Below are 55,160 nucleotides of genomic sequence, written 5' to 3' on the forward strand. Positions count from 1 at the left end.
GTAACTAACCAGAAAAAATGATTTTACTTCAATTTTTAGAGGGAAAAATACAAAAAATGTTTTAACTGGTGCACACCAGATAGTAACCACAAAAATATGTTTTTGTTTTAAAAAAATGAAATAAAATGTTTTTTTTAACTTCCTTCTTTAGAAAAAAAAATCAGAGTAGTAACTGGTGCACACCAGTTAATAACTAAAACATTGTTTTCTTTTTTTCTAAAAATGTAAGTAAAAAATTTTTAAATTTACTATATGGTGTGCACGACTTACTTTGGAGTTTTTTGCACAGAGCCCCTAAAGGGACATAAGTGTAAAAAAAAAAAATAATAATAAAAATGTTTTTTTTTTCTAAATGTCAAAGTGCACACCAGTTATTATCTGGTGTGCACCAGTTACTATTTCATGCACACCAGATACTAACCAGAATTTGTTGTTTATTCAATTAAAAAAACAGATCTGGGTATTAACTGGCCTTTTGTCTCTTTAAACTTAAACTTTTAACTAAATAAAAATGCAAATGCATAAACTAGTACTATGTGTATGACTAAACATATCATGTGGGTGAGAGAAAAGTGTCTATTGTGCCATTTCTCTTTTATCGTTTCTATCGTTTTTATTTCTCAATTTTTACTGCTGAACTTTTGTGCAAAATGTGTTTTTCTACTATGAAATTTGAAACTTTTGTGCACCTTAAAAACGTTTCTCATTACTGACTATTTAGTTACATGTTACTTAAAAAATTAAAGTCAGAGAAAAGTAAACAATGACATTTTTCTCATTTTTTTCAGAGAATTAGCAAGAAATATACTTTATTCTATTATATTGTGATATAAATGGCTATTGTGTTATGAAATCATTCATATCATGATATAGAAATCCTGTTTGTTTTCATGACGCAGGGTTATTTCGGAGCCGTCGGAGCCCTGATGGAGCTGCTCAAGACGACAGACGACTCGTGAAAGAGAGCCGCTCTGGCGAAGACGCCGCCGGGACTTTCTCGACGCCACCAGCACTAAAAGCTGTGATGTCATCGACTTCTGACGCTGCTGAAAAGGTCCCACGCTAAGAGGCCACTAAATGAACATGAAACTGGAGACGCAGACACTGAGAAAAGCCATTTTAATAATTTAACTCTTGTAAATATGAATAGCCTGTAACCGTCTTCTTAATTTCCCAGAATCCCTCTGTCATGGAGGTCTTAAGTGTGTGATCCTTAATTTATGGCTACACGTTGATTCCTTTGATCGGTCCTGTCAGGAAGCACGTCAGATCTTCTTTTTTGGGGGGGGTTTAATGGAGAGTATGTGACTGTGTCGTAGCTGTCATACAGTTGTATTCGGGGCGGTAGAGCTCCAGGTGACCATGCAGCTGCACTTCTGGAGGAAACCAACTCGAACGGTTTGTTTTTCCCCACCAGCAGCTGAAAGACAGTTTGTGAACCTACAGGAAGACTGGCTCACATGTTTGAAGTCTAGATTCTAGGAAGTCCTGACGAAGTTCATCCTTCAGATTGAAAAAGAAAAACTGCTCATGGCCTTTGCTTTTTATCTGTTCCTGTCTGCCAAACTGTAGACAACACTGTTTTACTGCCACAACCTGCTGAGTTCAGGATGAGATGACGGGACCAACACTCTGTCTTCCAGCCCATCGGAGCTCATCGTTGAGTTTTCTTCTTCTGCCTCAGCAGCTTTGTGTGTGGAGTTCTTTCTGGCTTTTTTATTGCTCTTTTTTGTTTAAATTACGAAAGGCCAAAATAACGAGAAAAGTGTCATAAGAAAAGTCCAGCCCCTCCCTGTTAGCTTCACAAGATGAAAGAACTACAGGGACCATGATGCCTTTTGCCTCCCAACATCGCCCCTCCTGGATACACTCGTGCTCCTTCGCTAGTCGCAGAATCTGTTTAGCCTCTGTTTGTGCAGATGAAAGATGTTACTCGTTCTCTCAGAAATCAGTACTGTATACGCGGATATTCATATTTCTAGAGGTTAGTCAGAGTTGTGCAGCTTTAATGCATGTGCCACCAGGGGGCAGGATTTACAAATAACTGCAAAGAAAGAACCTCAGAGGATTATAAACCCACCATCATGAGTATCACAAGAATGGACCACAAGTGTATTTATTTTTGTATTGTTATCATGCTGTCCATCCTTTCCCTGGATATCCGCCGCCTTTCACGTCTTCATTCTATAAGCAGCTGGGCTGTGATGCTGGAGCGTGCAGTCTCTGCTGACATCATGCCTTAACGCTCCAGCGGGAAACTGTGCTCGCTCTCTTGCTCTCTCTCTCTGTCTCTCTCTCTCTGTCTCTCTCTCTCTCTCTCTGTCTCTCTCTCCCTCTCTCTCTCTGTCTCTCTCTCTCTGTCTCTGTCTCTGTCTCTCTCTCTCTCTCTTTCTCTCTCTCTCTCTCTCTCTCTCTCTCTCTCTCGCCGCCTTTTCTTTTCATCAGAACGCCCATATCAGTTGCCTTTTCACTCTTGTTCGGCCTGCACGTGTTTGTGCCCTTCAGCTTCTTCTTTTGGACTTACCTCATATTTCCACTCTCCTGCTTCCTGTCAGATCATAGTTTTAAAAAATTTAGGAGATTTCATGTTTTTTTTTTTTTTTTTTAAACGACTGCATTAATATTGTCAAAAAGTTGTAAGTGGTTCTTACATTTTTGCACATTTTTTTCTTTGTTTATACAGAGCCCCTAAAGGGACGTTGAAGTAAAAAAATAAAAAATAAAAAGAAAAAAGTTTTTTCTAAAAATTGAAATTTAAATAAAGAAAAATAATTTAGTTACTATCTGGTGCCCAGCAGTTACTAACCAGGAAAAACAATTCTTTTATTTTTGAAAAAAAAAATCTGGGTAGTACCTGGTGTGAAGTAGCTAGTAACTAAAAATGTTCTCTAAATTTTTTTTCTCTTTAGTAATTGATGTGCACCAGTTACTATCTGGTGAGCACCAGTTACTAACCAGAAAAAAATTACTTCAAATTTGAGATATTTTTAGTTACTATCTGGTGCACATCAGATAGTTACCAGATTTATTTTTTAACTTCAGTTTTGGGGAAATGTATATATGTTTTTACTTCAATGTCCCTTTAGGAGCTCCGTATATTTAAAACATTTTATGTTCACTTGTTTTTTTATAAATATTTGGGATGCATCTCCCATTACTGGACAACTGCTGTATTGATTCCATCCTGCTCAGTGAAAGAATTCCTTTTGTCTTTGAACAATTTATTACACTCTTTTTTTTTTTTTCCAAAATTGGAGGCCATATTATTCCTGTCGTCATTATTACACTCGGATTTTCTTTTTTTAATTAACTTTCACTGTAATTCAACTGAACCCAGAACAGTGTAGAACACACTGAACTTTACGTACTTGTGGTATTTTTCGGACCTATCTGTTGTTCTAACGTGATCTGAGCTTTCCTATTGTCAGCTTTAAAAAGTGATTGTAGTCGTGCCGTTCACAATGTCTTTCTGCGGAGTCTCATCAAAGCTACCCAACATGCATTGCAGCAGTTCATTCACCCAGCTGTCTCATCTCCAAACCCACCAGAGTTCATGTGACTTGATATGCAAATGTTTGAGTATTTCCCCACTGAGAAGTCCTGTTTAAAACTTGAGCCAGTTTTTTTTATTTCCTGCTGATTTTGTTAAACCTGCTTAAGGTGGATTTTTGTGTCGGAATGTTTGCGCTCTCAGATCGTTCTTTAATGGCTTGGTTCAAATGCAATAATCAAGTTTTCTCCACTAATGTATTAATGATTGCATCCTGATGATAATATCAATAATGTGTCGTTAGAAGCATAGATGATCATCATGCCTCATCTGAGATTGACTTTGTGTGTTTGTGCTGTTTTTTTTTTGTTTGTTTGGTTGTCTTGTACTCCTCCCCGTGTCTGTCTGAGCTCGTCCTGACCCTCAGAATGTGGTGGGACGTCCCGCTGCATGACCACATCCAGCATGTCTTCTGGAAAGTGTGGCTGGCAGCATAAATATGGTTCTCCCTTTGATTTTACAGAGATTTGTAAATAACAATAATATAATAATAATATTATATTTTCAACACCAGCAATTTGTCTGCTGTTTTAAACTGTTCGGTTACCCCGGTGACGAGCCAGCACTTCAGACGGTCCGGCTGCAGACGGACGACTCGGTGAGACCAACCACTTCATCAAATCAACCAGAACTTTTCAGGTCGTTGACCTGGGCTGTATATAAGATGATGGAGTTTACCTTAAATACTGTTTTATGGCCAGCAATCTTTAAAAAAAATATGTTATTATCATTTCTGGCCGGTTGACCTTATAAAATCCTACTTTCGAGCTTGTTTTAGGGCTGTGGTCCCTAAATTTGTCCACATTTAGGATGTTGTGGTGAAGTCGAGTCGCTAGTCCTTCTGTCTGCTGGACTTCCACGCTGGTGGTTCATCTCAGCTCCCATGTGGGCCGGGTGGTTTTGGGGAAGTGCTGGTTGTTAGCGTTGGTTTTTTGCTGCTGCTTTTAACTTTGGTTTGGGAAGAAAAATATCTGACTTTTTCTTTTTCTTTTTTTTAAGGATGGCAGTTTTTAAAAAAGGTTCCCTGCCTTGTGCAATGTGTATGTTCTGAAGTGAGATTTTTTTTCTAACAAAAAATAAACTAAAAATGGACAAGAAATGTGAGTTTTGATGGTTTTTTTTATTTAATCCACAGAAATGAAAGGACAGAATATAAAAATGTTAATCAAATTCATTAAAAGGGATTAATTATGATAGTTATTTTTACATTTCATAAACATTGCAAGGAAGTTTATTTATAAAGCACAATTCACACGCAACTCAATTCAAAGTGCTGTGAAATAATATATAAAATTCCATCCATCCATCTTCTTCCTCCGCTTCATCCGGGACCGGGTCGCGGGGGCAGTAGTCTTAGCAAAGGGGCCCAGACTTCCCTCTCCCCGGCCACTTCCTCCAGCTCCTCTGGGGGGGACCCCGAGGCGTTCCCAGGCCAGCTGAGAAACAGTCTCTCCAGCGTGTCCTGAGTCTTCCCCGGGGCCTCCGCCCAGTGGGACATGCCCAGAACACCTCACCAGGGAGGCGTCCAGGAGGCATCCGGACCAGATGCCCGAACCACCTCAACTGGCTTCTCTCGATGTGGAGGAGAAGCGGCTCTACTCCGAGCTCTCTCCGGGTGACTGAGCTCCTCACCCTATCTCTAAGGGAGCGCCCAGACACCCTCCGGAGGAAACTCATTTCAGCCGCTTGTAGTCGGGATCTCGATCTTTCGGTCACGACCCAGAGCTCATGACCATAGGTGAGTACTGGAACAAAGATCGACCGGTAAATTGAGAACTTTGCTTTCTGGCTCAGCTCTCTCTTCACCACAACGGACCGGTACAGCGACCGCAAAATGGCGGACGCCGCTCCAATCCGCCTGTCGATCTCACGCTCCGATCTTCCATCACTCTTGAACAAGACCCCAAGATATTTAAACCCCTCCACCTGAGGCAGAAGCTCTCCACTTAGAGGGCAAACCACCTTTCTCCGGTCGAGAACCATGGTCTCAGACTTGGCGGTGCTGACCCTCATCCCAGCCGCTTCACACTCGGCTGCAAACCGCTCCAATACATGCTGGAGGTCCTGGCTCAATGAAGCCAACAGACGCTGCTTTTTTAACATTTTAAAGACAACAAAAAGATAAACAAGCCCTCAGTAACAGCTTTAAGGTCAAAAAAGAAAGAAATTGAAAAAAAAAAACCAGATTCAAAACAGAGGTTTGTCTGTTTCATTTACATTCATTTGTATGGAGATTCAACCCCTTCCCCCATTTTCGGTAAAAAACTAATATTGTTTTTTATATTTTATATTTCTTTTCCTCTCTTTAAACCCTTACCAATGGAAATCTTTCAACCTTAAACACTGGAGATACCAATACAAAGACCTCAGAACTATGTGGAAGTTCATCTTTTGGGTTCCTGTTGATTCCATTTTTCAGTAATATAGAATATTTAAAAAGCAAAGATGTTGGATAGTTTTTTAAATTTAGAAATCACTGGTATTTCCAAGAGAAAACAGCAAAAAATGTTGAAATATTTGGCTTCTTCTCATCTCTTTTTCCAGCCGTTTGTCTTATTTTTTTACATCAAATGTTTTCCACAGGTAAAAAACCTAAATGGAAGATGGTTGAAATTGTGGCGTTAGGGTTGTATTATGGGATTCTGTCCTGCAGGAGGCTCCAACTGTAACAGATGCTGTCAGGAGGGAAGTATTAATTGTTCTAATGGTTCACTGGATCCAGGAAGCTGCCAAACTCGTGTGCTTCTGCATCCATTTACCCCCAAAAGTTCTGGATTCTGAACTTATCACTGATTTCAATAAGAACAGATCTCAGGAACACGAGTCATAATTTACTTGTGAGACACAAACAAACAAGTCCATAAATCTTTGGTGGTTAGGCTCTGGGCTGATGACGTCATGCGTGCTTGGGATAATCTCAGACCATAAATGAAAAAGAAAAACCTCAGAGCCTAGAAATTGTCGATGGTGGAGGAGGACCAGTGAAACCGTCTGAAATGCAGAAAAATACATTTAAAGGCGAGAATAAAAGGAGGACAATTTAGCTACTGGTTCAAAATACAGTAGATGAGTGGCATGTAGGACGTGTATCAAACACAAGGCCCACGGGCCGGATCCAGTAATTCTATCCGGCCCTCCAGTGCAACTCATTTTATTGTTATTAATGGCCCAATGTTATTTTGCGCTTTTTTTTACTTGTATAATTTTGACAAAATATATTTTTATGGAGAGTAAAATATTGAAAATTATTTAAGGTTTAAGTTGAATAATTATGATTATATTCATGTTAAAATGTTACAGTTTTAAAGTTTAAAAAATTTGCGTTCTGCTACCTTTTTGGAGTATTTTGGAATTTACTAAGATTTTTTAGGCTGTTTTAGAGTTTAGCTAATATTTCAGCTACATGCTAGCTGTTTTGGCTAATTTAGTTTTTCTTTTTCAGTTTTTTTTTTCTTGTTGTCCATTTTGGAGTTTTGCTAATATATCAGTTAGGTTCTAGCTCTAGCTGTTTTGGCTATTTTAGGCTTTTTTCCCGTTTTTTAGGATATTTTGGATTTTAGCTAATATTTCAGCGACATGTTAGCTGTTTGGTCTAATTTAGGCTTTGTTTTCCGTTTTTAAGATTTTTGAACTTTTAGCTATTTTTTCAGCTACATGCTAGCTGTTTTGACTAACCTAAGTTTTTTTTGCTGTTTTTAGGCTAATTTGCATTTAGCTAATATTTTAGCTGGCTATCAGCTTCACCGTTTTTGTCTATCAATTTCAGCATCTTCAGTTATCAGCACTAGCATCTTCAGCGGCCAAATTCAGCTTACAGCATTCACAATAGCATTATTGCAGGGAATGCTCTCTCTCTCTCTCTCTCTCTCTCTCTCTCTCTATATATATATATATAGGTCATAATTACGTTAAAAAGTTACGGTTTTAAAGTTATAAAAATTTAGTTTTAGAGTGTTCAATAAATGTTTATCCTGTTCAGCCCACGACCTAAGATGTGTTCTGGATTTTGGCCCCCTGTGCGATTGAGTTTGACATCCCTGATGTAGAGTGATGGAACAGCAGCCCAGAGTTCTTGGAGGTGAGACTGATTTCCCTATCCCTCCTCCTCAGATGTGCATTTGTGATTACACACAACTATTTCAAATTTGAACTTCTTCACAGGAGCCTTTCCTCTTCATTAAAAGCCTTGGATTTTTTTCCTTTAGCGACATTGATTTTTCCATTTTTTTCTGTATCATCTGATGAGAAGACAAACAAAAAGATGAGGAATTGTTCTCTAATGTTCATTAATGCAGATTGTTAGAAAAAATAGTTTGGCATGGCCTGTGCCTAAATTTAGAAATGCAGAGCAGATGACATTTCTCCATGCAGGCTCGCTCTGAGTGTGTGTGGGGGTGTGCGTAGCGGACTGACTGCGTGCTCTGCAACTGTTCTCGCCTCCTATGAAACTCCTGCATTTCCTTATGATTTAAACGTTTCACGAGTCAGTCCCTTCAGAATTTCGCAAATTCAAGCAAGGCTGAGATTTGTTGCTCAATCTGCAACTTTAAATTTTCATTGCAACTTTCATGCAACTTTGACCAATCTACCGGCTTGACCAAATGGTTACATCCATATCTACATCTGAAGAGAGTGTTTGTAATTGTTCAGCTTCTATGCTACATTTTTTCACATTTAAGTAGTACCCTTCACAATCCTCCCAAATTCATTTAATGACTCTTCTTCAAACTGAAACATTTTGAAAGAAACACTTTTATTCAGTGTCTAAGTTTAAAAGAAATGTAATTTTATTTTATTTTGGAAAGGCAGGTTTTTCTGTAGATAGAGCATAATTTAAAGTACTTTATAGAAAATAAACAAAAAGGAAATCACGTGTTCTGATAAAAACTTTGACAGAAATGAAAAACAGCAATATATTTTATCAATGTAAATTATTGTGTAAACCCTTCATTCCTTTTAACTAACAGGATCAAGTTCAATTGAAAAGCCTGGGATTTCTTAACTTTGCTTCAATGTAAATGATAGAAGGGGCAAACTTTTTTACATTGAGTGAATATAAAAGTATTAAGAGTGACAAATTGCTTCAATCTTTAAAGTTTCACTAAATCGTTTTTTTTTATTTTTTTAAAGTTAAGTCAGTATTCTCTTTTTTTAGCATAAAATATGGAAAAAGCAGCAAAGACACCGAAAGATAATAAAAAGTGGATTAATGCTGTAAGAAAGAGAAGAACAATGTTAGTGACAGCAGTACAAACATACTGTTAACATAAAAGATGATACTAATGTCACTTAAACATTTTAGATGCTTTATCTGAAAATGGAAACTCCAGTTTAACTTTAGATCAGATTTTGGCTGTTTATTTAAACAACACAAGCACCAATTTATTTAATCTTTAACTTCCTTTTTCCACATTGTAAGATAGTTTTGCATAAAGGTAATAAACTCATGTTAAGTCAAAAACAACAGGATTTTGTTGGAGTTTAAACTAAATTTTTTATTAAAATGTTTAAAAAAGAAGAGATTTTTGTCTTTTTTTAAAAATAAATATATGAAAACCAAAAACTTTTTATTAAAAGTAAACTGAAATCTAAAATGTTATCTTTCTGTCTCTAACTGTTAGAGTTCACACTCCTCCTTATCTGTCTGTCTGCATTAAACCGCTTTCAGAGGATTGTTATCACCGGTGAAAAACACCTATAAAAAAATAAAATCAAATAAAAAGGAACATTTCCGTCCCATCTGTGGACATTTTCGGGGACCCCTGCTCCTCCTCCTCCTCGCTTTGCTCCTCCTCCTGTTATATCTCCAGCTCGCCGTTCGGCTCATTTGTGTTGCAAAGCGCCGTGCAGACGGCTGCAGGAGAGGCTGCAGCTGCAGGAGAATTCAGATTGAGATCTGATGGCCATAAAGCTGGAAGGAACGAGCGAGGCTCATGTGAGTGTAACCCACTTTACTTCATTTGTTTTTTGTGTTGTTTGCTTCCTTGTAGATTCTAAGATTGTTATAAAATAACATTTTGAAAATGAGTTCCACTAAACTCAGTATTGTTTAGTGATTTATTCTTAATGAGAAACCTAAATATGTCCAGCAGCAAAAATTGACTTTTTTAAAATAAAACTTAAAGATTTTTCAACAGGAATTTATTTCTAGTACAGAAAAAATCACAAAAACTGAGTATTGAAAACTTTTCATTGAATAGCTTGATACTATATTTTTTTTCCCAAGAAAAAAAACATCAAGTCAAGTTTAAATTATAAAAAAAATATCACTCTGCTCCTGTCGTTCTCATTTTCAATCATGTTAACATTTGATTTTGAGTTTTATTTTATTTTTTTTAATGGGCATATGCTGTTCTTTTTTAATAAAATGTTTCTGCTGCTCATCAGATTGTAGTTGTTGTTTTCTGATTGTAATCTTCAAAAAGATGCTGCCTGAAGTTTATGCTAAAATATTAAAACTTCAAAGAAGAGCTTTTAGTGCTTTTGTTCCTATATATATATATATATATATATATATATATATATATATATACAGTATATATCCGATATTGAAGGAGCCTGACATTTTTTTTCAGCCTAATTTCTTTTTATCTAAGATGCAATTTCTAGCAATAAAATCAATGAATGTAGTAAATGTCCTGCTTTGAAAAACAACAGATTTCAGGGCTCAATGGAAAGACTTTTTCTGAAAGCTCGAAGTTCAAGTTTCTGCTCTTGGACTTTACACTGAGATTTATTCAGACTGAAAACTTTCACATAATTAGACATTTTAGATCAATCTTACACAAGCTGTTTTTGCAATAACAATAATAAAAAAGTTGCAAATAACTTTTATTTGAGTCAAATTGAATTTGTCAAATTATTTGCAAAACCATAAAATTGCTCTGATTCTGTGTCATTTTTTTTTCTCCAAACCATCCAAACCTTTATAATAAGGAATTGCTTTAAGGTTTAATCTGAGGTGAGAAATTACAGTTTGATATTTACTGCTGTTCTTCTGTTTTTTTGTTTCAAAGAGGCCAAATAAGCCTTAATGGAAGAGGAGTGGAAACGGCAAGACAATCTTTGGACCAAAAAATGAACATTTTGTTCATTTTTTATTTATCCATCTGTAAGTGAAGTTTTTACTTTTGACTAATTAATATTTAAAAAAAATGATGTTTACAAATCAACGCATTTCATTTTTTATAAAAGAAAAAAAAAGATGAGGATGTGAAGTGTAAATGAAAACAAATGAAATATTTGTATTTTGCATGAATTCACTGAGTTTTGTTTCCAAATGACGCAGAAGAATCTTGACTGCAAGAGGAGCATCAATGTCCTGGACTCAGTAAATGGAGTTAAAAAGAACAAATCCAGCTATAAAGAAGGTGCTGCACAGTAAAAGTCAGAAGGTGAAGAGTAACTCAAACCGAAACAGCTGGGAGAATGGTGGTTATCAAGGAGCAGAGGCCCAAGGGAGGCAGGAGGGCACCTGAAGACCCAAACGCACCTGAAGACCCCAACGCACCTGAAGACCCCAACGCACCTGAAGACCCAAACGCACCTGAAGGAGGGTGGGGCTGGATGGTTGTCGCAGGTTGTTTCCTTGCTACCATCTGCATCCGGGCAGTGACCAGGTCAAGTTTCTATATTGTATTATATTATATTATATTAAGGCTGGGAATCTATTATGAAATTCAACAAATTAATCGCGATTAATCGCAATAGATTTTTTTTTTTTTGGTGCAGTATTTATCAACCACTTATTATCTGTAAATAATCACAATATAAAAATCACACGCAAAACTGTATGTTTACAACGTATTTTTAAAATTAGCTGTCAATCGATTTAAAAAAAACTAGATTAATTAATCGTAAATGTGGGGGAAAAAAATATTGCAATTAATTGTGATTAATTTTCTTTTTTTACAATATTTGTTGACCACTTATAATCTATGAATACTCACAATATGAAATCACACACAAAACTATACATTTAGAACGTTTATTTTTAATTTGCACTGTCAAACGATTAAAAAAATTGAACTAATTTGGGAAATTTTAATTGCGAATAATCACGATTCATTTTTTTATTGCAGTTTTTCCTGACACTTATCTGTGAATAATCACAACATGAAATAACACACAGCTGTACATTTATAACGTTTTTTTTGGTTTAGTGCTGTCAATTGAGAAAAAATTAACAAATTAGTTGCAAACTGAAAAAAATGTAATTGCGATTAATCGTGATTATTCTCATTTTTTGTTACAGTATTTGCCGATCACTTATTATCCGCAAAAAATTAGAATATGAAATCACAGACACACATTTAAAATGTTTGTTTTTAATTGGAGCTGACAATAAATCAAAAACTTATAACTAATATATAAAATATATAAAAATCATTGCGATTAAACGCAATTTTTAAAAGGTACAATTTTCATGACAATATGTGGCTTTTGAACAAAAACAGGCCAAAGAGAAAATTTTTCCTTCATTTTTATTGTCCGAAGTGTTAACCCAGGAGTGTAAACCACCGAGGTCTAATTAATTTGAGTTAATAAATATTAATGTGTAAATTCTTTTTGATTTTCCGTGTGTGTTAATGCGTTCATGTTCACATCCCGAATTACCGCTCTACCTCTGTGGCCCTCCCATGTTTTATAAGAAATAATTAACTTGCACAATGTGGCTCCTATACAGCATCACCCGAATAGGAACGTTGAGGAAAAAGGTCAACATACAATAACTATAAAACATGTAAGCATCATAAAGACGTCCATCATAAGGAATCCTTACATAACTGTTGTCTTCAGCTGTGGGTTTATCTCCTGATAAGGAACGATAAGGTTTTGAATTAGCATCTACAGCTGATGCAACATATTTTTCACTTTTTTTTCTTTCTTTTTTCAAGTTTTTTTACAAGTTGAAGCCTCGTGACACAGTTTATAGAAGCAAAAAAGATTAGATGTTCCTTATAATGCAGCTGATAAATGCTCTGTGCTTCTGTGGGTTCTTGCTGGAGCTTCACTGACCATAAAATAAAGTCACTGAGTGCAAAGCCTTTCCAGTATTAGATTAAAGCCATAAACGTCTGGGAATATTTGTCATACTTAGTTTGCCAACTAAGAATCACATTATGATTATAGCATTAAAGGAAAGTTCAAACTCTAAAACAAAATTACAAAGAAATGACAATTTTACCATTTACTGTTGAACTTCCTTTTAGTACCAAACTGCAGACTCAATATTCTGTAATAGTTTTTATAGAAGTAAACGTGGAAGCAACACTACAGAAAGACATGTTTGCATATTGACTTTATTTTAACTGACAGTTTTCTTCTGTCCAGATGTGTGTCCATGTTCTTTGTGGAGTTCCAGACGCACTTTGAGAAGGATTATTCCACAACTGCTTGGATCCACAGTCTGATTGACTCCACCACGATGCTTTGTGGTGAGCATTTGTTTACTCTCGCAAGTATGCATTTTTATTAGGGCCGGGAATCGATTGAAAGAAAGTTAATAAATTAATGGCAAAATCGGTGAAATGTATTAATCTCATTTAATCCCGTTTAATCACGATTGATTGCAATTATTTGTGGTTTCAATTTATCAAGTGTTAACCCAGAAGTGTAAATTGTGAGCACAAAAAACATTAAAGAAGCAGAACTCTCAAGAATTTTATGTCTCCAGTATTATTCCAAGAAAATAAAGATGCTGATATACATACATATACGATATACATATTGTAATATATATCCCTTTCCTGTACCACTGCAGTCGAGGCCCAGCGACGCTTTACTGTGTTACAGTGACAACGCACCAGACCATGAATCAAATAGTCCACTTTTTGTAAAATTGTGACCAAAACAAAAAAAAATAGCAAGATTAAAGAACTAAAACTAATTGAAATTTTATTTATGTATTTTGTAAGGGACTATGGTATGAAAACAAAAAGATTAATTACATCTCCTATAAAAATTTTAATTGCAAGTAATCCATTCAAACTGTTGTTTCAGCTCCTCTTGGCAGTTTCCTTGGCAACCGCCTCTCCTGCAGAGCGACGGTGATGCTGGGAGGCCTGTTGTCTTCTGCTGGTCTGGTCCTCAGCTCGTTTGCCTCTAGTGTGGAGTTCCTCTACATTTCTCTGGGTGTCATCACAGGTACGAAATAATCTAAATATTCAGTTTAAATTACAGATAAATCAAATGTCAAGTCTGATGTATGAGCATAAAACAGGAGAAGACTGACAATCTGTCCTTCACAGGTCTTGGCTTTGCTCTTAGCTACACACCAGCCATAGCTATAGTTGGAAAATACTTTGTTGAGAGGAAAGCTTTGGCCTATGGCATCGCCCTGTCTGGTATTATCATGACTTATTTTGTTTTTCTTGTCATTCGTTTTCCCATCCCCTCATTTGTGTTTTGGTTATAACCCCTTTTGTACATGAATTCCCCCTTTTATGTCCTTATTTCTCCTAAATGTATCCCATGAAATCCATCTCCTCTTCAGGCAGTGGCATCGGGACCTTCCTCCTGGCTCCGGCCGTCCAGTTGCTTATCGAGCATTATTCATGGAGAGGAGCTCTGCTCATCCTCGGGGGATTTGTTTCCAACTTGTGCGTTTGTGGAGCTCTGATGAGACCCTTAAAAGACACAGAAGTTAAAAAGTTAGTGTTCAACCAGGAAGTAGTCGGCAATTTTTTTTATTAAAAATGCTCCAAATTTTAATTGTTTCTTATCCTCGTCTGTTATTTGGTTATATAGGAAGGACTTGACAAACCTGGAGAAGGCTTTTGATACTAAAGCCGGTGACCAAGTGAAACCAAACCAGCAGCACACACAGGGCTTCAAAGAGTCGCTTATTTTTACCACGGAAACATTTCAAAACGTTGAATTCAGCAAAGACAAACTTCTAGAAAACACAACTCTGTTAAAAGCAACCTTGCACGATCCAAGATTTATAGACTCCAAGCTAGCTGAATGCATTTTACTAAGAACAGTGCTAAGCGACACCAAAGAATCCATCAAGAGCAGTGAAAGCTTGAAACTGTTGGAGAGCTTGAACTCTAAAAACTGGAAGACTAAAGACTCCAGATGCAACAAATCCAGGTCGACAGAGAAAAACCTCCTCACAGAACCCTCAATAAACACAAAACTTTCATCCAGATGCCAGAATTTCTGTCTTAAAACCAGGGAGGACTTTGGCTTCATTTGGAAACCCAGTTTTCTCGTCCTCTCCGTGTCGTTTCTGTTTCTGGCGTACGGCTGCAGCTCCCCTGTAGTTTATTTGGTTCCTTATGCACTAAGTGTCGGCGTGGACCATCAGCACGCTGCTTTCTTAATGTCCACATTTGGCGTCAGCGGCATTGTTGGCAACATCACCTTTGGATGGATCACTGACAGGAAGTAAGGCAACGCGACGGGTTTTCTTTGACAGATCAACACATTCTCTAAGCAGTCTGTCCCTCCAGGCGCCTGAGGAAGTATCGAATGGCGTGCTACATGCTGGCTATTGGCATGGAGGGCCTTTGCTGCATGATCATTCCCTTTCTCCACTCCCTGCCACTCCTGGCTCCGTTATCTGCACTCTACGGATACTTCGATGGGGCGTATGTGGCACTAATACCAGTTGTGACCTCAGATACCGTGGGCTCCACCTACCTCACCTCTGCTCTCGGTGCAGTCTACTTCCTGCATGGCATACCTTACCTACTCAGCCCACCTATTGGAGGTAAATGTTTGTTAACTCATAGAAATCTCAAAATCTTTGCATCATATTTAATGCTTTTCTGTTTGTGTGTGTGGCTGCAGGTTGGCTGGTGGACCACACGGGAACCTACACAGCAACCTTCTTCCTCAGCGGTGCCTCCTTCATGCTCAGCTCCTCACTCCTGGCAGCTGCTGTGTTTGTCAGATACGTGCTGATGATGTGTGAAAGGACAAATGCTCAAAAGGAGTGCACACAAAAACTCAACCTGTCTGACTTTCTACCTTTTTCTACTAAAAAGAAAGAAATAAACAGACTTTAAACTTGTTAACGTTTTAGTGAGTGTTTGTCTACAGTCACAAGTCAAGGTGTGCATGCAATGCAGTGAAATCAAAGAGCATTAAATGCAAAGTTAAATTAGTTTGATGCACAATTTGCTAAGTCTCTTTTAGCTTCAAAGTAAAATAGAACAGTTTCACAAAAGAAATAGCAAACTTATAGTGCATGGTGGTGTAGCATGGAGAGAAAATAGTATCGTCTGGTTGGTGTGTAATTTTATATTTGCATGTTTGGATTTGTGTGTGCGTAAATCTTGGTTTGTAACTCACATGATACATTTTGTGCACGACTTTGTGTGCTTGCAATTGTGTATTCACAGGTACAAAAATTACAAAATAAAAAAAAAAGTTTACACATGCATAACTTAAAATTACAAAACACACAAATCATCTGTTGCACTCACACAAAACCGCATTTATGTACAAATCTGATGTGAGACTCTTAAATGCTGCTAGAATGCTGGATCAAGATGGTCCTGCAGGCTTGATCCGAAGAAGGTTAATAAATGTTTACTATGTTTACTTCATCTGGGCGCGCTTGAACGCCATTTTTCTCGATTACACAGGAAAAAAAAGCAACTAAACCAGATAGTCTCGCCAATCGCTAAAATATCACGATGTCAAAACTGCCTATTTCCTCTCTTCTTGCTCTGTCACGCAGACTCTGAGACATTTTATTTGGATTGGACCTATTTTTCAGTTTTTCACTGTAAGCAGTTTGTCGTTTATTTCGGTTCTCATTATATGTGGTGCTTATGTCTTTTATGTCAATTAAAAAAGGATTCAGATGTTTTTTTTCCCACGTTAGGGTTCAGGTGAGTTTTAACACTTCCAAAAAAAGTGGACTATCTGGACCAAGAATCCAAATTAAACCAGTCAGTGCTAAAGCATACTTCTCTATTTATGTGATTGCTTTAAATTGTGTCTTATATTTTAAAGATTTTACATAAAAAAAAAAAATCTCAAATTTAAGTGAATTGTGTACAAATACATCTCAAAGCAAAAACTAGAAATATTTATGAAGTACTATTCAGTTTCTGAGTAAAAATAAACATAAATTCACCTGCATTCACTTGCGGAAGTGCACAAATGTCACCAGAAAGGCTGACATGTGGCTTTGGTGATTGCCGGTTGTGTATACGTGTACGCTTGTGTGTGTTTACTTGTGTTTCTAAAACACAGGTTTCCACTGTGTAGGTGGGTGCGTGGGAGGCAGGCAGAGGAGAGGTTTCCTTTGAGGTTGGCATCCCCGAACACAGTAAAGAGAAGGACTTCCCCTTGAAATTACACACTTACACACATAGCCACCCACACACGCACACACACACACAAGTATAGACACACACAAACTGCTATTCTGCTTGACAAATGTTGAAGGTAAAAGTTTTTAATTACGAGAGAACAATAAAATTAACTCTGAGATGAGTTTTTTTATTTATCCTCTTTCAAAGATTTCTTATTAATACAGTTATTACGCAGTTGATGTAAACTCCTGATCCACATGAGGGAGGCAAAACCAAGGAGATTGTTTATCGAAGCTTAGGAGCCAACCTTCATGCCTTTTCCAAATCAGACTTTGTCTGCAAGTTTCTCCTGATTTATTCTCAGAAATATAGACGAAGTTGCTATAAAACATGTTTCCAGTCCACAAATTAAATATTCTAGTATGGTTTTATTATCAATATGAGCAGGGAATTCTTCTAGAAGCTAATTTGAGAAATATTTGTGTCTATAATTTCTGGTTTTCACTCTAGTTTTGCACCTACTGTGTTCAAAGATGCTGAATTACCGACCAGCGGCGCTGACGTCAGCCGGGAAAGGGATCTCGTGTGTGCACATGCACATCCGAGACACCTGCATTGTTGGTTTACACCAGATCTACTTTACTGATAAAGTCTTGTCAGGCTGCAGCCAGGTGCATGATGCCACTGCATGTTTGTATGAGTTTGTGTTTTACCACATCAGTCGCACACATGCTTCTGTGGGGAGACAAACACGGAAAAAAACACAAGACACTCCAGGGGAAACTTACATGAAAAATGACATGCTTCCAAACACAAACTCAGGTCCTCAAATATTTATCTTATTCAACATATATCGTTTATCTTAATCTTTACTGAAAGCAGATAAACAATTGAGATTTATTTCAGATTGTATAGCCAAAGCTCTGTAAATGGGTAAAAACAAGGGGACAGCAGCTATATCACAGATTGTGCTTGAATGTGTCAATTGTTCTTTTGTGGTTTTAGCAAAACTTTCAGGGTTTGACTTGACATGCACTAAAGAGAAGCAACACTTTACATTTTACTTTGACTCAAATAAATGCTTTAACTTCTTCCCAAAATGCTTATATATATATATCTATATATATATAAATATATATCTATATATATATAGATATATATACATATAGATATATATATCTATATATATATATATTTAATTTATTTATATAGCCCAATCTCACATAAACAATTGCCTCGTGGGTTTCATGCCTGTTACTCCTCTTGAGCTCGACGAAAGGCACAAACGGTTCTTGGTTTTTAACAGACATTTATTCGGACACAAAGATTCTTCTACATGCCTTCACATGTTCTTTCCATGCCCCAACAGTGCCCCAACAGTGCCCCAACAGTGCCGTCAGAACTACGAAATAAAATACAGAAACTTAAATTAACCTCTTCAATCTCAGACTGCAAATTAAATGATAAAATAAAATCCATACCTCATTGGCCGCATTAACTCAAGAGGGTAAAACTTCCAAAAAGAAAAACGTCTTAATTTCTCTTCAAATTCTTTCACTGGCTTAACTCTCGCAGACTTCTCCCTTCTGGACCATGTGAGACTTACCCTGGTGTGGCAACCCATATAACATCCCCCATAGGAACAAAAATGACATGGAACAAAAAATAGGTTCCCCCTTTTAAATAAAGTTTTTAACTTCTTTTAACTTAACTTAACACCATTATTTATTTATTGTAAAATATCACATATTTATTTCAATTGATTAGAAAACATTTTTTATATTAATAACCCTTTTTAACACAAAATATTTTTATAAACAAAAATATGAATTAGTGTTGCCTTTGATGGCAGCTACAATGCCGCTGATTTTACAGATGCAGAAGGTCAGTCATAAAATATAAACAGTAGCTAATTGCTAAACTAAACAAGGGGCGGCCGTGGTGCAGTGGTAGGGCGGTCGACTCCTGATCGGAGGCGAGCGGGTTCGACTCCCGCCTTACCCGCCCATGTGTCAAAGTGTCCTTGGGCAAGACACTAAACCCCGAATCGCCTCTGGTGGGAGGTTGGCGCCAGTGTTCGGCAGCGGAGCCACCACCAGTGTGTGAATGGGTGTGTGAATGGGTGAATGGGTCTGTGACTGTGAAACGCTTTGAGCTCTCGAAGAAGGGTAGAAAGCGCTGTACAAGTATATGCCATTTACCATTTACTGAATTAAACTGGTCATTCCTGCTCTTAGACCCTCCCCACCGGTAAGGTAAACTAAAAAAAACCTATTCAGGAAAAGAGAAGAAACCTTAGGGATGCCCACATGAGGGAGAGATCCTATCTCAGGACGAACAAGCAATTTACCAGGACTACTAAAGAAGAATCCGATTATTAACTCTACAACTATGTATTTAACTAGAGTTCATTTAAATAAGGCTGGCGGACGAAGTGCACAACCAACAGAGGGTGAAGTGCAGTCAACACCCAAGACCAGGAGGACACATGACCCACCAGGAATCACTCTCACACAGAGATGCAGGGTGGTGTTGGAGCGTGGGCGATCGACCTGGGATATATATATATATATATATATATGAAGATGATATATAAGAAGATATAAGAAGAAGGCCAAAGAAGATGAATATATATATATTCATCTTCTTTGGCTAATTTGTCCCTTTGGGGGTCGTGGGGGTCCCGGAGCCTAACTCGGCTACTGATGGGCGAAGGCGGGGTTCACCCTGGACAGGTCGCCAGTCTATCGCAGACATCTATACTGTACATATATATATACACACATACATGTATATTTATGTATATATATATACATATGTGTGTGTATATAAATATATCTCCACACACACACACACACACACCCACACACATATATATATATAAATATATGTATACATATAGGGCTACAAGACACAGAAGAAGCCATAGGGAGAGGGATTACTTTGGACACAGGAAGATTTTGTGACCGTCTTTCTTTTAAATGAGATTTTCTGCATCAGTTGTTAAAGTAAAATTAAAATAAAAAATCCCCCTCAGATTTCTAAGATCTATATCCAAAATATGACTTCTTTAACTTTTCCTTGAAATACAAAATTGTATATTTATCTTGTATCTAGTCAAACATTATGGTAGTTGTATGACCTTTAGTGAGAAACAAGTTAACTTGTTATGAGGAAGCCTGGCACAGCCCAGCCTGGACTCATTCGCACACCTCTGCCAGACTTTGGTGCTCCAAGTGAACTCCAAAGTAAAGGATTGTACTGCTGATGCGTAAAGTCTGCCTCATGACACAGCTGCTCCATAATTCTGTGTTATGAACATCTGGGTCATGTTATAGAATTAAAAAAAGCTTATTAATATCTGTCAAATATGAAACATCTTTACTTTAATGGAGTGCAGCTGAGAAAGTGTTTGGGGAATCATTCTTCAGAATGGATTGTATATCAAATTTAGAAGAAAAAAATGAAAACACTGAAGTATCTGAACAAATGAGTCAAACTTTGCCTGCAGAATATCTGTAGTGAAAATACTGTAGTGTTTCACCAATTATGAAGTGAATCCATTATTTCCTTTGACTGGATTCAACACTTTTGAAGAGAAAAAGCTTAATAGATTTGTCTTTAGGTTTTGTCAAACCCTCCATGAGTCATTTTACACTCAGATTTTTTTCATCTGTAGCAGAACAATTTTCACATTTTGTCTTTCACATCTTCAGCTGAAGCCTGTGTTCATTAAGCATCTACCCGTGCAGACAAATCAGATTTTTCTTGCATTGAAGACAGATGGGGAAACTGGCTGTGTTGATCTGTGGTGACTGAGTTCACAACATTTGTAGAGATGCAGCGTTATAATTAGGTTAACGCTGCACTCGCTTCTTCTCAATAAAAGCAGTCATGAGAAGCACATGGATCACATCTTGTGGCCAAGCGAGGGCACCATGTGGACGCTCATTGTTCATGCTGGAAAACACCAGATTCGCACGGATAGTCCAGAAATACATTCTCCAAACAAAATCCACTAAAAGGAACAGAAATCATTATAGTTTTCTATGTTTGACAGGTTTGACAGATCTCAGTATTTTTTAATCAGAAGATTTTAATCTTTTGTCTCACTTTTTATAAAAAGCTGTTCTATCAGTACATTTAAATGATTACCTTTCTACCCTTTTAGGAGCTTCACTGTTCCATGACTGTGAGGCTCAATAAATTAATCAATCAATCAGCAAATTATCAAATATGTATGACAGATTTTACATGGTACCTGTGATGTTTCGGTCACAAAAACAACTGCCACCGCAGAAAAATCTGAAAGATTTCATACCGCTGCCTGATTTTTTAAAAAACTTTTGGCATGGTCATGAATGTAGAGGACAACGTCAGTTTAGGTAGACAATTTTCCACAATAACGTTTAGACAAGGTTATTGTAGGAAATTCCCCATCCCAAAGTAGTATTATGATCGGTTTCCTCTTTGGATTTCTAATAGCAGACAGCTCAGTTTTGCTCCCCCCCCGACTGCTCTGTTCTGTAGCTCGCTGTCAGATTGAAGCTCATTCTCCACCATACTTAAAATAAAAGATCGCTTTGGTTTAAGAACTAAAAATAAATGCCATAATATCTCTTTAATTAGATAAAATCTCGATTGAAAAATATAAAAATAGCCTAAAGTTTGTTTAGACAGAGTTTTAATAAACTGATCTCACAGCTGCACGGCAGGACGCCTGAAGGCGTTAATAAATATTAACGTGTCAATTATGATTTATTAATCGCAATGTTCACAGCCCTAATTTATATTAATCTGATCCAGTTCACATGTTGTAAAATGTATTAGTAAAAAAACAAGATTATTAATATCATACAGTGTTATGGTTTCTCTAAAGGAGAAGTTCTAACAAAATGTTTTAGCAAAATGCCAACATTTTTGGCTAATTTGTTATCTAATGAGGTTTTTATAGGATAATTTAGAGTTTGGCGTCTAATTTAACAACATACTAACATATTTGACTAATTTAGTTTACTGAGGAATTTTAGGCTATTTTGGAGCTTAGCTAGTACTGTGAATGTTTTAAAAAAAAAAATTTCATGTTGATCTGAAGCTTCAGTCTGAAAAATATGCTCTGCGTGGTTTATGGAGCTGAGCAGCGCTGATCGGTCCCAGACCCCCCCTGTCTGATTATGGTGGCTCTGTGTCTCGCTAGCGTAAATAATCATCGCTGCTCCAAAAAAAGGTCTAGCAGTTTTGTTTTGAGCTGGATGTTGGCTCGGACGAGGAAGTTGAGAGCTTCACGGACAAAGCTTTCACTGATCCTTTCCAACTGCAGTCAAATGAGCCGCCGTTCACATTTCCGTGGTCACATCAAGAAGCTCCGTGGAGTCTGGTGGAGATTTTCCAGCGTTCTCAGTCCTGCTACCGTAAGTATTGGATGAAACTCACACAAAAAATCCAGTGATGCTGATTTGACCACAGAAATGTGAACCGAAGTCAATGTGAAGATGCCATCTTCTCCGGAACCTGAACTAGACACACTAGCCGGAACAGATGAGGGTTTAGGACATGTCCTGCAGAGCAATTGTGATGTATTAACTGCTCATTAATTCAAACAGAGATTTTCCGCGACAGTTTGATTGACAGATTTAAAAGGAGGAATACTTGAAAATGCAAAAACTAAATGATTTATTACTACATTTGTTCTCTTTCATAAGAAAAATGCCACAAATAGATGTTAAAAACTCAAAAACATGATTTTCATCGGAGGAGGGCTTTAATGCATGTCTCAATGGTGATCTAAACTGATTAGTTTGTGATAATTCTCCGTCTAATGGCCATGCTCTTCAAAACATGTCAGCAAGATTTCACTGTGGGAGGTGTTATATGCACAATCATTAGTTTAATTTTCAAACTTAGTCAAGAAAATGTTATGAACAACATGCTTACATTTCTTGGAATATTGGTTAAATTAAGATGTTGATTGTCGCTTCGGTGAAAGGAAACTTTCTCTAATAAAGGAAGAGTTTTCCACATGTCATTTGGCCAATCAGCCAGTTAGTTCTGTTGCCTCACATATGCTGCATATGGTTGTGAATGCTGACAAACATCTACGAATAGGTCAGGGCCAGTACCATTTTTAGTATGAAGATAGAGGTTCCTCCCCAAAAATATGAGGAAGTTCCTCTTACTGCTCAAAAAGAGGAAGAGAAGAAAATAAGGAGAAGGAGAGGGAGGAGGAGAAGTGAGGTGAAAAAGAGGAAAAGGTCAATTATCATCAAGACCCCAACCTCTCCCAGATGAAATACGGGCCATCATCACAGTTTTTTATTACTATTTATGTGATAAATAAACTTGGTCCTTCTGGAGAGTTTGCAGGTGATCCATTGTGCTGAAGCATCCGAGTTATTTTGAGAAAAGAACTGAAGTGGATGAGAATGAACCAAAGTAATGGAAAAGGGTGTATGCAATTCTGATGACATTGACTCTTTACTTGAGAAAAGAAGCTGCTTCTGAAGCCTATCGGATGGATTTTGGGAAAGAAATTTGCTTTTTCTGGTAAGCTGAGTTGTAGTGCAGAAGCGTGTTTGGCCAGATGACCTTTTAGTTTTGAGAATGTCATTTCATTTTCAAGAAATGAGCCAAACCAACTGAAAAAAACTGTAAAATTGTTAACGTTTCTGCCACCATACCTGGGTTCCACAACCAGTTCCTGATACGACCATAAAGTCATTTAATGGTCTGATTCTGCAACAGGCATCGATTGGTGGTGGGAGTAGAACTTTTAAAGCCAGAAACCAACCAAGGTTTGGCACTTGTGGTGGTTACGGAGTAAAAAAGGTCTTCAAGAAGTGGAGACTTGGTAAAGAATGGGTGAAAGAAAGTTTTGGTAGAGAGAAAGAAATCATTTAAAAGAAGTAACGATAATAATGAATCTGACAGTGTGTGTATGACAATGTAAGTATGACAGCAATATCATGCAAGGAGAAAAAGTTCAGAATGAATATCCTTTTCTGACTTCATAAAAACTCACTAATTTGTCCACTTTGATGTCTGCAGGACGTGATACGAGGAAAGTGGCGTCTGTCACCAACCCCGGTCTCCAGCATTTTGGGTCCTACACCACCAGTTTCTGACAGAATAACCTGACCAAGTTGGACCCAGCAAAGTTTTTACTGCCACTCCAGTCCACACCATACCATGTCACGTCTGATGGTTTTCCTGCAGCCATATTCATTTCATGCCATTCCACGTTCAGCAACACCCGTTCCTGTAGGGGATTACTGGGACCATCCTTCAAGATCCCTGTTTCTGTAGAGGGTCGCTGGGACCTCTCCTTCCTGTTCCTGTATGTTTCCTATCCATAGGGAGAGCTATCGGGACGTCTGTTCCTGAGGAGAGGTTCTGATTCTCCTCAAATCCACCTGGCTGCAGGACCGCTAAATGTGTTTTGGATTTGTTTTTCTTTTGTACCTCAATGTCCCCTCCTCTCAGGTGTTTTTTTGTTTTGGGGCATCTGGGATCTAGCCTTTTGGGGAGGGGTACTGTCAGAATTCAGCTTTAGTTTGGGTTTTGTGAGCTATGACTTTCGGTCATGTTTTGCTTTGAAATGTCCCAGCCAGTCAGTCACACCAGTTTTGGGTTCATGATCAATGAACTTTTCCCTCAGCCTAGTTAAGTGTCTGGTTTTCAGTTAATCATCTACTCTGCTCTGTTTTGACACTCCTTTGTTTCTCTTGTGGTTTTATCAAATTTCCGTTTTCTTTAGTAAATGTTTTTGTTTCTGTCGTTAAGTCTGGCTTCCTCTATGGGTTTCAAAACCACCGGTTCCTGAATTCTGATAGAAATATTAAGTGCTTTTTAAAAACAGCTGCCACCACTGTCTATCAAATGGAAGTAATAAAACACTTCCTGAAGTCTGTCTTCTTAGAGATAGTGCTGTTCATAAAAGTGGATAAAACACGGTTTCAGGTTTTCTTCATGTGATACCAGGGTAAAGATTCTTTATATTTGTTAACATTAAGGGTTTAACATTTGTGATTTGTTCATAAGCTTACACTAAAACAACAGAAGACTTTTTCAATCAAAGTTAATTTTGTCTTGATTGTAGGGTCTACTCACAAAGGGAAGTTTAACTAAACTGGGCCAGTGCAGAGGAGATGTGGAGCTGAATGGATCCAGTTGTCAAAGGTAGGATGCAGTCACATCACATCATATGTTTCATGTCAATTCCTGAAACTGACTGCGCTTTAAAACTACAATTTAATTGAAAACCCTTTTGTACACCAAGAAAGACCATTTTAGAAATCATGCTGTTTATTTTTTTGCCCCCATTCACCTGTAAAGAATGTCCTGTTTAAATCAAATCCCCACTTTCTCTATCTCAATAATGTGCAGCAGTATTGAAGAAAGAGAGCAAGAAAACTAGAGTGAATAAATTATGCTATATTTTGTGTCAAAATGAGCAATGCCTAGAAAAAGAGCCATAGGAAGACCTCACTTCAACTGCTTCACCAAAAGAAAAATCTGATCTTAAGTTAAGAGCCGGTTAATGATAATACATGTAAAGGAAGTGGTAATGTCGAACTGGGGTTGGATTATTTAAGTTCGCTTCCTTCCACTCCCTTTCAGGCAATCTCTAAACGTCTAGTTATCCTGTGTAGATTAATTTACTTTTTTTTCTTCTTAATTGCTCGATTTAAACCATTTCTAATCTAATCTAAAAAAAAAACAACCTTTTCTATCTGATTATGAATTATGAGTTGAATAAAATAAATACTCAGAAATGTAATTTAAGCTGTATTTTCCTAATATATATATATATATATATGTATAATGACCTTATTTTCAGGAGTACAAGTCACAAGAGCAAAAAATGTCAAATCAAGAAGAAGGAAACCATATATAAGTTGCTCTGGAGCATAAGTTGCACTTTTGGGAGAAAAGTCTGATGTTTCAAAGCAAATCTACTAAGCCCAGCGTAGCTAAAAAAATAAATAAATAAACCAAGAATACTAATCTTTTGATCGGTATAAGAAAAATATCAACATTTAAGTGGAAAACAATCAGATTCTCTTCCATGTTGGTTTTGAACGACATTTCTTCTTCCACTGTCAGTAGCAAATACTCGGATGCAGCGCCCTCTAGTGGTTGTTTGAGCAAATAACCTCAAAAGGACAACTGGAGTTTACTGGGAAAATAACAAATATATGACCCTATTTATGTCTAAATAAATAAATAAATTGCTCCTGATTATAAGGCGCACCCCTGGGTAAGCCATGAAGAAAAACGTGACTTATAATCCTGAAAATATGGTACACACATATATATATATATATATATATATATATATATATATATATATATATATGTCCTCCATCATGAGAATAACACCACAAGAACATGTTAAAGCACGGTTTTTATCTTTAAAGTCACAAACATTAAATTACAACGAGATTTAAGTAGAAAAAAGTATGACTTACAGCACTTCCCTGACAGTTATACATCTTTTTTTGTCATATAAAAACCTAACTGAAGACAGATTTGCAATAAATTTTTTTCACATCAATTTAAAGCGCTAATTGGGAAACATATTGCACAGTTTACTGCACAACTGGATTGAATTATGCTTGACTAAACTGTTCTTTATTTAGATCTAATGTATCATTCAGTGTCCTCAGTACACACAGTCTCACATGTGTCAGCTGCAGCTTGTAAATAGTATTTTCCAGAAAAGTGTTTGTGTAAATTCGCACTTTCATTCAGAAAAAAAAGAAGAATTAGAGCTGAAGGTAAAAATGAGTTTTTTCTGATCTGCGATCAGTTATGTGTGTTATCATGGGAGCTAGGGGGAAAAAAACAAGAAAAGAAATTCACACCTTTGAGACCACCATCTTTCTGGTCCTGCTGTGAATCTTCCCACACACTCAGACAGACGAGCGCACTTTAAACAGTCAACAAGGAAGGAGACAGCATGATCAGACAGAGTAAACATTAAATATGAGAGAGGGCATCCGAGTTAAAATCGTGCAAAAACAGCCGAAATGAAAAGGAGGAAAACAGAAACAGAAAAAAAGGTTTAAGGTGTTCGGCTTTGTTGTGGCAGGTGTCTTTGCCTTGCAGGCTGCTGGCTTTTCTTGACTGCTGTTTTATGTTTGCCACAAGAGTTCTGATTTCAGCTATAAATAAATATGTGAAGTGCCTCCTCCAAATACAGATGCAAAGAAGGCGCGAACTCCCCCCAAAAAATGTCACAAAGTATTTTAGCCTCCAACTTGATCTAAATGAACTCCTACTCAGGATGCATGTAAGCGTCATTATGGAGATAAATGCGGATGCTGTTGTTTGAGGGCACAATTCTCCAGCTTCAGTCAAACTGTGACTTTCTTTTGACCTTTTGTTGAAGAGTTGTGTGCCACTTTTTGTCCCACGGTGCATGTTGTCAACTTAATGTGTGCATCGTGTGTTGGTATTTGTGAGTAAAAGCAGTTTTCCATTCACCTTGTGCTTCACAGGCTTCTAGAGGAAACCCAGAAGCTCTCATTTTGAGTCAGCCCACTGCTGTCTGTGGAAACTTCACACACCAACAGGGTGTATGCCTGAACATGCTGTAAACATGTTTTGCATCATATAGTGTAGATACATAAAATAAAAAAAAGTTGCTTTAGATTTCCTGCTGGGGTTGTAATGTCTGCATCCCCTCTGGAAAAAGCACAACACTTGTTGCTAAGGTCACACCAGCAGGTTTTCAAATTTAAACCTTATTATGCTTGTTTCTCTTTGTGTTAATTTGTCAGATTGTGATCAAAGTAAAAGTGTTTGTTTCCATCAGCTGCATGCCCAGTGAGCCTACGCTTATTCACCAAGATCAGTCTCATTTTCACCCACTTCCTATGACGGCAGATTTTTGTAGATGCTTTAATTCTCCAAAAATGGTAAGTATTTTTTTCTTTATTTATTGGAATGAAACATCTAAAATCAAGGGCTGTGAACATTAATGAGTTAATATTTATTAACTCTAATTAATCAAACCTCGCTAAGAAACAGTCGGTTGTTCGGGCTTCCATGGCGTGCATCAAAACACTGTCGGGTATTTTCACACGTATACCACAGTTAGTGTCAAAATAAATATATATTCAATCAGTTTTTAGAACTTTAATCTTCGTATTTTTTGGTTTAGATCCCTTTTTCACATAAAACGAACTATTAGATACATGTTCTGGTGGGTTGTCATGGTAACACGACAACACATCGCTGAGCCTCGACTGCATCGATACAGCATCAGTCAACAGAAAGTTAACATGAAAGTTCACCAATCAGGATCTTTATTTTTAGAGCATTTGTATGGAGAGAAAATAGATTAATCCTGATTTGTGGGTAAATTAGGATTTGTGCATAACTTTGGATTTGTGCGTGCGTATTCTTGATTTGTAACTCATACAATACGTTTTGTGCATAAGTAAAAAAAAATACAAAATTTAAAAAAGTACACAAATTAAAATTACAGCTGCTTGAAACTAATTTCACACGCAAACTTCTAAATATTACACACAAATCACCTCTCATGCACATACAAAACCTCAGTTACACACAAATCTATCGTGACACTATTTTCACGTCTCACAAATTCGTTCATAAGTGATGCGTTTACATACTACTAGAATGTTCGTTCATCAGAGTTTTCTTATCAGCCATTTTAAACTTTAATTATGAAAAATATCCTGTAAAACTTGACATTTTTCCACTTTCTTAAACAGATATCCCCGATAATTAATATAAAAAAGTCTAAATAATAATTTTTAAAACACTAAATCCCTTTAAAAATGAAAATATTTTCCAGAAAAGAGCACTTTTACTCATGCACAACTCCTAATTTACACACAAATCAAGAATTACACACCCACAAATCAGAGTCTATTTTCTCTCCATGCATTTGGGCTATGGGACTGGAACTTTATTTTGTTTTTAAGGTCTGCTGGTTTGTTTCTCATGCCAGCTTCTGTGTTTTCTTGGAGTAATACTCCAGACATAAAAAAGTTCGATGTGTTTTATGCTCACAATTTACACTTCTGGGTTAACACAAAGAAATTGAGACAAAAATGAAGGAAACATTTCTCTCTGAGCTGTTTTTGTGCATATTTTCCAATAAAATGTACTCAGTAACACAAAAGTTTGATTAATCGGATTAATATTTTTAACCAATTGACAGCACTACGTATAAATAAATGTTCTAAATGTACAGTTTTGTGTAGGATTTCATATTGTGAGTGACTATGTGCAGATAATAATTGGTCGGCAAATACTGTAACATAAAGAAAACAAAAACTCGATTAATCGCTATTAATTTTTTTCCAGTTCTGCAATTAATTAGTAAAATCTTGGAAAGTCCCACTCCAACTGTCTATTCTAAGATTGTTCCCAGAGGTCTTTTAATCATGATTAAGCTGTTTTTAGTCAAAAACAAAAAGACTCGTTTTTTTAAGACATGTTTTCTACAGAGCGGCAGGAGTTCACTAGAACTTTGCCTCTGAATTGTGGGTGGGACTGTTGTGGAAGTAAGCCTCTGCTGATATCCCATCATCCATCCGTTTACATGCTCTCCTGCTAGCTTACAATACCAAGCTAACATTGACACCAGGAGCAACATCAGAGCTATCCAGCCGTACAGTTTAGAGCAGATTCCAGCCCAGATGAGCAAAATGAAGACGTAATCGATCCACATGTCAGTGAATGCATCAGAATGGAGTGGAGCAGGGAGACTTTGACCCGCGCATATCAGTTGCTGCGTCACAAACTGGAGCTTTTTCAAATGATCCAGCCCAATTTGAATAAAAAATACTAAATCTTAAATTCCTTAATGTATGCCTTTCATTGTGAGAAAAATGCTACAAGGACATGTTAAAACAACCAAAAATATGATTTTCATTCGGTCTTTATAAAACGTTTCCACTATTCCCCATGAATTTAAAAATGCCTGCAGAGACATTCATCAGCATGAAAGTTTCTGCTGAACTAAGCTAAATCTATGAAATTAAATTATTTGTGTCTGTTTTATTTGTTATCTAAATACTTGAATCTTGCCTTTAAAAAATTGTTTTTAGGAAATCTTTGCTAGGCTATTTTCTTCTCAAATGCATTCAGTAGGAACATTTTTTTTTTCTTTTTTCATCATGTTACCAGAAAGGAACTTTTTATTTTTAAAATTAACAGTGTAAGATATGTAACTACTGTAAATTAACTTGCGTTTAATGGTTCCTTTTTTATCATAAGTTACATATTTTTCAATCTTAAAGGAAGTTTTGAGTCATCAGATTCCTTAACAAAACTGTGGATAATACCTCCTCTCTGCTTTTCGTCAGTAGAAATCAAACTTTTTAAAATTTGTACCAAAGCCTGAGAAAAGGCAAAGACATCTGAAAACTTCTGTGGTTCTAAAAGTTTCAATATTCATGTGCAGTATTGCCAAAAATGAGATAAAGAAGAGTTTCTTTTTTCTCTAAATTTCTGATAATAATGCACACAAAGAAGATAAAGAAGAGCTTCTTCAGGTTGGAGTAGTAAAATCTTCCTTTCATGCTCATAATACGTGGAAGTTTTCTGGCTTAATTTCTGTGAATTCTCCCAGAGATAATCTGGTCTGACCAGAGTTTGCGTGTTTGCTGCACAGTGACAAACTGAGGTGACAAAGTTTCTGCAGATCAATCAAAGACAAGCAGCCCCCTTAAAGAGGTCACTTAAAGCAGCTCTAACTTTTTCTCACACAATAAAAATGACCTATTAACTCCTATTGCATTGAAGTTGGTAATTATAATGTTGTTGGTAATATTGAAACTATTTTTGCAGCATGCATTTCTATGTCTGAAGCTGCAGAACTACTTAAATATGCACTCATCCAGGCGCACAGAGGGGAAAATGTTCAAAATCAGACCCGGACCGAAACATTCGCAGATCTTTCTCAGAGATAACGAGACAAAAAGTACATGTGCACCCAACAGCGCAGCGTTTTTTTTTTCCACTCTTTGATTTGACCCCAGCAGGTATTACAACCAACAAACACAGCAGAGACCATCTTTTAAAGAACTGATGTCTGTTTTTCCATTTCCTCTGTTCACACTGATCTGTTGAGGCACCTCACCAACCACAAACTTTTCTGTTCCCATAATCAGAATGACTGTCTGTTGACAAAAGACAGCCCATCGTGTTCCTCAGTTGATTAACTCACATCGGGGATGGCGACTGAAAAATTAAGTAATTTGTAGCTACAATGTGGGGAAACATGTAGAATGTAGATACTCGCTGATGTCACTAAAAGGACGGCAGAAATGAAACTTGGAGTGGAACCGCCATGTTGACTTTGACTTACGTAACAAAATTCTTGAAATTGTAAAGATTAAAGTAAGTTTAGTCGTTAATTTTTTCTTTAAAGTTCCTAATAATGCACAAAATAAGCTTTAAAACAACCATTAGCTGGAAATCAATTAAAAAAACGTAACTAATTTCAAACCTGAAAAAAAAATTTAATTAATTTTTTTTTGTTTTTGCTAGTTATAGTATTTGCCAACCTAATCACGACTAATCACAATGTGAACTCACACACAAAACTACACATTTAAAACGTTAAGGTTGTCTATCGATTAAAAAATAAATCAGATTAATCACACTTTTGAGTTGTGATTAATCACTATGTTTTACTAGATACATTTTATTTGACAACATGCAGCTTTTGAACAAAAACAGGCCAGAAAAAAAATGTTTCCTTTATTTTTATTGTCTGAAATGTTTCAACAGAGAAATGTAAATTATGTGTCTGAAACAGTAAGATAAGCAAAACTCTAAAGACTTTTATGTCTCTAACAAAGATGTTGTCATACAGGCATAAGAAACAGACCTGTAGACCTTAAAAACAAACAAAAAAAAAAAATAAAGTTCTGGTCAGTTTTTCCTCCTCTTCCTTCTTTTTTTGACCTTCAAGCTGTCACTGAGGGCTTGTTTCACTGCTTTTTCAGCCTTAAAATTTTAGGGAGAAGCGACCAGACTGCGCCCCTTCTCCTGCTCCTCCTCCCGTCCACCTAGCTTCGACAGGGGCTGTGTCAGGCAAGAAGGGCAAAATCATTGATTATGTCAAACCTTTGAGGTATTTTATCTATGGCTTTAAATATTACATTTTTTTCAACATTTCACACGAAATGAGTGTTAAACTGGAAAAAAAAAATTGCATTTTGGCGCCCCCTCCAGCAGATGGTGCACTAGGCGGCCGTTCTGCTCGCCTATGCCTCAGGCAGGCCCTGTCGATGAGGCCTGAGCCGGCAGCCTCTAAATCCTGCAGCGGTTCACTGTCTGCCGGCATATTCCAAGTAAAACCAAGTGGACAGTCAGTAGGTAGGCTGGCTATTCAGCCGCCTGGTGGACAGCGGAGCTCGCTAGCTCTCCACAGCAGAGTTCGCTAGCTCAATTCAGAGGAACTCACTAGCTTGCAACAGATGAGCTCAATACAGAGGAACTTATAGCTAGCTACAGCAGAGCTCGCTGTAGCTAACGAGCTCAGTACAGAGGAGCTCGCTACAGAGAAGCTTGTTTGCACACTGTAGAACTTGCTAGCTCAATACAAAGGAACTCGCTAGCTTGCTACAGTAGAGTTTCCAAGCATGCTACAGTGGAGCTTGCTAGCTTTCTACAGCAGAGTTTGCTAGCAAGCTCCACTGTAGCATGCTACACTGTAGCAAGCTTACTATAATATACTACAATGGAGCTCAATAGCATGCTACAGCAAAGCTTGATAGCGTGCTACAAGGGACCTTGATAGCATGCTACAGCGGTGCCAGCTAGCTTACGACAGAAGAGCTCACTAGCATGCTACAGTGGCGTTTACTAACTTGCTACAGCAGAGCTCGCTAGCATGCTATGCTGTCCACCGGGAAGCTGATCAAGTCACTTTGTGCCCAAAGCTGAGTTCCTGATCAAACTTCAGATATTTAAATTCACGCCTCATCGCTCAAAGTCGTGCTGCAGGACTTCAGATCACCTCGTCGCGTCTGTTCCATTGACTTAACATTGAAATTGGCCGCCTCCACCGCACGAATCGAATGGACCTTAATATAGTATTTGTTGGAAAGCTGTCACCAAAATAAAGAACCTTAAAAACAGATTAAGTCTCTGTGCCTCAGTGTGGAAAAAGCACGCTACAGTATAAGTGGTATAACACCTGACGAAGTGTTCTAATAAATGCCGTTTAAGCCTAAATCGGCGAGGAAAAGGGAAGGACTTCTGCTCTGTGAGGTTTATGTATTTTGCATTAACGTTCACATTCCTAATATTTACCCATCAACCCCAGTTAACAGAAAAAAAGCATTGGAAATACTGTTTGAAATTACTTTTTTGTATAAAGTTAAACCTTTTCAAAAAATGTAATTGTACATTTTTAAAACCAGCCTCTAGTGGTCATTTGAGGAACTGCAACATATGATAGTTCTGGTTGATCTTACATTGTAGAAATCATTGCAATGTGAAGTTTTCTATCATAGATTTGGTGAAGAAGATGCACATTATAGATGTGTGGAGTTTGTTATTGATTTAATTCCTTATTTTACAATATTACTTTTGCAGATTTGTAATGTGTTACATGAATCCTTTGCTATAAACTACATGAGGAAGAAGACAGGACACACAAGTGGAAGTCCAGTATATTTGGTATTTTTTGTAGCGAAAGCAAAAAATTAAATGTCAAAAATGTATAAAAAAACACCACTTAATAAAAGCAGTTAAAATGACTTACAACAGGACAAACAGGAGTTGGCTTTGTGAAAAAAATAAAGACTGAAACAATGATTAGGAACACTAAAAGGAAATGAAAGTCTTTTGGTCTGTGAACACTAACAGGAAATTTGGCTCAGTGATTTTAGGTCAATAGGAACAAAAAAAGCTCATATGTCAAGCTATGAGCAGAAAATAGATCATGTTTGTGCTTTTACAGTAATGTCTCCTGCTCTTAACACTTTGAATTTCTTTTTGGACGATCCATCTGTTTAAATAAAAGACTTACTCCACATGTAGCATTATGAATGCTGTAGACTACTTCATTAAAGCAAAGAAATATTTCTTTTTGGGGTTAATCCCAACCCTGATTCAATTTGATTAATTTGCACATGAAATGTAATAAAAAACAAACTAGAATGAAACTAATTTCTTTGACAGTTGCCTCCAGCAAAACCTGCAAAGGTGGGTGCTACTTGGCACAAGTTTTTGCAAAAAAAAAAAAAAAAACCCACAGCAGTCGTTGTTGCCAGGAGGTGTAAACACTACAAAAGCAAACAGAAAAAAATGCTTTTCTGCCCTAATAAATTCTCTGAATACTAACATTTGATTAGAAAAAGTTGCCTCAAGTTGAACCTTTTTTGTTTGTTCATTTCAAGTCCTCCAGAGATTTCCAATGTACTCGTTTTCTGCACATGTTTTGTGCTGTTCCTCTGTGTTCCACTCTAGCTGTAAATAAGCTCCGCCTTTTGCCTTTGGTGGCAAAGCATCTTTTAGTAATGTAAACCCAGTTGGGTGACTCAATAAGCAGGTTTTGATTCTAAATTTGTTTAAAATGTTTGTGTTAGGAGTGAGAACTTAATAGTTATTCCCATATACATGGATGTAACAGGTCTTTTGGTTGGTGGGAGAAAGCTTTGTCAGGATTTGATTCTGGATCCATCATCTATTAATGGACTTTGAGAGGCTCTTGATGTCACTCACTCCATCAGAAAGGTTAAAGAGGCCATACCAGGATTTTTAGAGCAAACTTTATCCATATATATGATCAGATATTACCTTTGGAACTCTGAAAAACGAATTATTTATGTAATTTTGGTTATTTTTCGTGGATTTTTTCCTACCCGGAAGTAAAACGACTCAATTCCTGAAGCTCCGCCTACAGTTACGTGAGGGTGCCGCCCATTTCATGATGTCATCCTTGAGCCAGATTTGGCAGCGTGTCTGTGTTTTCTCCCACAAAAATAAACAACATCCACATTATTTTCAAAGATGGATGCACACACTGTATATCTGCCTTTAATAGCAACATGTGGCTCTTTTATCTCTCCATGGCGGCTCTCTGGCTGAAGAAAAATGAAATAGTAATTTTAAAAAAAATTAGAGTTTAGCTTCTATTTTAGCAACATGCTAATACTTTTTGGTAGCTTGTTTTCTACTTGAATGTTAATGCTAATTTAGAATTTAGCTTCTATTTCAGCAACATGCTTTGGGTTATTTTAGAGTTCAGCTGTATTGAGCAACAAGCTAGCTTTTTTTTATTCTAATTTGGAGTTTAGCTAATATTTTAGCAATACAATCCCTCTTTGAGATGTGTTAGTTTCTATTTACATTTTTTCTTTTGTTCATACCAAGAATACTTCACATAATTCACATTTATTTAAAAAAAAAACAATAAGAAGGTCATGAAAGCAAATCCTAATTTCCTAAAGGCTAAAGTAAGTCCAAGCGGCTCTTTTAGGTTTTGATCAATAGATAATGGGTCCAAATGGGTCTTTTACTGTTAAAGGTTGCCGACCCCACCCTACACTATAGGACGTCTAAAGCAATAAACATCAGTTTGAGCTGGAATATAGAAGAAAACACATAAAGATGCATCTAAAATGAACATTTTTTGCTGATCACCGCGAGATCAGTGGAGAAATTGGGTGTTTGTGCTAGCCGGGGGGCGGAGCTGACTTTGCCTAAAATGGGCTGTTCTTAATCTGTGACATCAGATGGTGAGGACCCGCTCGTTTTCATGGGTATGGGAGGGGCTGCTGTTGAGAGGATTATTTAGAAATGCATGAATGGATCATAATACCGCTTTGGCCTCTTTATAGACACAAATGAACAGTATAACAAACTTAAAAGCTCAAAAAGTTGTTTTTTCATGCTGGACTCTTTGAATCAAAGTTAGGATTTGTTTACAGAATTTGTTCTTCTATCATTTACTCCACAAGAAAAACACTGATGACCATCCTTCCTTTGTCTGACGTCATTTACAGATCAGCTACTACACATTTGCCGGACCCCTTTTACCATTTTACCATTCGATTTACAACAAATGCTCCCTTCTAAACCCACCACTGGACCTGCTCTCCACTAAATTTTACCTCCTTATTCACTTGTTGTAAAATCTACTGGTTGCTGTTAATTTACAAAACGTTTACACACTTTATCCTGCATGTACAACATTAACTATAGGTGTGGATCTTTCTCCCTCACGATTCGATACACATCTCCATAAATGGTCCACGGATCGATACTTCAAGGATCCAACTGACTTTTTGGTGATACGATACAGTCCAACTCTTTTACCAAAAACGATAAAATCAAGATATTTTTATATTCAAATGGCATTTAAAGCTATAAATAATGCATGAAATTTGACAGAGAAATGCGTTCAGGTGTTGGCTTGGAAGAAACAAGCTTATCATTGGACAAATGAACATAAAAAGACAAAGATGGTAGAAAAAAACAGAAAGAGAAACTCCAGTTTGCCAGAAATCAATTATTTACTTCTTGCTTGATTTTATACCTTTAAACCAACACAATCTTGTTGATATCTGGGGTTTTTAAGCGATACTGCAGCTGTCCGATCAATTTTCTGAAATGTATCTGTTAACATTTACATCCCTACTTTTAACAATCCCTAAATCAAACTCCTTAAAATGGAAACTTTTTATTTCAAAGACAGTTTTTAAGAGGAATTTTACTGATTATTTTAAAGAAAAATGTTGCTGTAACTTAGTTGTATGATTCGAATTATCGTGATAATTGTTATTTTTTCATCTATTTTGTCGGTGTTTCTATCCTGTAATTCTTTTTAGTTTTCTTTTTTAAAAACTAAAAATTAATAATTGACAGCATTAATTAAAAATTTACGTTCTAAATGTACAGTTTTGTGTGTGATTTCATATTGTGATTATTCACAAATAATATGGTCATAATACTGTTAACAAAAAAAATTATTGTTCTTTGTTTCAAACACAAAACCATAAACATAAGAATTGAAAAATACAAAAAATACAAATATACATCTTGATTAATCTCGATTAATGGCAATTAACTTCCCTCCAGTTTGTGTTTAATTAGTTAATTTTTTTAAATTGGTTAACGGCCCAAATATCTTTCTCTATTTGTCTTCCCTGGATAAATAATCTATGTGATCTATTGATACTTCATGATCTTAATGACCCATAACTGTGTTGGTGAGGTATAAATCTCTGATTAGAAGTTATGAACCAGATATTGATAATTCATGTAAAGTAAATGGTGCGGTGGAGCCGGGGTGGAATTATATAAGTTCGTTTCCTCTCACTACTTTTCAAGCAATCTATCATTTGATTCTTTGTTATCCTATGTATAAAATATCTTTGTACAGATGTAAAAAATCTCTGTTGATTGATGCATTATAATGATTTTGAAATAAACTATTTCAAATCAAATCAAAATAAATAAAAGTTAAATAAATAAAATGTATTTTCTCTGATTTGAAACCATTGATGAGGTCAATTTACATATTTAATTTTATTAATTTACCAAAAGTTGAAAATATTTAATTAGAGACATAAAAATATTTCTGAATAAGCAAAAAAAAAAAAAACAATAAAAGAAATAAAAAAATAAAGTGCAGTTGTTCTTAAAGCCGGTAGATTCTTAACATGCAAGTCTCCATTAATCCCTAAATCAGACATGATTTGAATTCTGCTTGCATTAAGACACACAGACACTCTGATTAGACCGCAGTCATGTTTTATCTGATACAGACTCTCACTGCTTCACAGCATCTGCCAGGAAACGTGAGGCAGCATTTCTGTCAGTGTTTGTCACTCTGAGGTTTATTTGGTGTGTAAAGGACTTGAGGCACAAACAAGCTGCTGAAAGGGTTTGAACCCCACATGACAACAATGCATGAAACCAGCGTGAGGGTAGGACGGCGTCTGGCAGTGATGTTTAATCACGGCAAACTCAACAAAATGGAAGCACACAAAGATAAAGAAATACTCATTAGTGTAGATGTTTGTCTCATTTGGACCCTGAAATGGAGACAAAATTATCCATTATGAACAATAAAGAAAAAAGGCAAATAAAAACCAATTAAAAGCAAATTAGACTAATGAAAATTAAGTTTTTGGAGTTTTACCACATGATTTTATAGCATTTTTTTGATTATGGAGAACAATTAAACTTAAAACTGCATTTCTGAGTATTTATATTGTTGTAAATCAGGAGTGGATGAAAATTGCAGGAAGGTTTGCAACCTGCGGCTCCAGATCCACACGTGGATCTTTCATCTCTCCATTGCTGCTCCTCGGCAAACATAAAAGAAGTCATGGAGACTGCTGACCCAGCCATGTTGACCGTCTGAGTCAGCACCTCCCCCTAAATAAAACTACCTACAGAAAACAAATAAACAAAGCTCACAAACTAAGACTACCAACCCCAAACTAAAATAACAAAACCCAGCAGTGTAAGACTGATGAGGACAAAGAGGAGAAAAAGAACAAAAAAAGAAAAGAAAAATACAGAACATCTTTTATTCTGAAAATAAGTTAATTGAGTTTCTGTCAAATTAAAAAAAAATCTTATTTTGAGAGTTTTTTTTCATATTTTTGGTTATGTTTGTGCCAAAAAATAGACATAATTCATTATTATTTTAAAAAAGAAGCTCATGAATGCAAATTTCTTAAAGACTAGAATAAGACTTGGTCTAGATCCATGTACGTCTCTCTGAGTTTGCATTAAAGCGTACGGCTGGATATCTCCAATATTGCTCGGCTTTTTTGTTGCACTTCTTATATGAAGGGCTGTAAGCTAGCAGGAAAACGTGTAGATGGATGAAGGGAAGCAGCAGTTTCGAAGAAAGACTGTTTAACGTTTTCTTCTGTTTTATGTGAGGATGAAAGATGGAGCCTTCCTTGACATCATAGGGGTGACTACATCTTTTGACCTCACATTTGTCTTATTAAAAATGCTATCTATGCACATGGAGGACAAGCAGAGATTGATTCTCTACTGTTTAATAATGGTAAGGAATTCATCAATTGTTCTAATTGGTTGATGGCCCTGAGAGATCTATTACTCTGAGAACAATCTGGTTCCATGAGGCATGTTGTTTGTGTGTTCTGTTTGATCTGAAGAGAAAGAAGTTAGAAGGTGGAGGAACATCTAGAAAGGTGGAGGAATGAAGGTCCGTCACAACAAGACAGAATATCTGTGTGTAAACGAGAGGAACTCAAGTGGAACGATGAAGTTACATGGAGCAGAGGTGACTTCAAGATGAAGAGGTTATGTAAGCAAGAAGGTTTCAGGTGACAAAAGAATGACAGAAAGACTGTAAAAGACTGTGGTGAGAGCAGAAGTGATGTTTGTTTAGAGACAGTAACTCAGACAAAGAGGCAGAGCTGGAGTGATGAAGATGTGATCTCTAGGAGTGACGAGGATGGAGATCAGGAACGATCAATCAAAGGGACAGCTCATGTTAGATGTCTAATACATGTTTAGCCCATGGTTTTCACATTAGACCAGCGGGGAGGGGCTTCTTCATCTTTTTCTGCTAATTACTGATGCATGTCCACCAGTTGGAAGAGCCTTGGTGTGAAATGTCAAAGAGATACAAATCTCAGTGATCCGTTTTAAAAGGGTTGGAACTTAATTGAATTAATTTGAAAGTCATCCATTCATTTCTACCAAATCAGAGTTCCTGATTGGTCAAAGTTTGACTTGGTGCATGTTCAATGGCCATGTATTTTGTACGCAGAACCAAAAAAAGGTTGTAGAAGTTTACATGTTGCCCAAAACGCACATTTACATCGGTTTTCATTGGAAGTTACCACTTGAACATACGCTCCCAAGGGCCAAAAAACCCTAACAGGATAAACATTTATTGAACACACTAAAAGTACATTTTTAAAAATTTTTAACGTAATTATGAACTATTTAGCATTACCTGTGATCATGCTAGTGTGAATGCTGTAAACAAGTAAACTGGGTCATTTACAGCATCAACTGCACAAAGCCAGACATGGTTGACCTGCATTTCAAGATTTTTTATCTGGTTATTCACTGATTGAGCTCTGTTCCCTCGAAGCTCCAGAACTGGACCACCTATAAGCACTTCAACCCAAACCAACATCAAGCAAACAGCCGTTCTTCTGTGGTCGGAAGACTTATGTGACATAAATGTCTCACACGCATGAGCTTTGATGAGGATCCTTTTTGAACAGCATGTCTTGATTGAATTTCCTTTGTCATTCCTAAAATAAAGTCATTTAATTTATGGCATGTAAATAGTCTTACTGTTGTTAGACTCATCTGTCATAATTGATTGAATACTGTGAATCATTCACACTATAGTGATCCTGTTTTTCTTTATTTATGTGAATGCTGTGGAGTTCTGTTTGTTCAGTTTTGTTAGGCTAATTTGGAGTTTAGCTAATATTTCAGCTGCATGCTAGCTATTTTGGCTAGTTTAGGCTTTTTTCAGTGTTTTAGGCAATTTCCGAATTAAGCTAATATTTCTGCTTTAAGCTAGCTTAGACATTATATCACTTTTTAAGGCTCATTTGAAGTTTATCTATCAGTTTCAGCCTTTTCAGCTATTAGCTCGAGCATTTTCAGGTTATAGCTTCAGTGATTTCAGCTATGTTCATCTTTCAAATTTTATCAAATTTAGCCTTTTCTACTATTAGCTTCAGCATTTTCAGCATATAGCGTCAGTGTGTTTTCAGTTATCAAATTTAGCCTTTTCCACTATTAGCTTCAGCATTTTCAGCATATAGCTTCAGTGTGTTTTCAGTTATCAAATTTAGCCTTTTCCACTATTAGCTTCAGCATTTTCCGCTTATAGCTTCAGTGATTTCAGCTATCAAATGTAGCCTCTTCCACTATTAACTTCACAATTTTCAGCTTATAACTTTGGTGTTTTCCGCTATCAAATTTAGCCTTTTCCACTATTAGCTTCAGCATTTTCAGCTTCAGCATTTATAGCTATCAATTTCAGCATCTTCAGCTCTCAGCACTAGCATCAAATTCAGCTTACAGCATTCACACTAGTATTATCACAGATAATGCTATATATCTAGTTAACTTCTGGGTTTATTTTTTGTCTTATCCCTTTTTTCTTTCTGCCAGCTAAAAAAATGACATATTTTATGTTCCCTTATTCAAAGAAAGCAATTTGATTTTATAGATCTCTCCAAATCTTAATCATTTTTAATTAAATTCTATGTTTGTCAGGCTGTAACATTAAACTTCTTTATTGATTTCTGAACACATTTTTGGGCAGGCGTCAAGCTAAAAATCTGCAGGGAAAAGAGGCGTAAAGAACGACGTCTTGACCATTAAAATCACAGTTTTTTCACTCAAGCATGTACGAAAACTACAGCACCTGATAGTTTAAGTTGTTAACTCTTTATTTGCATGAAACAAGAGGCAGTTGTGTGTAAGCTGAATTTTTGTGAAATCCCTGAATGTATTAATAAATATGACTGAAGCTCAGCAAAGAGGAACATCCCTGTCATCTGGTCTCATTACTCCCTACATTTAACATGTTTTACAGCCCAAACCTTCAGTCTGTTACATGAGACAGAGAAAAAAGGGGAACTAAATGATCCCAAAACGCTGGAAGGTTTCAGTGTTCCACTGACTTCAGCAGGGATTTAGCAAATAAATTGATAGCAACATGTAAACTCAGACATTGTGAAACAGGACAAAGTTTTTCCTCTTTTACCATCTGATGTGGTTCTCTCTCGTTTTCTCAGCAGAAGATGTAGCTGATGAGTTGCTTTTGGCAGGTAAAACTATAATTCACTGATGAATTCCTTTGTGGCCTTTTTAATGATCTTGGAATATCTCATTTAAATAGTGGGAATAATGCAAACGATGATTTAATTGGTAGTAACCAATCCCCTCCAGTTCTGACAGAATTTAATAGTAAGACTATGGTGACATATCCCATAATGCCACAGCGTGGCTGCACTGCGGTCACATTTTTATCCGCCACTGTTGCATCCTGGAGAGAGAGATATAGTATGTCCTTTCCATCAAACTCATTTTGATAGGTGACCTTTGACCTCCACATTCCGATGTGGAGGTCAAAGGTCACCTGTCCAAATGAGTTTGATGGAAAGGACATACTATATCTCTCTCTGGAGCTACTGCTGGACCTTTTTCCATCCAGTCCTTCTGCTCACCTGGTAGGTGTGGCCAACGTGTCTTAATTGCCACCTGCTGTCTATTTAACCTTCATTCATTCATTTAACGTAGCGTCCCCCACGGGTTGGGAAAATGCATGAAAGATCATCACCAAAATCCTCGCATCGCGCCGCCATCTTGAATATTCCCACTCTTTGATCTAGTCACTGAAAACGTCACGTGTCCAAAGCTGGGTCCCTGATTGGTTGACACCCGCGGCAGATCACGTCTTTACATTGAATTAACATTGAGACTTGATGCTTCCGCCGCGTTCGGAGTGAATGCACCATAAAACTGCTGGGTTTTATTATATTAGTTTGAGGTTGGACTTTGGTAGTCTTAGTTTATGGGCTTTGTTTGTTTTCTTTAGGTAGTTTTGGTCAGGGGGACCTGCTGCCTCAGATGGTCGACATGGTTGGTCAGCAGTCTCCATGACTTATTTTATGTTTGACCAAGCTTCCAATTCCCTTTGGTTTGTCTTCTTGTTTGAACCAGCGCACTAATTGTTTTTCCTTTTTGATTTTCAGGACCCAGTTTCCATTTGACCCTTTTTCTCACTGGTGTCCAGTTTTTGTTATGGTCCCATTTTTGTTTTTTCCCCCTAGACTTGAACCAGCTCTGCCCACATGTAAAACAAACAAACAAATAAAATCCAAAATGTTTCTATAAAAACTCTTGATGAAATGATCAAATGTTTTGAGGTGACAAAGAAATAATTTGAACTATAAGTAACCAGCACAAAAAGTTTATTTTTTATTTGTCTGAATTGATTTTTTTCTCTACAGCTTCTTGAAGTACCAAATTAAAAGTTACGTTTTTTGATGATTTAGTAAATTTTGAAACACTTTCTGTTCAATTAACTGAATATTCTTAAACCTTGAACATTTTAGCTTGAAATCTTAATTTATTTGTTACGACTACACTTTAGCTTATTGAGCCAAACTGAGACAATTGAAACAAACTGAGGAAGTCACTGAGATCTAGTAGATGGTTAGTTTGTGAAACTTAAACATTCGGATCTTGCTAAATGTGGGCAGATTTCTGCACAGTATTCTATTTTTTTTTCTTTACAGACTATCCAGAGGATAAAAGAGCAAAAACAAACAAAAGGGAGTAAATAACTTGTATAGAAACAGACTGAAGATTCTTGACTAAATGTATCAGTATTTTATAAAGGGAAACTCCGACCATTCTTCTAGGAGTAGGAATAAAAAAAAAAGACTTCCAAACTTTAGGGAATTAAAACGTAAGAGCAAAAGTTATTTAGGAACATTTGTTCTTTAAGAAAACGAGTTCAACAGAAACAACAATTGTATACAAAGCTATTCACACACACACTTTCCCACACTCCCAGGATTGACGAGTATTGATTCCATGTAAATGCTTCTCTCACACTTGAGTCTCTTGTATTGATTTTTTGTGTATCGCACTGTTGTGTGAGTCAGATCCTTTTGTTGCTTGTCAAGAGCTGAGCTGAAGTGGAGCTCAGTGATAAAACACTAACAAATGTTCACATCACACAAAAACAACCTATGCAAATGTAAAACACCATTTACATTTGAATTGTCTTTATTGAAAACCTCAGTGGAAAATTGGTTTTTACTTAACCCCATTGGAAAATTCAGGTTGTGTATAGGATCTAAACCAGGAGTGTCAAACTCAATCGCACAGGGGGACAAAATCCAAAACACGCCGAAAAGGAGAAACATTTATTGAACACTCTAAAACTACATTTTTAAAACCGTAACTTTTTAACATAATTATGAGCTAAATATATAGCATTACCTGCGTTAATGCTAGTGTGAATGCTGTAAGCTGAATTTGGCCACAGAACATGCTAGTGTTGATAGCTGAAGATGCTGAATTTTATAGCTAAAAACGCTGAAGCTGATAGTCAGCTAAAATATTAGCTAAAAGCCAAATAACTCTAAAAAACAAACAAAAAAAATTACGGTAGGTTAGTCAGAACAGCTAGCATGCAGGTGGAATATTAGCTAAACTCCAAAACAGCCTAAAAATCTGAGTAAATGCCAAAATAGTCCAAAAAGCTAACAGAATGCTAATTTTTAAAACTTTAAAAATGTAACTTTTTAGCATAATTATGAATAATAAAAAGCAGGAATATTATTCCAGAATAAATCAACTTAAACGTTAAACTGATTATTAATATTTTACTCTCCATAAAAATAAATTTTGTCAAAATTATACAAGTGGAAAATAAGCACAAGATAACATGGGGTCATAAATAACAATAAAATAAAACGATCTGGAGGGCTGAATTGATGACTTCCGATCCCTGGAAGACTTGTCATGATTACAATATATTTTTTTCCCTGACATAATTTAGGAAAAGTAGGGCTGGAAGATGATTAAAAAAATAACTATTGGACCCTTTCATGTTGACGTCAGATAAATAGGCGACAGGGACATGAGTGTGACACGCAGCTTCCGGTAAATGGATTTAGACCGGAAAACCAAAGAACTGAACGCTGTTTAACACAATTTTACATAAATAATAAAAGTTAACCTTACCAATTTCAACAGAAAAATGTAAAATATTTATTATATGAATGTCCTGCTGAACTGTACTTTCATTTCCTGTCTTAGATCTTTCACAAATCTAAATACAAATTTGAATCATCTTCAAATATTTGGGGTTTTATTCAAAATATTTTCCTTTTATTTGAGCAGATATTATTCTAACGGGTTCTATTTTGGCTAATGTTATTTGCACATATTTTTAGTGCGATCGAGCACAAAAACTGATCGAAATTCATGTTGACCACATTTAACCCCAAAGATGCACATCGCTGCATTGCCTGTACACATTTTAATCGCTGCAGGCTAAATTTACTTTTTAGTTCACAGAAGTTACCTTATTTTATTGCGTTCACATATATAGATTTAAAAAAAAATGTGGATTCTACACTAATGTTGTGTTTTTATTCACTAGTAAAAAAAAGAAAAAGGATGAAGGAACACAAAAGTCAATAATAATAGAAAATCTGATGTTTTTTGCATTTTTAATGCATTAAATCTGCTGCGGATGGAGGATCTGGTTAAACACAGGATGGGTTTTATTTTGAAAGGAACTGAAAGTTGAGATATATAGAAAAACTTGGTTTTAAAGAACATTTTGAATCTATATTTTTATAAATGAATGGCCTAATGCCCACAAAACATAAATAAAGTGAATTTTTCTAACTTTGAGGTGAAACTCTGGGGCTCTCGCCGAGTTTCAGTCCATAAGAACCAGAACCAAAGGTCTCCTTTAGTGTTAAAGGTTGCAGACCTTTGACCTATCATGATGATCAGCGTTTATATCGCTGTCCTTTGCCGCTGCAGTCGAGGCTCATCGACACGTTGTCGTGCCGACACAAAGTGAAGGAGTGTTTCCTTGTGAGCTGTAGTTAATTTAATTATTTTTGAGTAATCGCGAACATTAAGGTTTTAACGTTTACAGCCCTAATGAAAAGTATTTTTTGTCCCACTCCAATCATGAATTGATCTATTTTAAATCATTTTCAGTGATCTTTTAATCATGATTGTGATTTTATTTTTCCAAACCTAAAAAGAATAATAAATAAAAGTCTCATTTTCTATGATATTTTTTGTGAATAAAATTTTATTGGCATGAAGTGACCTCCCCTCTCCCTCCTCGTTGCTGAGAGTTCTCTGTTTACAGCCCCTCACATTACTATCCAGCTGTTCAGTTTGGAGCTCGAGAGTGGAGTATTTTCTACATCATGAATGTTTTTAAAACTGTATTTTTTATTTCCAACTATCTGAATAAAGAAATACTCAGAAATGCAATTTAAGGTTTAATTTTCTTAATATATGTCCTCCATCATCACAAGAAGATGTTAAAACGTGTCTCCTCCAACACACAAAACCAGCAGTTATCGTTCAGCTGTGATTTAAACTGAGATGTCAAGACAAACTTCACAGTCATGATGCTCATCAGAAACTCAGATCTGGCTGTAATTCGGTTTCTGGGATGATTCATAAAGCAGTGTGATCGTGTGTTCCACTTTCATGTCAGCAGTCGTGTTTTAAGTCTAAGTGTGAGTTTCATCTAAATTGTGAATATGTGAAACTAAACTGCATGAGAGTGTAAGGGGTTAAGAAAATTCATTTAGAGGAAAAAAAAATGTTTTTTTTTTTACAAATCAGATCTGATTCGTGTGTTTGTTCCTATAAAATCACCTGAAAGGGAAACTGCTTTAGGAGGTGATTCGGTTTTAAAAAATGAGACAAATTTGGAGGAAAAAAAGCTTTTATTACAACTTTAACCATTTTTTTGTACAGTTGCGCACCCGAACGTGGAGGAATTGATGGACGGCTTCTCCGAGAGATAGGGGGAGGCAGAGAGCTGTTAATGAGGCAGTGGGTGGATCTCATCAGGACTCGGGCTCGTTGTCAAACAAACATGCGCGCAGGGTAGAAATTCGCCGTGCGCTCAGGAAGTGATCTCTGTAGCTCAGAGTCAGAGTGAGGGGAAGGAAACCCGGGCGCAGACAAAGAGCTGGCTGGCTGGCTGGCTGGCTGGAGTTTGTTTACCTCTTCTTCACATTCGGACGAGGCGGATTTCTCCTCCGTTTTTAAACCTCCACACTTTAAAACAACAAAAAACTGTGGGATTATTGTACTGATGACTTTTTTGTGATCATCTTTTTTATTATTATTTTGGAGACGTTGGGAACTTTGGATCATACTGAAGGATCATTCCTGCGCAATTACAGACTCTTTGACACCGAGTCATCTTTGGAAGCTGGGATGTGTCGTCACTACGATGCATAATTCCTCCAGGTGAGTTCGGACGGGAGAGCGCGCGCGCCACTGTCACAGACCGGGCGATGCCGGCATGCCGCTTGCGTGTGGACCATGAACCGCCGGTCTAATAATTCGATCAACAGTCGATTATCGTCCACACAAACAAAATTACGCATATTTATGACTCGGTATTGTGTCACATTACAACCGGCATTGTTTGGAAGTGGTTTCAACCCAAATGACTGACTTTATAGTTCTGTCCTCCTAAACATGTTTGCATGATTTATAGAGGTTATTAGCTGTTATTAACGGTGATGCACAATCCAACATTTCCTGTTTGTTTTCATGAAGATGTTTGGAAGAGTTGGAGTTGTCTCCTCGCCCTAGCCGGTATTTTTGGAAGCTGTTTTTGAGGATAGCGTGGCGCCAAAATGACCGATATTGGCCCGTCTGTCACCTCGGGCAGTGCGCATCAGGTGCGCGCAATTCGCAGGTCAGAAAGCGCCAGGTAGCTTTTGTTTTCCACCTCAATGCCAAGTTTAAGGTGGCTTTGTTTGCGTCTGTGGATGAGGGCACCGAGTTCAGATGGCGTTTAACATCCCTCTAATAATCCTCTCTTTACGCGGAGCTTTCTTGTTAAATAAAACCAGAGATTACGGAAGATTATGAGGTAATTGTGGCGTATTTTTGTGAACACCGCTGCCTGTGGGAGGCGCAAACGCACTGGATACGAAGCAAGAGAACAATCCAACAGATACGAACCTCCACGTGACAGCTACTCCAATGTATACGCTCTAAAAATAGAAGTGACGCTTTCTTGTGTGTTTTAAAAATCATTATATCTGTTATGAATGTTTCCGCGCACAAATATGGAAACGTGCTTCTTGTCGTATTTCCTTAAAAAAGTTGGTCTCAGCTGCGTTCGCTTTGTGGCTCTGGCGTTGCGCGTTTCCTTCCCTTCTGTCTGTTTTCCTCTTGGCGCAGCAGTGCGCCTTCGCGCGCGCTGTTAGCTCCACACGCATACTTAGGTCTCCACCATGGCCGGCAGGAAAAGAATTCAACTGCTACATATCCCAGTTCGCCTCCAATTCCGTGCGTAAAATGTGCGCAAAATGTGACTTTTGAGCAGTAGTCGGCTCTTCACCTCCGGGAATCTACTCAGTTCCATGTGGGCAAACAGGAAACGCGGCTTCCAACTGTAATCTGTAGGAAATATTTTGTCTAGCAATTTCAGTTTTGACAAAGTAAACACGAAAACGCGCAAATCTTTGTATCCACCGACAGTAAAACAGAGTAGAAATGAGTAGAAATTGCTCCCTTTGAAGTGTTAATTTGCGCGTAAAAAGGTTTAAATCTTCCACTCTGTGACGCAGATGAAGTCTGGCAGCTTCCTTCATATGGAATTTGATTGTTTTACACGTTTAAAGACAAATAAATGCACAAATCTACGCGTTTCTGTTAGAACTGACTGGATGGTAAAACTGTCAGGATATACTCGCGAAAATTAAAGTCTACAAAGAGATCAGCTGTGATGTTAGTCAAAAGCCAACTACAAGAACAACATACTTCCGCTTAGCTGCTGTAAAGGTCGGTGGATGTTTTCTGCCCTGGGAGCGAACAGGGTGTCTGTTTCTAAGGAAATGTTCGAGGTTTGGGCGATCAGGACGCGCGCTTCCAGATCCAGAGGAGCGCAGCTGTGGTAGGCTGTTCGGGCAGAGAGATGAAAGCCCCGACTGACGGTCCCGCTCTGCTCATCCAACAGAACACCGAATCCGTCCGATGGCTCGACCGACGTAAAGGCGGCGGAAGGCAGCAGCGGCGGCGGACCTCCAGCTTCCGTCCGCGGCGCGCGTCTCCCTGCGCAAAGATCCAGCGACGGCGGCGAGCACAGCTGTGCGCACGCGACCAGCAGAAGAGATCCCGACTCGAACAAACCCGATTTAAGCATCCGCGGCCCTCGCCGCATGTCCAGTGGATATTTCTCCAACGATTCGCTGCCGAGCTCCCCGTTCCTGTCGAAGCCAGAGACGGCTAACAAAGCCACGCAAACACCGAGCCCCAGCGGCCAGGTGATGAGCCACGCCTTGCAGTGCCTTTCCGGGCCCGGCAGAGGACCCGCAATGCTGCCGACGCACGGTGAGCACGAGCTCTGTGACAGAAAGTCATCCTCGGGTCTTTGAGTTCACAGGTTTGTCGTATAAAAGTCAACAGATGGTAATTAACGCAATAAAAGCAGAAACTTAAAAACAACTTTTAGTCATTTTCTCCCCTAAACATTCCACTTCTGCAATCTTTCTCCCTCTATGGTGATCAAATAAGTCTGAAAACTAAAGAACAACTAATCGGATCTGACTTCTAAGAAGTCAAACTTCACTGCATCTTAAAACACATGTGTCAAAGTCAAGGCCCGGGGGCCGGATCCGGCCCTTCGGGTAATTCCATCCGGCCCTCCAGATCATTTTATTTTATTCTTATTAATGGTCCATTGTTATCTTCTGCTTATTTCCAACTTTTTTAATTTTGAATAAATATATTTTTATGGAGAGTAAAATATTGAAAGTTATTTAAGGTTTAAGTTGATTTATTCTGGAATAATATTCCTTCCGCTTTATTTTTTTTATGATTATGTTAAAAAGTTACAGTCTTGAAGTATAAAAAATTGTCATTCTGCTAGCTTTTGGGACTATTTTAGAGTTTAGGCCATTTTGGAGTTCAGCTAATATTTCAGCTACATGCTAGCTGTTTTGGCTAATTTATGTTTTTTTAAAACATTTTTTGGCTGTTTTGGGTTAGGCTAATATTTGCACGATAGCCATTTTTGCTAATTTACGTTTTTTTCTTTTTTTAGGCTATTTTTGAAGTTTAACTATTTTTTTCAGCTACAAGCTAGCTGTGGTGGCTAACCTTAGTGTTCTCTTTTTTAGTTTTTTCGGCTGTTTTGGCATGTAGCTAATATTTTAGCTGGCTACCAACTTCACAGTTTTCAGCTATCAATTTCAGCTTCTTCAGCGGCCAAATTCAGCTTACAGAATTCACACTAACATTAACGCAGGTAATGCTATATAACTTGTTCATAAATATGTTAAAAAGTTATGTTTTTAAAGTTTTAAAATGTAGTTTTAGAGTGTTCATTAAATGTTTCTCCTGTTCGTCCCGCGACCTAAAGTGTGTTTTGGCCCCTTGTGTGATTGAGACACCCCCGACTCTAAATATTCTGCACTTCTTGCCTTCCAAATGCTCTGACTGTAACTCAGGTTGTCAGCAGTGTCTGCAGCTTCTGTGTGGGTGTGCAGCAAGCAACAAACTTTCCTTTATCTAAGATTAGCTGAAGGGGGAGTTCAGTGGTAACTGATAAAGATGAACCAAATCCTGCTCACGATGTTGCACGGCCATAAAAACAAACACCTATTTTTGATCCCTTTCTGAGCCCTTTAAATAAAAAAACTTTAGCCGTCATCTCTCTGCCCCTCTCAGTCTTTTTCTCCGTTCTGATTTATTGTGTCGTACTTGGAGCAGCTGTTTGCATTTAATGGCAGATGTGACATACAGATGTGAAGATGTTCGGTCTCGCCGTTCATTTCTATAGCTGCGTTTCCATTACTCATTGGCGCAAAACTATCAAAATTCTAGAATAGGGGTGCCACAAATGGTTATTTTAAGAATCGACCATCATTAGCTTCAGACTTGAAGTGTTTAATCTATATGCTAACTAAAAATAAAGATGATAGTTTATCAAACCTTTAATGAATCATGGATCTTCTTTCCTTCATTCGATTCTGGCAGTCATTAAAACATGGTGACGTATGTGAACAATACTTTGATTTACAGCAGTTACATTCAAATTTCTGCCACCGCACTATCGCTCGTCATCATGTATCAAAGGAGACGTCGGCGTCTTATTGGAGCGGCGAGCTACAGGGGAGCGGTTACGGATGAAGAGATTTTTGTGGATCACGTTGGTCACGTTGGTCACGTTGGTCACGTGACTCAACAACCAGAAGAAAGTGTTTCCAAAGCTTTTATTTTTTTTTAATATGTTCATTTTGATTCGAAAACCACCTCCTTATAGCTCAAAACTTTTTTTGATGAATGTGAGTTCTTTCTAAATTGTCGTGTCTCAATTAGGCAAATTTATTATTGTAAATCCAATTTGGGCAATTTCATCGTCAATGGAAACGCAGCTGTTTCTGAGTAATCCGGTTGAAGTGAAGTGAGGAGACCAACCGTCACTGTTTGTGCTTGAGGAGTTTTCACTATTTGTTTTTGCTGTGGGGGGGGGCTTTGATCTGGTTGTGAGGAACAGATTTATGTGGTGTGATAATGGCTCAGTGTTCATTCAGAGTCTTTGTTGTGTCAGATGTCGCAGCCTCAGATCCACAGCTGTCCTGACATGCAGCTGAGTCAGGTTGACAGAAAGGGAAATGGATTTTGACTACCGCCGCAGCCACCGACACTTCCATCCCAGAAACGATGAGGGAATCACTCAGAAGCCACTGAGAGAAACTATCACTCCGTCTTTCTGCTAAGACGTAATTCGGCAAAGGCCGGCTGGCAGAGGGTGTGGTTGTCTGTGTAAGACCGCGGCACGGTCTGAATCTGGTGGAAATGTGTCAGGGCATGTTTTTCTGATGACAATTACGGAAGAGAGTGTCCGGGAAAAACCAGATAAACTCCATAAACAACATAGTACAGGAGGACAGTACCGGTTCGTGGGTCACTTTTTAGAAATAAATACACTAACTTGGATTATTTCAGGTTTGTTCATTTTCTGATACTGAAGGAAGTTTTATGGAAGTTCCTCCCACGTACCAAGTCGCTTTTGACTTTCGAATGTTTGACAAAAAAGTTGCAACACGATGGATTGACGTTTATATTATATTTAGAAAATTCCACCTTCTTTATTTATTCATCACACCTTAAACGTCAGATTGGGTTGACATCCGGTTGTTAGCATCCATTTTAACGCTAAAGGGAAAATCTTCATCACAAAGTCTAAGTTTAAACAGTCCAGTAGCTTTGACACTGTGGCATTTTTGACGACCAAGCATTCCATATTCCTGGCAAATATTCATTCATTGGCTAAATTAGACATTTTTCCATTTTTTAGGCTAACTTGGCATTTAGCTATTTTGGCTACATGCTAGCTATTTTGGGTTATTTAGGCTTTTTTTTTAAAGGCTAATTTGGAGTTTATGGGAAGTAGAGTTGTTTAGTTACAAATGACGTAAAGCGGCTCCACATTCTGCCGGTTTTTGCCTGGGAATTGTAAAATTTCAAATGAAACGGTTTCTGTCATGAGTTTAACTCAGTCCATGAGCTGAGGTTTGTTCCATTGAAAGAGTCTTGTAGCCACCAGCAATCCAGCTATCACAAGCCCAAACAGGCCTAACAGATTCATCTCCCAATAAACAAAGTGCTGTTCTCACATTGTGACATCAGCATGTGAGAACCTGCTTGTTTTTGTAGGTTGGAAGGGGCTGGTGCTCAGAGAGCAGGTTTTTAGAGGAATACTCAGAAATGCGGATCAAAATACCGTTTTGGGGTTGTTTATAGTGAGGAATTAGCATTATAATATACTTAGAAGCTCAAAACGTTGATTTTGCATGATATAGGCCTTTTAAAAAAATGCATAAATTAACACAAACATACAAATTGTGGTACATCCTGAGTTAAAATACTTTTTCAGTGAATGTGCACGTTTGGGGCAGGATATGTAGTGGTCTGTACACCGAGTAAAATTTGCTGCTTAATTTTTAAAGTAGGAAAAGAGTTAAAAGAGTCATGCACCAGTCTTTGGGTTTATGGTTTTTCATTTGGTGAACATGTTTTCCTCTCATCGCGTGGAAGTTTATCTCATTTTTGTTTCCTGACACATGCAAACCTGGGTGACTTCAGCTCTGTATTTCTTCAGTCATTTAAGTCGTGTCATCTACATCAGGAGTGTCAAACTCAGCCTCACGGGGGGCCAACATCCAAAACACACCTTAGGATGTGGGCCGAACAGGAAAAACAATCACTGAACACTATAAAACTACATTTTTAAAACTTTTAAGCCGTAACCTTTTAACATAAACATGAACTAGATATATAGCATTACCTGTGATAATGTTAGAGCGAATGCTGTAAGCAAGTGAAAAAAGTCAATTTTTGAGCAGGTAAATTGAGCTGCTGAAGATGCTAAAATAAATAGCTAAAAATGCTGAAGCTGAAAGCCAGCTAAAATATTAGCTACATGCCAAAACAGCCTTTAAAAAGTAAGAAAAAAAAACAGAAAAAACAAAAGAAAAAACTTAGGTTAGCCAAAACAGCTAGCATGTAGCTGAAAAAAAGTTAAACTTTAAAGTAGCCAACAAAAACTGTAAAAAAGACTAAATTACCAAAAACAGCTAATGTGTAGATATTAGCAATACTCCAAAACAGAATAAAAAACTTTTACAGTTTTAAAGTTTTCAAAATTGACAAGTCTTTGGACTATTTTGGCATTTACTTCGATTAGCATGTAGCTGAAATATCAGCCAAACTTCAAAGTAGCCTAGAAAACAAAAAAGCCCAAATTAGCCAAAACAGCTAGCATGTAGCTAAAATATTAGCTAACCTCCATAACAGCCTAGAAAACTTTTTCAAAAAGCTTAAATTAGCCAAAAAGCTAGCAGAACGCTAATTTTTAAAACTTTAAAACTGAAACTTTTTAACATATTTTTGAATAATAAACAGGCAAGACTATTATTTACATTTAAACCTTAAATAACTTTCAATATTTCACCCTCCATAAAAATATATTTTGACAAAAATATACAAGCTAGCATATTAATAATTAACAACAATAAAATGATTAGGAGGGCCGGATAGAATTACCAAGAGGGCCGGATCCGGCCCCCGGGCCTTGACTTTGACACATGTGATCTACATGCCAGCAACAGACCAGAGTTTTTTTATATTTAGGGAATAGATTTAGTTAAAAAAATAATGTTTAATATGCCACTGTGTGCATCAACCGTTTAAGGAGAGAGCGTTCTGAGCCAAAACAGCTTTAGGCTGTTTAGAATATTTGCACTGAAAGTGAAAACAGACGTTAAGTTTCTTTTCGAGAATTTGAAATCGTAGAGTCACAGTTTCACTTCTGAGGCTTGAAATATTCACGAAGAGTCTGTGGGCTTTGTGATGTTTGACGACAGATCGTTCCCCAGAACAAAAATGAAAAAAAAAAAAAGACCTGAGACAGGATATAAAGAAATTCATGTCACTGTGTGAAGTCTTGTGGTTGGAGCAGTATTGTCATCAGGTAGGGACAAAGGCACACACGAGCTCTCTTTTTGACTGAAGGTCTCCCACCTGAGTGGAGACAGATTAAACAGAGCAGCTTTGCTGAAATTCCTCTTCATGTTCTTTTTTTTTTTAATAATTCACACACACAACAAAAAGGCAACCCCTCCACCTTTGTGTCAGCTCTGGTGTTTGATTCAGGTCAGATGGAGCTACCAAATAGCGAGTGGAAGTTTCATCATCTCCCACAGCCTGAATCTGGGTTTCATGCCTGCTGTTTACTTCAGGACAAAAACAGAGCTCAGCACGCAATCCTGTCACCTCCAGCAACAGCGATCAAAAATAGTTCTCCAGTGGGCTTGTTTACATCAGCCAAACTTAAGAAAAAAAAAAAGAAAGAAGAAGAAGACTCCAGTTTTTAACTGCAGTGCTGGCGGCTGAATTTGCCTATCCTGTTGCTTGGTAACTGACAAAACTGTGCCTGGAGGTTTAAATATGGCACATAAAAGACAAAAACAGCCCCACAAAAATGTTTGCGTGTCCAGTTTTTAATGATTTGATAAAGTTGTATTTTTCTTCCAGTAGGGCATCAGGTTCAGTGGTTGGAAACAACAATTGTTATCTCTCCTGCTTTAGCACAAACAGGTTCATATTTTCCGCCGAATGAAAATGGAATTTTGCAGGTTAAAAAAAGGCTGAACAATAGTTCTGTAAATTTCAGGATATTGCAGTCTCTGTTTTTATCTTTCATTTTTCATAAAAGCAGCGATTACTTGCGCTGATTACCTATTGTCTCTTTTATTCTCCCTCCTTGCAGCGAGACAGACTAGATAGCAGTCAAAACAGCGCGGCGTACATGTGTGTACGTGTCGGTCTGTCATTAGGTGTGCACGTTAGGCAGTCAAAATAGGCCTGCAGGCCTTTTGTGAGACACAGACAGAAACTACTGGCATCTCGAGCGGTCTGTTACATCCATGAAGACGCAGTGGAGATGGAAACACAAGTTCAACATACTGTCCATTATGTCAGCTCAAAGGAAACATCTTGCTCTCAAGAGTGTGCACGTGCTGTGTGTGGAAAAGTTGTTGTATTTTATTAGAGATTGG

At 37.3% G+C, this 55,160-nt stretch overlaps 3 protein-coding genes across 5 annotated transcripts in view; all 3 read left to right on the plus strand.

Moving 5' to 3' along the window:
* Positions 1-1,006, plus strand: part of pank1a (pantothenate kinase 1a) — a 20,645-nt gene extending 19,639 nt beyond the window's left edge. For both annotated transcript variants that reach the window (XM_024297212.2, XM_024297213.2), the window contains exon 8: positions 900-1,006. In XM_024297212.2, coding sequence (XP_024152980.1) covers positions 900-959 — 60 coding nt within the window. In that variant the 3' untranslated portion in view covers positions 960-1,006. The remainder of the gene's footprint in view (positions 1-899) is intronic.
* Positions 1,007-8,423: 7,417 nt separating this feature from the next.
* LOC112161771 (monocarboxylate transporter 12-B) lies at positions 8,424-15,569 on the plus strand. The gene is made up of 10 exons (XM_024297214.2): positions 8,424-9,485; positions 10,567-10,661; positions 10,839-11,169; positions 12,884-12,987; positions 13,553-13,696; positions 13,801-13,896; positions 14,046-14,202; positions 14,300-14,941; positions 15,007-15,266; positions 15,347-15,569. Exons 3-10 carry the CDS (start codon positions 10,979-10,981, stop codon positions 15,562-15,564), a joined length of 1,812 nt encoding a protein of 603 aa, XP_024152982.1. The 5' UTR covers positions 8,424-9,485; positions 10,567-10,661; positions 10,839-10,978; the 3' UTR covers positions 15,565-15,569.
* Positions 15,570-46,342: 30,773 nt separating this feature from the next.
* The window catches only part of LOC112162194, a 30,041-nt gene continuing 21,223 nt past the window's right edge, over positions 46,343-55,160 (plus strand). The window contains exons 1-2 of one of the 2 annotated variants that reach the window (XM_024297916.2): positions 46,343-46,827; positions 48,554-48,927. In XM_024297916.2, coding sequence (XP_024153684.1) covers positions 46,811-46,827; positions 48,554-48,927 — 391 coding nt within the window. In that variant the 5' untranslated portion in view covers positions 46,343-46,810. Of the gene's footprint in view, positions 46,828-47,132; positions 47,285-48,553; positions 48,928-55,160 lie in introns of those variants that run through there. The other variant, XM_024297915.2, reaches the window with a different exon arrangement.

Source organism: Oryzias melastigma, linkage group LG15, assembly GCF_002922805.2.
Source record: "Oryzias melastigma strain HK-1 linkage group LG15, ASM292280v2, whole genome shotgun sequence".
Classification (NCBI taxonomy): Eukaryota; Metazoa; Chordata; class Actinopteri; order Beloniformes; family Adrianichthyidae; genus Oryzias; species Oryzias melastigma.

Bases quoted from the DNA above. Each gene is read 5' to 3' on its own strand.
- LOC112161771 (XM_024297214.2), top strand. From the start codon at position 10,979: ATGGTGGTTATCAAGGAGCAGAGGCCCAAGGGAGGCAGGAGGGCACCT. The intron at 12,988-13,552 runs GTGAGCATTTGT...CTGTTGTTTCAG, and splicing joins CTCCACCACGATGCTTTGTG to CTCCTCTTGGCAGTTTCCTT. The intron at 13,697-13,800 runs GTACGAAATAAT...TGTCCTTCACAG, and splicing joins TTCTCTGGGTGTCATCACAG to GTCTTGGCTTTGCTCTTAGC.